The sequence below is a fragment of the Mustela lutreola genome, chromosome 15 (assembly GCF_030435805.1).
Source record: "Mustela lutreola isolate mMusLut2 chromosome 15, mMusLut2.pri, whole genome shotgun sequence".
NCBI classification, from domain to species: Eukaryota; Metazoa; Chordata; class Mammalia; order Carnivora; family Mustelidae; genus Mustela; species Mustela lutreola.
Genome location: NC_081304.1, coordinates 31,403,478 through 31,474,979, shown reverse-complemented (window position 1 = coordinate 31,474,979; position 71,502 = coordinate 31,403,478). Strand labels below are relative to the sequence as shown.

Sequence of the window (71,502 nt, the reverse complement as noted above, 5' to 3'; positions counted from 1 at the left end):
TGAAAATTATTATAAAAGAAAAATATGAGAGATCCTGGCACATAGTATGACACTACATTGTTGTTTTCATGCTTAGTGATAAAAATAGTCTCCAAGGGGCACCTGTGTGGTCCACTTGGTTAAGCCTCTGTCTTCGGCTCAGGTCATGATCTCAGGGTCATGGGATTAAGCGCTGCATCAGGCTCCTGGCTCAGTGGGCAGCCTACTTCCTCCTCTCCCTTTGTCCCTCCCCCAGCTTGTATTCTTTCACTAGTTCTCACTCTCTCTCAAATAAATAGATAAAATCTTAAAAAAAAAAAAAAAACTCTCCAAGACAATGCATTGCATTGTTCCAGCACTTTAGCTGATAAAAAGTTTCTTCCCTAAGTATAGCTCAAACTGCCTTCCTGTCTAACTACCCCTTGATCTCACACATGGGCTTTCAAGTCACAAGGAACAAATTTAATCTTTCTGCCATGGCAGGTCTTAGTTCCTTTTTAATCTTCCATTCTCTAGACAAAGTACCCTCTTTCTGTCAATCATTCCTCAGAGATGTCCTCACCAGCCTGCTTGTATCAGTCAGCTACTGTCAGAATAATGCCCTGTAACAAACCTCTCCAAAAACTCAGTGGGAAAAACCAAACTCTCAACAGCACACAAGCTAGGCCTAGTAGGGCTTCACTCCATGCTTCACATCAGCTCGAGGTGTTTGTTTATCTCTCATCTTCTGTGGACTCCCTGAGTCTTGTTCTTTCAACGACCAAAGGCAGAAGTGTGTAATATACTCAAGTGTGTAAGCATATTTCTAGCATTTGCTGCCTTCACATACCATTATCCAAAGCAAGTCCCCAAGGTCAAACCCAAAATCAAGAAGTCATGGTGAAGGTATGGATTTAGAATACAGAAAGGTGAAGAATTGAGACAATAATTCCATCTTCCTTCTGCTCACTTTTCCTGTGTGCTCTTGGCCTTAACCTATGTACATTGAACATACTCCTCTAAGGTCTTACTGGGATGAGGCAGTAAGAGGTTTGGGAGGAGACACAAAGCCTCGCATGATCAGGCCCCTGCCTACCTCTCTTACCTTTTCTCCTACCATTCTCCTCCTTGCTGTCCATACATTAGCCACATTGGGTTTCTTTCATTTTCTTGAAGGCTTTAACCTCTTTGCCACCTCAGGGCCTTTGCATGTGCTGCTTCTTAACACTCCGTACAGAAAACTCTTCCCCCCAACCCCTTCCCCTGCTCCTAGTTTTATATGTCATGCTTCAAAGAGATGTTTTCCTGACCACCAAATCCAATTAAGTCTCCCTCTTTTGCTCTCCATCAGATGAATCTTATTTATTTTCCTCTTCATACTCTACTTGGATTTGCAATTATTTATTTGTTTATTTAATTTGGGTTTTTTTCCCCCTGCTAGACTCCAAGTTCATGAAGTCAAAGACCATGTCTGGCTTGCTCATGGTTGTGTCCCCAGTGCCCAGCACAGGCACAACACACAGTAGATGTTTAATGCATATTTACTGAGTGAAGGAACACAGGATTAATGCAAAGGAATAAATGAACAAAGGATTTCATCAGGTCTCATTCCCCTTCTCTCTGTTCAATGACAAAAGGTAAAGAAGGATAGGAAGCATAAAGCTGATCTTGGAACACAGCCTGGAGAAGGCTCCTAATCTTTTCTTAGGTGCATAGCCTTTGCCATCACTGCTTAACTTTTTTTTTTTTTTTTTTTTGGAGAGAGACAGAGAACATGTGCAAGGTGGGAGAGGGGTAAAAGGAGGGGAAGAGAGAAAATCTTAAGCGGGCTCTACTTCCAGCACAGAGTCCAACACAGGGCTCAATCTGATGACCCTGAGATCACAACCCAGGCCAAAATTGAGAATCAGATGCTTAACTGACTGAGCCATCCAGGCGCCCCTCCTGGACTATTTTTTAATGAGGAATTGCTTCCACAACTCACTGTGCTTAGACATCTACTCAGAGGAATTCAGGCTCTCTGACCACATGCTCATTGTCCAGGTAGGTGATCAGATGTGCACCAGGGGGCTTGGGATCAAAACATGCCACCAGTAATTCACAGGAGAGATACCTGACAAGGGTCAGCATGGGGAAACTACAGAAAAATGGAGCTCCATGACACAAGCCACTGCTTGCGGGGTGGAGATGTTTGATGATGACAATATTGTTCTACCTGCCAAAGTGCCCATTCCAGCTTCCTCTTTGAGATCCTTCTGTCTCCTCTCACGCAGCCTTTCAATCAGACTTTGTCCTACATCACCCCCACAAACTGCTGAACCAAGGAAAAGTTTTGGTCTTTTCTGTCTGTGGCCCCTTTAAAAACGTCAGCACCTATTTAATAAAACCCTCTGCAGCCTAGAAAAACAAGAACAGTAAGTCAAATTCCTGAGTCAGTTTCCTCACCTGATAAATGGGCATGGCCACACTCAGCAAGAGGTGATGAGGGCTGGTTGAAACAACGTAACAATCAAGTGTTTCCTAAACTGTGATTGACAATTCAGAGGTTAGTGGTTTTTTTGTTTTTGTTTTTTTTTTAATCTCTTTCAGTCAAGTAAGGTTGTGTTGTGGCACACAAAGGGTTAAGGATTTGGGAACCAAAAATTCTTCCTAGAACAGAAGAAAAGAGAAAAAAAAATGCCCACTTCTCCATGCACTTGAAGGACAGATTGCTTAGGATGGGATTGCAATCGGGTCTCCAAGTGGGAGAAATGATTGCCATCCTCATCAATATTCCTGCCGACTGAGTCTACATGGGACTCGATCAGGTAATTGAGGTCCCAAATTTAGTTTTTATCCAGACACCAAGATTAATAGGAATGGCTTCTGGGAATTAACTCTTTGTAGCTTTCCAAGGCACAATGCACTTAGGACTTGATGTTAACATTTTAGACCTAAACATTTGAAAGGCAAAGATCTATCGTCTGGTTTCACTAGCGCAAATGTTAAAAACGTCATGGTCATTGGATCCCTGTATAGTTGTCAGTTCTGGTTTGACCTGGAGAACTTCAGCTACCTGAACTTCTAGACAGCTGCTTCTAAGTCGTTGTAGGTCCCCTGGAAGAAAGAACAGTCATAACTGGGGACAAACCTCCCTAGATGCTAGAGAAACAACAACAAATTGACAGTACATAAACACACAACTAAAATATGCAACAATATTGCTCTGGTGTTGTTAGGGCAGCAGCATTTTTATCATTAACTCAATAAGTATTTACTAAACCTTTATCATGTGGTCAGTACCAAATTAATAGTGAAAGAAAAGCTACATGACTATCTTAATAGATACAGAAAAATCATCTGAAAAAACAATCCAATATCCTTTCATGGTAGAAACTCTCAATAAACTAAAAGAAAACTTTCCTCAACCTTTATAAGGGATCAATGAAAAACCCTTTGCTAACATCACACTTAGACTGATTCTTTCCCCCTAAGAATCTGGAAGCAGACAAAGAAGGCCACTCTTGCCACTTCTATTCAATATTGTAGCCAGGAAATTCTTGCCAGTTCTTACAATTAGGCAAGGGGAAAAGAGGCACTCAGATTGGAAAGGAAGAAGTAAAACCATCTCTATTTACAGATGATGTGATCTTACATATAGAAAATTCCTAAAAAATTCACCCACACCAAAAACAAAACAAAACAAAACAAAAAACTATTACATCAGGAGGGAGACAAACCATAAGAGACTCTTAATCTCATAGGACAAACTGAGGGTTGCTGGGGGGTGTGGGGAGTAGGGAGAGGGTGATTGGGTTATGGACATTGGGACATATGGACATATGTGTTATGGTGAGTGCTGTGAAATATATAAGCCTGACGATTCACAGACTTGTACCTCTGGGGCAAATAATACATTATATGTTAATAAAAATAATTAATTGGGACGCCTGGGTGGCTCAGTTGGTTGGCAGCTGCCTTCAACTCAGGTATCGAGTCCCACATCGGGCTCCTTGCTCGACAAGGAGCCTGCTTCTCCCTTTGCCTCTGCCTGCCATTCTGTCTGCCTGTGTTCGCTCTCTCTCCCTCTCTCTCTCTCTGACAAATAAATAAAATCTTAAAATAATAATAATAATAATAAATGGCAAAAAAACTATTACAACTAATAAGTTCAGCAAAGTTGCAGGATTAATATACACAATGAGCTGTGTTTCTATACACTAGCAATGAACAATCTAAAAAGGAAGACAACAATTTCATTCACAATAGTATAAAAAAGAATAAAATACTAAGGAATAAATTTAACCAAAAAAGTTTAAGACATGTACACTCAAAACTACAAAATGTTGTTGAAAAAAATTGAAGAAAACTCAAATAAATGGACAGACATTTTGTGTTCATGAATTGGAACACTGAATATTGCTAAGATGGCAATACTCTCCAGATTGACCTTCAGAGCAATCTCCATCAAAATTCCAACTGCTTTTTTAGCAGAAATGGACAAGCTTATCCTAAAATTTACATGGAATTGTAAGAGATCCCCACATAGCATAAACAGTTTTGAAAAAGAATGGAGTTGGAATTCTCATACTTCCTGATTTTAAAACTTACCATAAAGCTATAATAACCCAAACACTATGGTACCAGCATAGGGACATGTGTAGTTAAATCAATGGAATGGAATTGAGTATCCAGAAATAAATCCATACATCTATTTATGATCAACTGATTTTTGACTAGGGTTGCCAAGACCACTCAATGGTGAAAGAATACTCTTTTGACAAATGGTGCTGGGACAACTGGATATCCATATGCAGAATGAAGTTGGATCCCTACCTCACACCATATACAAAAATTAATTCTAAATGGACCAAAGACCTAAATGAAAGAACTAAAAACTACTTAACTCTTTAGAAGAAGACATAGGTGTAAGTTTTTATGCCCTTGGATTAGACAACAGTTTCTTTCTTTCTTTTTTTTTTTTTTTTAAGATTTTATTTATTCATTTGTCAGAAACAGAGAGAGCACAAGCAGGGAGAGTGACAGGCAGAAGGAGAAGTAGGTTCCCTGCTGAGCACGGAGCCCAATGTGGGACTTAATCCCAGAACCCTGGGATCATGATCTGAGCTGAAGGCAGATGCCTAACTGACTGAGCCACCTAGGCATCCCTAAGCAACAGTTTCTTAAATATAACACCTAAAGATAAGCAACAAAAGAAAACAGAGATAAATTAAGCTTCATCAAAATTTAAAAACTTTTGTGCATCAAAGGACATTATCAAAAAAATGAAAGATAACCCACAGAGTAGGAGGAAGTATTTAGAAATCATGTATCTGTAAAAGTCTAGTATCCAGAATATATGAAGAACCCTTACAACTCAACAATAAAAAGACAACCCAATTTTAAAAATGAACAAATGACTTGAACAGACATTTCTCCAAAGAATATATACGAATGGCCAACAGGCAAATGAAAAGATGTTTGACATCATTAGTCATTAGGGAAATGGAAACCAAAACCATAAGATACCCCTTCACACACACTGCAGTGGCTATAATCAAAAAGACAACAACAAGTGTTGGTGAAGATACGGAGACATTGGAACCTCAGACATCACTGGTGCAAATGTAAAATGGTGTGGCCACTGTATAATTTGGTCATTCCTCAAAAAGTCAAATAAAGAATCACCACATCTGCCAGCCATTCCATTCCTTGGTATACACCCCCAAAGAACTGACAACAGGTGCTCAAAAAACTGGCAGGCAAATGTTTATAGCAGCACTAGTCACAATAGCCAAAAGGTGGAAATGACCCATATGTTCATCAGCTCATGAATGGATAATCATGGTGGGGTATATCTATACAATGGAATATTACTCAGCCATGAAAGGCAAGGGAGTACCGATATATACTGCACCATGGATGAACCTTGAAAGCTGAAAGTGAAAGAAACCAGACATAAAGGTGGTATGGTAGGAGTCCATTTATATGAAACACCCAGAACAGGTGAATCCCAGAACAGACAGAGAAAGTAGATTAGTGTTTGCCAGGGGTTGGGGAAAGGGGAAATGAGGGATGACTCTTTAATGAGTATGGGGTTTCTTTTGGGGGTAGTGATTATATTCTGAAATCAGGTAGAGGGGATGGCTGCACAACATTGAACTAAAATCACTGAAATGTACACTTAAACGTGGATTAAATGGTGAATTTTATATAGCGCAAATTTTATCTCAATTCCTTCTCTTTTTATTTGTTGACTCTTTTTTTCAGTGAAGTGTACTTGACCCACATTGTTATATTAGTTTCAGGTGCACAACATAATGATTCAACAATTCAATGTGTTATACTGTGACCATAGTATAACTACTGTCTGTCACCATCAGGGACAGATTCCAAATCCCATCAGTCTATCACAGGGCCAAGAAAACCCTGAAAACAGTGGGACCTCAAAACACAAAGCCAGCCCATCAACAACTGACCCAGGCAGAAAAATAGGACCACCTTGACTCTTCCCCAAATCCAGTGGTGCCTCTTAGAGTAACAATGTTTACAGAAAAGAGGAACTTCCCCCAAACACAGGATAGCACAGAAAAACAATCTAAATTTCTTCTTATTCCTCCCCTCCTCCAAAGTCTAAGGCATCAGGACTGAAAAAGAAAGCATCCCCAGGCAGGTGCGATGAATGCCAAGGTTACCGAAGGGAAATCACGTTGATTATTGAAATATAAAGATCCATCCACTCAAAGCACTAGGAGCTGTAAAAGGCAGAATGAGCCAATTCCACGGAGGAATCAGGCAGCCTTTCAGGGGTTATGATGACAGAGTTTGGAATGCTCATTTCAGAGCAAGTAGGAAAAAAAATAAAAGCCAAAACTATACTTCATCACCTGACATTGTCACCCTTTTCTCCAGGCTTGGCTAAGCCCCACTCTCAGATTCTCAGACACTTAGCTCATCTTTTCCCTGCGCCACAGTGAAGATAGATTCTGGGGTGTGGATGAGAGTTCCTGCCATATCAAAACCCCCCAGTTGCTCGTCAGCCTGAGACCCTGCCCGTTCTGCACTTGGTGTCAGTCTTGCCACTTCCTGCCGTTCTTCAAACGTACACGTCCCTGGGTCTTCGCCGAAGCTTCCACATCCCAGGCTGGATGCCACCACTCCTCCTCAGTCCTCACAGGCTCCAACTCCATCAAAACCTGCCCCTGCTCCCTGCCTTTACCTCACCGGACTGTGGGCACTTTGGAGGTAGGAGCTTGTGGTTAACTGCTTTTATTTAAACTGATAACTGAGACCGTCCTATCGAACATGTCTCCTCCTCTATAAAATCATGGGGTTGGACAATCCCCTCATCATCGATGTTGTCTGAAGATGCCCTTCACGCCTATTTGGCCCACGCTGTACGATTGTATTTAAGCAAGCATTTTAAAATTGGAAAACCTGGGTACCCGGGGGGCTCAGTTGGTTAAGTGTCTGCCCTTGGCTCTGGTTATGATTCCAGGATCCTGGGACCAAGTCCCAGATCAGGCTCCTTGCTCGGCAGGGAGCCTGCTTCCCCCTCTGCCCCTCCCCACAACTCATTCTCAAAATCTCTCTCTCTCTCTCTCTCAAGTAACTAAAATCTTTAAAAATAAATAAAACTGGAAAGCTTTATGTTAAAACCTTGATTTCTGTCTTGTCTAGAAAACTCAGGCGATCTGGCAGCAAGGGGCCCATCTTTGTGGCTGGAACAGTCAGCTGCTCTATTGAGCACTGGGGTCCCTCACTCATCTAAGTTTCCGGAGGCACTGGACTTGAGTCCCTTGGTCTAGGTGCTTTCTTCTCTTCTAAGTCTGAGGCTCTACCATTCCATCATTCCAATTTCTCTTCCTCCTCCAGCCCATCATCATTGGGTTGTTTTGTTGGGTTTTTTTGTTTGTTTGCTTTTTGTTTTCTGTTTTTTGCTTTTTAAATCTTCAACTGTCCTTGTTTAGTTTTCTTACTTTCCAAGCACTACTACACTATAGCAGGAGCCACAAGCCTCCCCGGTTAATTCCTCAACAATTAATCACTAGAGACCATCCTTACAAACAATGCCAGCCTTCTAAAAAAAAAACCCACTATCACTTTTATGTTATGCAGACCACTCTCCTCTTTCTCAGCACAGAACTGGGAACAGAAAAACTCCCAATTTCAAAAGCACATTTCAAAGGTAATCCAACTGAATGCAGACTTCTTAAAAGGACATCAAATGCTTGAGCAAATACTACCTCTATATAACCATTTAAGCAATTTCAAATACAGTTCCATTGTATAATTATGCGAGGACTTTGGTCATAAAACATCTCTGGCAAACTTAAGAGAAATTGCCACAGATTTCCATTTGTGAGGAAAATGCCTGGTTGCAAGGTAGACACCTGTCATCAGCTTCTCAGTGGCTTTCCATCTGGTCATTCCCCACCAACCTGCTGGCCCCAGTAGGTCCTCACTCAGGTGAACAAGCACCCGGCCCAAAGAGGAAACTCAATTAGCATCTAGCTGGGCCTGAGCAGATTGGCTTGTAATGCTGCAGATTTTGAGCCTGAAAGCAGAAGTCATTATGTTTCGGTATATTAGTGAAAAGGGACCATTATTTCCTCCAGAAACCTGCTATTCCTCCCGTATTCCCTATTGACAGACTTTGGAGCAGTGGTTCTCATCCCTGGCTGCACATTAGAGACACCCTGGGGATTTTTTTTTTTTTTTTTAAATGCCAAAGTCCAGACACTGCTGCAGACCAATTCAGTCAGACTCTCAGAGAGGGGAGCAGGCTACCATCAGAATTTTGAAGTGCTCAGGTGATTCCAATGCACAGCCAGGGCTGAAAACTAGGGATGTATGGGGCTGCATTGGTTCCCAAAGTGTGGTGCCCAGGTCAACAGCCTCAGTCATTCAGGAACCTATTAGAAATGTAGATTCTTGGGTCCTACCCCAGACCTACTGAGTCAGGATCTCTGGAGGCAGGGCCCCGTAATCTGTATTGTAGTCTGTCCTAATATATGCTAAGGTTTAAGGACCACTGGTGTCATGGACTCCATCGGGCTTGGGTTTCCATCTCAAACCCACCACTTATCAACTCCATGACCTGAGCCAAGTGCTTTCCTAGATGAGGCTCAGTTTTCATATCTGTAAAATGTGTGGAATGAGGAATTAAATTGGACAGTGCACAGAGTGCACTTAAGATATGCTCCAACACAGAGTCAGCACTCAATTAAATGTGGGCTTCTGTTATCCAGGTGCCCCATCTGTAACATATCTCCCATCTCCCTTCACAATGCACTGCCTTATACAAGCTTTGGCCAAGTCTATCCATCCCTCACCCTTAATATTTCTTCCTCTCTCCTCCCTTGGTCCCACCACCGACCCAGGGGTCCAACAGAGCGAAGTACAGAATCTGCACAAGGGCTGAGAATAGGAATGAGAAGACAAAGGGAATAAGACAAAGGGAGCTCGGGGGGCGTCCCTAGGACATGAGTCTTCTTCTGAGAAAGGTGAGTCCCTACTGGTCAACCATGCCAATCTTTTCTCTCCTAAGATTTCATGCTGAGTGACAAGTGTGGCCCTCAAATTTTGAATAAAACCCCTTGAGATGACAGACCTGCTGTCCGTGCAGCAGGAGGCGTCCGTGTGATTTGCCGATGCTCCAGGCACCCATGAGACCTAATGAAAATATCTCCTGATCGGTCCCTGGAGGCTGCCCTCCAGGAAGGAAGAATACCGTGGCTGGGGGGTGTCAGCTTCTTAATGAGACCTGATCAATTTGTCCTGAAGCAGCGCCTTCAGCTGGGTCCTCAGATCTCCTCTGTGAAGGGTATGATTGCTCCAAGAAACAGCCCCTCGTGTGTCCCGCTTGGGTGACTTTTCCCAAATCGTCTCCCCAGGCAACAGTCACATGGATGGAATAAGAAGGAACAGGGGATGGGGACCCAGAGGCTTGGTGAATGTGGCCGGTCCCAACCTCAATGGACTCACTACCACAGGCTCAGCAGGCCCCCTCCTGCCGGTGGCCATCCCTGCTGCCCCGTCTCTACCTGACTGATGCTTCCCCCAAGGAGCCCTCCTCATCCTCACATCTTTACTTAAATGTCACCTTTCCACTGAGCCCCACCTCGACCACCCTCTCCGTACTTGCGGACCAACCCCCGCCACACGCCCTCTCTGTCTCCCTCCCTCTGCTCTTCCACTCTCTTTCAGGTGGGGAACTCGCAAACCTGAGTTGCATCAGAATCATCGGGAGGGCTTGTTCAAACACAGACTGCTGGACCCCAGCCTAGCAAGTTCTCAAGTGGTACTAACTCTGCCTGTCCGGGACACTGGGTCTGACGACCTCTGGGCTCACATACCACACACCCTGCCAGCACATCCCCCGTGAGGGCAGGCTCCTCGGTTGGCAAGTACGGGCTCGGAAGTGAGACAGCCCTGAGTCTAAGTCCTAAGTCCACTGTTTCCAGGTTGTGATCTTGGGCAGGTGATGTTACCTCGGTTTTAAAGATTTTACTTATTTATTTTATTTGAGAGAGAGAGAGAGTGAGGGGAGGGATAAAGAGGGAGAAGCTGACTCCCCGCTAAGAGAGGAGCTCAGAGTAGATCTCCATCTCATGCACCTGAGATCGTGACCTGAACCAAAACCAAGAACCAGACACTCTACCAATGGAGCTACCCAGGCGCCCCTACAATGTCAGTTTTAGAACCTCAGTTTCCTTGTTTGTAACATGGGTACAATTAGGACTGGCTGCCACATTCTCAGGGTCCAGTGTGGAATGGCAATATAGATCTGTTGTTAGAAAACTATTGGGAATCTCAAGGTGTTGACCAGCTGAGGATTAAAGGGCATGCAGGGCCCCTGCTGAGTACAAGGCTCCCCATACGGACGACACTGGTCGCAATGCCTGGGACGCTGGGCCTGGGTTTAATGATGAATAGTATTTATGTGTCTGGTTTGTTGTGAAGACCAAGTAGGATAAGGTATGTAGAAACACGTTCTATGGATCCTGGCACGTACTAGGTATTTAAAACAAAACAAAACAAATACAAATACCACCCCCTTACATCTTCCCTTCCTCTTTCACCCATCTGTTGTCTCTCAGGATAAGCCTTCTTGGCTCACATGGCTGTAGTCCTCACCCTTGAGCTTGGTCCTGCTGGGAACTAACAGCAGAGCCCTCCCCCATCCACTGCTTGGCCTTGGCCTGCTGGGGCTGCTGGCTGTTGGCTCAGCTCTTCCTGGGAAGTGGGGGCCATGGCCCCCTGCCTAGGACCCTTTGTGGTCTGGGTAGTTCAGGGGGGCAGTTCCGGGAGGAGCAGGCCAGGCAGCGGGAGGAGCAGAGCCCCAGGCGGGTGGCCGGGCAGCTGGCCCCAAAGCCTACGGCCTTGGGCGAATGAGCAATCATAAGCACGGGGTGCTCCACTGGGCTGCTGACCTCCCATGAGTGAGCCCCATGCAGGGCTGGTGGCTTGCTCCTCCCACCCACCCGAGGGGACAACCAGAGGCACAATTATTTTTGGAAGTGGAAAGCGTCACTTTCTTTCTTTCTTTTTTTTTTTTTTTAAAGATTTTATTTATTTATTTAAGAGAGAGACAGTGAGAGAGAGCATGAGCGAGGAGAAGGTCAGAGGGAGAAGCAGACTCTCCATGGAGCTGGGAGCCTGATGTGGGACTCGATCCCGGAACTCCAGGATCATGACCCGAGCAGAAGGCAGTCGTCCACCCAGGCGTCCCGGAAAGCATCACTTTCTATTGCTTTTTTCAATTAGCTTGTCTCACAGACTCTGAAATGATCAGACCCAGCAGAAATGACTGGCCCTTCGGTGGGTGTGAGTTGTGGCAGGGGAGGGGGGTGGAGGGGGTGGGGGTGGTAGAGAATAAGAGCCTGCCCCTTGTGCACCACCCTGAAGATACCTCCTACCCATCCTAGCTGCAAGCTGGAGTCAAGGGCCTGGCCCACATCAGGTCACAGCAAACCAAGGCAAGACTCTGAGCTCCTCATGGTGTGCACATGATGGCACTGGAGCAGGGGGGAGGGGTAGGAAGCAGGGGCTCGCAGGGGGGCCAGGTAGCTCCTTCCTGTTTTACAAGTTCCAACTCCAAAAACTCAACAGACGTACACAGAAGAAAACAGAGGGTCACATCTTCCTATGGCCTCTCCTAATATCTCATTTTAGGTCTTAAAAAAAAAAAGGTCTCCTGGTAAATACCGTAATTCAGTTTACAAGACATCCATTTGTGCTTAGCCTTTCAAAAAGAGGAGCGCCTGTCCCGGGAAGTAGGCGTCCCCAGGGCCACGCTCCTGCACATGCGTGTGCAAACGCCAGCCTGCATGTGCGTGTGTAAAACTGACAGTAACAGAGGCTTCACGTTTTGTTTTCCCACTGTGCTAGGCCTTCTGGTTCAAGTCCTGGGATGGTACATACTAAGTGACCCTGCCCGAGTTTCTTATCTCTCTGCTCTTTTTTCTCTTTTGTCCAGAGGAGTCGTGAAGATGAGCGATAATTAATATTCACAAGGTGCCTGACACAGGGTGATAGTTACTCACAGCAAATTTGCAAGGCTGTGAGAATGGCCAGAGTGGGGGTACCAGGCATGTGGAAGCTGCCCCAGAAATGTCCCCTGAAAGGAGCCGAGGACCCCAAGTCAGACACTGAGACCCCACGATGAGAAGTTGTAACCCGGGTTCTCTTCCCTGCCCCCTCCTTTCTCCCACTTGGCCCTCCGCTTCTCCATCTGGTTGTCCTTTTCATTACCTCATTGACAGAATGGGGGGCTTGGGGGGGCCCCCCCTTCTCCCCGGCACCAGACCGTTTGCTTGGTGGCAGGAAGATGATGACCGAAGGCCGATGGGTGGCAGTGCAAGGGTTAATTTTAGGAGCTGGAGGCCGAGAGAGCTGCTCACTGTCATTTCTGGGTGTGCCCCTGGGTGTGTTTCTGGAAGAGATGAAGCATTTATTTATTTATTTATTTTTTTAAAGATTTTATTTATTTATTTGACAGAGAGAGATTACAAGTAGGCAGAGAGGCAGGCAGAGAGAGAAAGGAGGAAGCAGGCTCCCCGCTGAGCAGAGAGCCCGATGCGGGACTCGATCCCAGGACCTTGAGATCATGACCTGAGCCGAAGGCAGCGGCTTAACCCACTGAGCCACCCAGGCGCCCGAGATGAAGCATTTAAATCAGTAGACCGAGTAGGATCATCCCCTGATGGCCCAAATACAATATGGAGTCGAGGGAAGAGGGAATTTGGTCTCTTGGCTTGAGTGAGGGCACCCACCTTCTGCTCTCAGAAGTTGGTGCTCCTGGTTCTCGGGCTGTCAGCTTCTCTGTAGAATGCATGCACAGAGGAGCACCAGAAGGGGCCGAGGAAGATAATGGTCACCCTATGTTTCTGAGTGTGTATTCCACACGCCCACGTGCTGCAGTAAGAGTGAGGCCCAGTCAAAGCACTTTAGGAAACCGCTGGGAAGTGCCATCTGAAGCTGAACATACACACACCCAGGCCAAGGGAAGGGAGTGCATATAGTCACCCAAAATCCAGGCCCAAGTGTATCATCTTGGGGGGTGCCTGGGTGGCTCAGTTGGTTATGCATCTGCCTTTGGCTCAGGTCATGATCTCAGGGTCCTGGGATCGAGCCCCACATGGGGGCTCCCTGCTCGCTGGGGAATCTGCTTCTCCCTCTCCCTCTGCCTGTTGCTCCTCGCGTGTGTTGTCAAATAAATAAACAAAATCTTAAAAAAAAAAAAAAAAAGAATATTATCTTGGTCTGTTCAGGCTGATAGAACAGAAACATCAGAGACTGGGTGGCTTTTAAACAACAGAAATTTATTTTGAACAGTTCTGGAGGCTGGAAAGCCAAAGGTCCAGGCGCTGGCCAATTTGGTGTCTGGGGAGAAGACGATGGCAGATGGCTGTCTTCTCATTGTGACCCCACATGATGGGAGGGACAAGGGAGCTGTCTGGGGTCTCTCTGATGAAGGCTCTAATCCCATTCCTGAGGGCTCCACCCTCATGACCTAATCACCTCCCCAAAGCCCTCCCCTGCTAATACCACCACACTGAGAGACGCAAACATTCAGTCTATTATCAATGTTTGTTAACAGTCTTGTTCATCACAGCCCCAAATTGGAAACAACCCAAATGCTCATCAGAAAGGGAATGGGTAAACAAATTGTATGTCGTTGTACAATGGAATACCACACAACAGTGAAAAGAGTGCACCACGGCCACATGCAAAAACACCGATGATTTGGGACATAATGTCCAGTGAAAGAAGATAGACTCAAAAAATATTCCTTTTATATGAAATCCAAGAACAACCAAAATCAACCCCCGGTGATACAAGTCATAATGGTGGTTGCCTGCTGGGGGTATTGACTTCAAAGGGGCACGTGAGACCTTTCTGGGAGCTATAATTATCCTGATCTGGGTGGTGGTTACAGAGGTGTAGACATATGTAAAAACCAGCAAGCTGTATACTTGGGATCAGTGCACTTTACACATGCTTTACTATATATGTGTTATATCTCAATAAAAATGGGGGAAAATGATTATATTCTTTCACCAGATTCTACCATATGTGTAGAAGATACAATAAAGGAATCCAGTAACTGTCTTGGGAAAAGCACACTTATATTGCATTATATGATCTTTTTTGTGCAAATGGCTTTAATTTTAAACAGGCACACATTTGAAATAAGCTACAATTCTTGCAGCCAGCTTTGATGTTGGTTCATTGTTTAACAAACCGAAGCTTAAAGAAAGGCAGCAATGGTCTGGCCCGCTCTGAGCTTCTGGGAGGCCCCATCATGGACACAGCCACAGGACAAATAAGAACAGTCAGGATCCCCGACACACAGCCTGGAGAAGCAGTGGAGTCTGGCCAAGTGTCCACTTGGGGATCCTGATGAGGCAGGAGGATGGCCTCATGGTGTCCAGTCCACACCCTGAGCCCTTTCTGCCTCCTGCCTGGAAGGCACACGCCACCGTCCCAGACTTTCTAAAGCCCAGGCTGTGCTGGTCCTTGCCACAGCTTTCCCTGCATCCTAAGGCACACCTTTGTGAGAACCCCACCCTGGAAGAGAGGGCCAGAAGCCAGAAGATGCCAGGAAACTGCTGAAGCGGGTAGTCCGGACTGACTTCCTGGGCGTGTGTTGTGTGCAGACACACAGGAACCCATGAATGGTGTCACTGTCTTGAAATTCTTAATAGTTGTTGGATAAAGGGCCCCACACTTTCATTTTTCCCCAGATTCGATGGCCAGTCCTAGAAGTTGCAGAGCCTGGTGTTAACGACCCCATGTCCAGCATTAGGGTCTAGTCCCCCTCTGCCCCTCACCAGCAGGAGCATCTGGGCCAGGCTGCTTCACGTCTGTGCCTCTGGTCCTGGTATGTAATGTGGAGGTGACAGCAAGACTCACCCAGGAGGTGTTAGGAGAATTAAACCAGCCTGCAGCAGCGGGCCTGCCACATTACAAGCGTTCAGTAAAGTGTTGTGATTGGCGTTAAGATGATTGAGGGCCGATTACTGAGGCTGCAGTCTTGCCTGGACCTGTCTCAGAAATGCCTTTTCTAAAGGCAGGAGCCAGAGAAAGAAGCTTTGGGATTAACTCTTCCAAAATAGCAAATGTTCTCTCTTCAGTATTAGGTCTAACACCAGCTGCATTATTACACCCCAGGAGAAATGTGTCCTCATCAAGTCACAAAAGCCTAGTTTCAACCCAAGGAGAGAATAAAAAAGAGTCTGAAATCCTGAAAAAGCCAATAGCATCAGGTACACGATATCCAGTCCATCTTTGATTTGGGGGTTCACTGAAGCATGGCTGATACGTGGTTATCTTGGGTCCTAGGTGTCGCTTCTGTAAATAGACTTTTGTTAAAAAAAAAAAAATTGACTGACTTGGAAAAAAAATGAAAGAAACACAAGGAGCAGCTATAGCCTTTCCCATGGAATCGACAGATCTGCGAACTCCAAGGATCCTGTCTGTTCACACATTAATTAACCTCTTCTAGCCTCCTTTCTGCCCTTGTATGCATAAGTACACAGCAGAGATTAGGAATGCAGATGCTCGAGTCAGACTCCATAAGGTGTCTTAACACCCTTGCTCCCCAGCTGTGTGGCCTGGGACCAGGCACTGGGCCTCTCTGTGCTTCTGCCTCCTCATCCATAAATAGGACTACTACTGGTAATTCCCTCCAGGGGTTCTTGTGAGGAAGAAGCAAGCTCATACATGTGAAGTGTAGAGAACAGCAGCTGGCACATAGTGAGTGTTCCAAAAGTGTTAGCCACAGGTCCTGAGTACCAAGCACCCAGCCACAGTCACACAGAATCATGGGAGAAGTAGCGGTAATGCCAGTCGTTGTTGTTGTTTAGACTGCCGCCAGGGTCTTTGGTCATATGACTGCAAACCCCTTCTGAGGAAGCCTCCGGAAGGTGGAAAACCCCTGAGGAACATGAGGAATTGTTCAAGGTCTCAGGAAAACCTTAACCCAACTGAGATCTTCTCAACCTCCCAAGGCCATGGCCACAGAGCTCAGAGTCATTTTGGATGCCAGAGGGGAGGGAAAAAAAGAGACCCTAGAGGTCAGCAAGTCCACATCCCTCATCTATACATGAGGCTCAGAGAAGGCAAGTGACCTGCCCAAGGTCACACAGCAGAATATGGGCTCTGCTGGGCAGACAGCACAGGGTTTATGATTTGCCACAGCTTGTTGCCTCCTACAGCTCATTCAGCCAGAGCTTCCAGCTCCTTGCACGGTCCTCCCCACCCCTCCACCTCTCTGGTGGGCTTTCTATCAGGCTACGGCCTCATCTCATTCTCGGCCACATCCTGCTGAAGACCCATTTTTCTTACTGAATCAGGCCGCCATTAGGCCCTGAAAGCCCCATACGTCTTCTATGGATGAGCAGATCCCTTAATCTATTATTCCACAGTCCTATTTATATATATTTATCCATATGGCTATATAAATAGGGCTTTGAGACATATACGTGGCAGGTTATTGCTGTGGCATAGTTGTTCTCCCCAAGAGGAAAACAAAAATGATGTATGGCCAAGGCTCTTTTCCATGCAGAAATCTCCTGCCTGATTTATTAAGAGTGAGGTTGCAGCCCCATGCTCTGGAGGTAGAGAAGCTATTGCAAAGTTATCTAAGAACAGGACACTCTGCTCCACATGCCAAAAGGCAATTGAGGGTGTGTTGGAGCTCAAAGTATCTTAGAGCAGTTGCTCACAGGCACTCGCTATGTCCCAGGCTGTTAACTAGGACTCCTTTGGTTGCAAGTTAAAGCAAAAAAAGGGGGGGGGTGTTCGTTATGAGGGTATTGGGTGTCTCCGCGAAGTCAGAGAGGAATGTGGCTGGGTGTCAGGAACGGCTGAGCCTGGAGAGATGAACGCCAGCGTGCCTCTCTCTCTCTCCCATCTCTGCCCCTACCCAGGTCCATTCTCTCTCCCTCCAGAGTGACGTCTTGCATATAGAAGAAAATGTGACCGCCAATGGTCAATGGCCTCCATAGACTGACTCTGTGTTTTCTCTGGTCCCAAGTACAAATCCCCATGGAATGGGACTCATGCTTCCTGCCTGGGCTGGGGGTTGGTGAGCAGGGTCTTGAGAGCCCAGTGCAGCTGCCACAGGACAGACTAGATATAGCAAGGAGCAGGGCCAGTAGACAAAGCAAGCAGATGGGTTCCATTCACTGTGTGGGCTCAGAAAGGCACTGAACGTCTCCGCTCCAGCATTCTCACATAGAAAGTCAGGATATTGGTGGCTCTGTAAAGGCAGAGAATTTTGACTGTTTGGTTCCCTGATGGATCGCCAGTGCCTAATCAATGCCTGGAACGTGGTCCTGTTTGATAAATACTTACTGAATAAATGAGTGAATGAGAACTGCCTTGCAGGACTGTTGGAAGGATTAATTGAGATAAAACATTGAGAGGGCACTTCCGTGCCAGGAACAGGTCTAAGCACAGAATCAAATATAGGAAGCACAATTATAACAGTGCCTGGTGCTTGCTGGGACACAGAAGAAAAAACTACTTGCCCAGGTCACAGCGGGAGGTGGCCTTCTGAAGCCACTATGCTCCCTTCCCTTGCACTGATACCTTCTAGTCCCGTAGTCTCCAGCCACGGGGCAAGAGACAAGAGGGAGTCAGAATAAATCTGGGGTTTGGAGCATGCGTTCACATGCGTATAAAACATGGTGGGCAAACCGAATAAATCACGGATACGTTGACGGCTATTTCAAAATCTATTACATGTTACACGATTTAATGAAATACAAATTCATTATAAATCATGAATGAACTCACAGTTGCCTAGGATCATGCTGTATTTTCTCAGTCACTGACTACAGAGAGGACATCTGTTTTTATGGGGAAGGTTTGGAAAATTGCATTTCGAGTAAAAACATTCTGGTTAGGAACCTCTGGCTCCTCCTCACGCCGCAGGCGCGGAGAGTAAGCTTGGGATCAGGGGACATGGCAGGAAGTGACTGGCCCAAAGTCACACAGTGAGTTAGGATGGGCTCAGCGCTAGAACACAGGACCATCAAGATCTCCAGAGGGCAAGGGTATCACACACCAGAGGGTTGGAGGGGGGCACTGCCTCTTTCCATTTGGATGATACAACGTAGTGGTGAGGAGGAGAGCCCAGGGAGTCATGCTCATTAGCAAGAAGTGGGGCATTCTCTATAAGCACTTGCGAGAACAATCTGGAATTTTCCCAGTGAGGTCGAGGCCACATACACCCTATGACCCAGCAACAGCACCTTCAGGGAAGCTCTCGACACATGAACAAGGAGGTATGTTCAGGATAGTTCACTGGAGCTTTAAAAAACGGAAACAGCATAAACAAGCAACTGAAGAACAGACAGGCTGAAACAGCCAATGACTTCCTATCCAGCAGTTCCCAGAAAAATGATCCAGTTACATCCCCTCATAGAAATAAACCTTATGGCCGGGAGCAGGACAGCCTGAGCTGGTCCTGGACTTGGGAGACCTTAGTTCATTCTCCTGGCCAGGCCTCAGTTTTTTCATCTGCAAAATGGGAACTCGTGATTAGACCGGTGATTTTCAAACTGTTTGGCAAAGCCCTAAAGGTGCTTCATGGGTTCTGCAAATGATTGACTCAGATGTCATCATCCATAAAAAGGTTTAACTTTTAAAAAACAGTGGGAACAACATCCACGCACTCCAGTGTGCTTTGTACAAAACATTAACCCGTTGCAGACTGGCACTGTACTGCCGTTACACTCTACAGAGCTCACAATGAGCTCCCTGTCTTCTCAGTCTCAGAGCAACAGATCCCCAAGGCCATAGGGCTGGCAGCTGACAGGACCCACTGCCATTTTCAACCATTTCGCTGAGTCCAGATTTCTTTCAATATTGTGTAACCAGAGCAGCACAAGCAATAACCTGCAGGTTGTACGAGATGATCATTGATGCACACAATGTCACATATGTAGTTTTTATTTGTTAGATTTTATTTACTAATGCAATAAAATTTTTTAAAGTTTGGGTTTTTTTGTGTGTGTGTGGGGGGGGGGGTGTCTCCGGGAAATTAGAGAAGAATGTGGCTGGGTCAAAGGAAACAGTTAACAAAATCAAAAGACAACTGACAGAATGGGAGAAGATATTTGCAAACGACATATCAGATAAAGGACTAGTGTCCAGAATCTATAAAGAACTTAGCAAACTCAACACCCAAAGAACAAATAATCCAATCAAGAAATGGGCAGAGGACATGGACAGACATTTCTGCAAAGAAGACATCTAGATGGCCAACAGACACATGAAAAAGTGCTCCATATCACTCGGCATCAGGGAAATACAAATCAAAACCACAATGCGATATCACCTCACACCAGTCAGAATGGCTAAAATCAACAAGTCAGGAAATGACAGATGCTGGCGAGGATGCGGAGAAAGGGGAACCCTCCTACACTGTTGGTGGGAATGCAAGCTGGTGCAACCTCTCTGGAAAACAGCATGGAGATTCCTCAAAATGTTGAAAATAGAACTGCCCTATGACCCAGCAATTGCACTATTGGGTATTTACCCTAAAGATACAAACGTAGTGATCCAAAGGGGCACGTGTACTCGAATGTTTATAGCAGCAATGTCCACAATAGCCAAACTATGGAAAGAACCTAGATGTCCATCAACAGATGAATGGATCAAGAAGATGTGGTATATATACACAATGGAATACTATGCAGCCATCAAAAGAAATGAAATCTTGCCATTTGCGACAACATGGATGGAACTAGAGCGTATCATGCTTAGCGAAATAAGTCAAGCGGAGAAAGACAACTATCATATGATCTCCCTGATATGAGGAAATGGTGATGCAACATGGGGGCTTAAGTGGGTACGAGAAGAATAAATGAAAGAAGATGGGATTGGGAGGGAGACAAACCATAAGTGACTCTTAATCTCACAAAACAAACTGAGGGTTGCTGGGGGGAGGGGGTTTGGGAGAAAGGGGTGGTATTATGGACATTGGGGAGGGTATGTGTTTTGGTGAGTGCTGTGAAGTGTGTAAACCTGGTGATTCACAGACCTGTACCCCTGGGGATAAAAATATATGTTTATAAAAAATAAAAAATTATATTAAAAAAAAAAAAAAAGAATGTGGCTGGGTGTCAGGATCCCAGCCTGTTCATTTATTTATTTTTGGTTCCCCAGGTGGCTCAGTCAGTTAAGTATCTGCCTTCAGCTCAAGTCATGATAGCAGCGTCCTGGAACCCCACTTTGGGCTCCCTGCTCCTCGGGTAGTCTGCTTCTCCCTCTGAGAGACTACGTGGAGTGGGGAGAGGCAGAGATAAACTCTGAGATTACTACCTGAGCCAAAACCAAGAGTCCGATGCTTGAACAACCAAGCCACCCAGGAGCCCCAGCAAAAATTTTTAAATAAACATTTTCTTTTGGTGATTTTGTATTCACACTTACATTGCAAAGATAGTCTTGAGAGTTCCTGAATATTCTTTGCCCCATTTCGATCCCTCCACCTATCTACCTTCATACAGGATAGCATTGTCAGACAGGACATAACATTTGTCAAAACAAAAGACACCAACATATTGAGTAAAAAGATGTCACTGATTTTTCTTTTCTTTTTTTTATAAGTTTATGTGTTGTTTTTTTTTTAAAGATTTTATTTATTTATTTGACAGACAGAGATCACAAGTAGGCAGAGAGGCAGGCAGAGAGAGAGAGGAGGAACCAGGCTCCCTGCAGAGCAGAGAACCGGATGTAGGGCTCCATTCCAGGACCCTGGGATCATGACCTGAGTCGAAGGCAGAGGCTTTAACCCACTGAGCCACCTAGGCACCCCGTCACCGGTTTTTCTATTTACATCCTTTTTCTGTTCCAGGATCCAGCAATTGAGGCTACCACATCGCTGTTAGACTTACATTTTCATTGAGCCAATGTCCTCATTTCATAAGTAAACATTATAAACACAAACCTGGAGTTTTATGCTAATAAAATACCAGCTTTATCTTATTTTGCAGAATGAAATGCTAGGAAGATTTCTTAGAGGAGGAGACAAAAGATATCCACTGCCTTTTTTTTTTTTTTTTTTTTAAGTTTGCCAACAAGTGAAGGCATTGCCCCTAGAGGCCAGGTCTGACTGACACCCCCTCCCCGCCCCCCCCAAGGCCTCAGCACAGAACTAGGTCTGTTGGGACTTGCCAAGGACAGCCAAGTGCCCTCAGCTCACAAGGTAGAAGTTTCACACCCATTTCAGGTTGAAATTGCCCTGGACAGTTCATCCTGGTGGGCGGGGGGGGGGGCAGGGAGGAATTTTCTCCAATAAAATGAATGTAAGCTGGGTGTTCATTTACTCATTCTTTCTTTCAACCTGCTATGTACCAGCAACTCTAAGAGCTGGAAATACCAGTGAGCAAAGCAAACAAAGGATCGCCTTTGTGGAGTTAGAGGAGATGATGATGAACAAGAGGGAAGTAAACTATATTATGTGTCAGATGGTGATGCTTAGGAGAAAAAACCAGATGGGAGAGGGGGAAATAAAAGGCTGGTGAGGGAGAAATTTTAGCAGACATCTGGAAGAAGGGCATTCCAGGCAAAGGGGAAAGCAGGTGCAAAGGTCATGAGGTAGAAACACACCTGTGTGTTTAAGGAACAGTAAAGGGGGCCAGTATGGCCACCAAGGACTGAATGAGAGGAATAAACCAGTCAGCAGGCTGGATGAAACAGGAAGAAATCTGATGAGAAAGCCCAGAGCCTTCCAGAAAGAGCTGTACACCCTGGGGGGGTAGCAATGAGGCTCCAGCTCAGCACCAGGGGCTGGGTATTCATACTGTGAGCTTTCACAGGAGTGTAACCATTGTGCACTTCTGGGGGCAGCACCCAGAATATGCCTGAACACAGTTGAGAGGCACTACTATGTCTGACTTGGAGCAAACTGGGAGAGCAGGGCTAGCGTGGACATTGTGCTCAGCGGTCTCCAGGACTTCTTCTGGCCCAGATCCCCGAGGAGCCACAGACACAAGGAACAGGCAATAGCCTGCCCCCAACACTCAGGACCCAGCCGGCCAGTACAGATAAAGCAATGAGGGCATAGTGAGGCAGGGAGTGGCCCAGGGCCTGAGCCTGACACGCCTCCCCATGCTGGCAGCAGGCCCTGAACTGACCAACACATGGAGAAGTGAGCCCCGCAGCCCTTAGGGCTCTTAAGAATTGAGGAGAAACCTGGAAAGAGAGAGAAATGTCTTGCAATTCCTGGTACAGGGAGAGTTAGTGATATTTTCGTTTTAAGATCAAACCCAAACGTCCTCCCAGAGGTGGCTGGATAAATAGTGCGGTACCTCCATGCCACGGAACGCGGCACAAAAAGGAGAGTCGATGCACGCACCAACACAGACAGGACTCAAAGCGCGCTGAGCAAAGGAGGCAGGCGCAAGAGAGTGCACGTCACGTAATTCCACTTACTGAAACCCCAACTGATTGACAGAGACATGCAGCAGACTTTTGGCTGCCTGGGGATGGCGTCAGGAAGGAACAGGGGGATTACAGAGGGATTCAAGTAAACTACTGGGGGTGACTGGATCTGTTCATTATCCAGTGACTCTGGCAATGTACTCACTGGGGCATTCACGTGAAGATTTACCAAGTTGTACACTTTAAATACATGTGACTGACTCTAGGCCAATTATACAGCGATCAAGTTGAAAGATATAAATGGACTAAACTCTCCAAATAAAAGTTAGACGTGGTCAGAGTGAGGAAAGTAAACGACTTGAGTTTGTGCCCAGATTTCGTTTATATATTTTATGTATATACATAAATTATACATATTTAAATCATTCTTACACGTTCTATATTTTATGTATAATTATATACATGATATTATACTAAAATGTGTACTTTTGTATGTGTTATATTTGTATTTGGGAATATATTTAGCTTTATATCTTTTTTTTTTTTCAAAGTAGGCTCCATGCTCAGCGAGGAGCCCAATGTGGGGTTTGAACTCATGACCCTGTGTTCAAGACCTGGGCTGGTAACAAGAGTGAGACACAACCAACTGAGCCACCCAGGCACCTCTACATTCTATATCTTTTCTATTTTATCTCTTTTATGTGATTTTTTTTACATTTCTAAGTATATTTATACATACTATGTGTAATTTATTCATATTGTATGTGATGTATAACTTTGCATTTATATATTATATATATTATGAATATATTCGTGTGTGTGTGTGTTGACATGGAGAATCCCAGATGTCAGCCACAAGAGACCATGTCACATCTCTTGGCTCCAGAATGGGTAACACTGACCCATCTGCCCCATTCCACAGATTCCCCAAGATTTCTCCAAATCCCCAGCTGCTTGAAGTTCTAGACTTCCAGCCTCCCCTAGTTCTGGCTCTCAGCCCTGTATCCCGGATATGGCTTTATCGATGCCCTGACGTTGATTCACAAACGAGACACACACCTCTTCTCCCTCCCTGCACCCTAAGCAACTCAAATACAAGGCTGATGTCTAAAAACTGAATTTTCCATGAAGACTCCGGAGTGACACAGGCATTTCATGGCAAATAGCTTAAATAACAGGGTATTCTTCCAGCCTCCCTTGTTAAGAAGGTGGTGGTGGGGTTTCTCCTTGACCACATCAACCTAGCCTTCCTCCGTCCTGTCTCCTCCTCTCCTGACCCTTTTCTCCCCTTTGCACCCCCGCCACCCCGGACCATCTTCTTCTGCTCCCCAAACTCTCTTCAGAGGAGGCCAGTCCTGCCTCCTACAACAGACAGATTTATAACTACCTGTGCAAATGTATCCACATGCTAACCCAAAAAGCAGCACCTGAGACTGGCAAGCTCCCCCTCAGGGCTCCTTTCTCCCCTGCCCATGCCCACGTTCCTGGGACATGGGGGCTCAGAACCCCTGCCTTGCCCCTTCACGCTCTCACATGTCTTTCCTTCCTGTCCTAAACTGGGGCTCAGCGTCCCCAGTCTTCCCCTCTGGGGGCTGCGTTTCCTGAGTAAGGAGCAAGCCAGCCAGTACAAAGGCTGAATAAATAGTCGGTAGAAATTAACTAGAATGTTCAGGGAGAAGAACAAAGACTTTTGACGTGAGCTGGGGAGGGAATCCTAATTGCCAGAGAGAGAGAGGAGCGCCAGACTCCTGGCTGCACGGGACAGGGGATGCAGTATGCTGATGGTGACTGAGACAGGCAGGGACGCTGCTGATTTGGGAAGAAGAAGGGCAAGAATTCTAACGGAATGAAGGCACTGTTGGGAAGGGGAATCGGGACTGAGACAGGAAATGCGAGGGGGTTCCAGAGGCAGCCAGCTGAGGACATGTGCTGGGGTGAGGCGTCCCAGCCTCTCCCCAGGAGAGGGCATTTGGGAACAGAGGCCTGGATGGTAGGGGTTTCGATGGTGGCATCCCCCTACAGATGTAATCAAAGCTAAGGAGACATCCTGTGGTGGTTCCAGAGGATGAGCAGGGAGTAGAGATCGACAGTGGGGTCTTCAATGTGGAGGAAATGATGGGCCTCCTGGACCCAGAAAGAAGGGGGAGAGCCCATACTGAGAGAACCCACAGAAACAAAGATGACCGACCAACCAGTCTGAGAGTCTACAGATCTTATCCCCATGCCTACCCCCTGTGGCAAGCTGAAGGCCACAAATAATAAAATATTTATCAAGTGCATCCTAGGTGCCAGGAAATTCGCATTTAATTCCTACTATTGGAGGTGACTCTAGATTACAGACGTGCAAGCTGAGGCCCAGAGAGGTTAAGCAACTTCCCTGAGATCACAGAGCTCTTAGCTAGTAGGCCAACCCAGAGGCATCCATACGCGCAGACTGCCGTTGAAGCTGGGAGGTTCCGGTCTCAGTGGCACATACCTGTGGTCAGATACATCGTGTTTCAAGGGCCCCAAACGCAGCAGGATATGTCCTTTTTACCATACGACCTCACACCTGAAATGCCATATACCTAGCCTGGACCCACCGGCAGCAAGACGGACACCCCATGTCCCAGACCTCCCCACCACTGGCATGCGCCACTTCCAGCGGTTCTGCACACATTTCCTCACGTAACCTCCTCCAGCTCCACCTGAACGCGACTCTTAACAGGCACAGGTGGGATCGAAGGAAGGTTCCTGACCCAGAGGCGTCAGAAGCTAGAACCCAACACCAAGACAGCATCAGGAAACCCCTTTGGGGCATTTCATCCTGTTAACCGAGTTTCTGCGGTACCTGCTTGAAGGCAAATGCCCTCAATCATTTGTTCACTCAATCAAGTATTCTTGAGGACCTCTGACGTGTCGGGTCTCGTTTCCCATGCTAGAGTTACAGGTATAAAGGATACATACCGCGCTCTCGAGGAACTCACAGCGCCAGGAAGTGACGTCACAGCAGCGGGCCGCGTGGTGGATTCTGGGAGAGGAGCTGCCGCGGGTTATATCCCACAGGTGGGCGGGGGGAGGAGCGAGATCAGGACGTACTTCCTGGAGAAGGGAGCTTCGGTGTGTTAGGGGAAGAAGGGGAGAACCAGCAGGGCGCACGGACCATGCAGAGGCTCAGAGGGTAGAGGTCTGCAGTGACGGGAGTTGAAGGTGGCAGTGAGGCGGGGCCTCTGGAGGCCCACAGGTTCTGGGAGACTGTCTAGGGGGCCATCAGGGATCTCCCCTGAGGATGGGGAGAATGGCCGGTGCCATCCAGCTTGGAAAAGGGGCTACAGGAAACTTCTACTCTCCAGACTTCCCAGGCCCTCTGACCGGGTCTACCCAGGCTGGTCCACCAGGATGTGAACTTGGGCACCCGCACCCTCGGGAGGTTAACTTCTCCGGGCCGCCTCTGGATGCCCCTGAAAACCGCAGGAGGGACGCGCCATGTCCCTGTTGCCTAGTCGCACCGTGTTCCATGTGTCCGTGTGCAGGCCATAAATATTCATGGATGGAAAAACAAGGTGACGGTCCTTTCGTGCTCCGGAAGAAACCACAGAGGGCACCTGGCTTTCCCATCCTCCTGCCTTTAAAGGCTGTGTCAGAGCCCAGGAAGAACTACACCTAAAACCCGCTTCCTTAATTTGTTTAACAAAAGACATCTCCATGCTCTGTGGCCTCTTAATTTCCGTAGATGTTAAAGTGCAGAGAATTAAAGAATCAATGGCCAATTAAGGAGGCACTGGCAGCTTCTAGCCAAGAGCATATTATTTATTTATTCAGCCAGCCACACTCATTTTTAAAGCACCAACTTTCCATTTTGTTTCTGACATCAAAAATAAATCAAACTGAATTGTATACGTCATAGCTGAAAAAAATTATTTGCATGATGCATTGCCCCCTCTGAAGCCTCAGTAGCCACCTGCAAAAGAAATTTCCGTGTCAAAAAAAAAAAAGAAAGATATAAATTCATTCTGGCACTGGACTCCCCTTAGGATACAGATAGGATCTAAACGATAGAAATAAGATTTTAATTCACTAGTGATTTTTCCACCTACTCTCAAGCTTCTTTTTGATTTCTAAGCATCCATTTTCCTGGATTGTCCTGGGAGGGTTGCAAAGGTTTTAGTCCATTAACAGTGGTGCTTTGGTGAAATGTCAGAATGGGCAGAGTGGGGACACAGGCTGACCTTTTTCTGCTCCTGGTCCTGGCCTTCCATCCAGAGCGGGGGTTACCCAATGAGGATTTCCTCCGTCCAAATGACACCCTTTGACATGCCTTACCTTAAAAGAAATAGGAATTTGCCACCCAGTCTCTAGTCCCTTAACTGCTTTCCCATTTGCACAAACCCTGCCAAAATTTGGACAATTTGGAGTTGTTCCTGTGATGGCTACCTTCACTCTCCCCCTCCCCCTGTCTCCTCCGTGCCCCCCTCCCCCCCCCCCCCCCCCCCCCGTCTTCTGCCCCCCACCCATCCTACCTCACTCCCACCCACTCTCCAGTAAGCCCTCAATCCCACTTTCCACTTAAATCTACCCAAACTACCCAAAGGTCAACTCTAGGACAGTGATTTCAAACATCCATGTGCACCCAAACCACCTGAACAGCATGTTGAAAAACAGTTTCTGATTCAGTGGGTCTGAGGTAGGGCTTGAGAACTTGCATTTCTGGTAAGTTCTGAGAACGAGACCTTACTTGGAGAACCACCTTGGAGGCAGTTGTAGGAGAGCCTCCCTCCCGAAACTTGTGCTGTGGCGCCATCTAGTGGTGCAAGGCCACAATGACAGCCATCTGTTGCAAGACCCTGAAATTCACTCCCCCCACCTACCCCCCGGCTTCTCCCCCACCCCCTACCAAGAACTTCATGGTTTGGGAGCAATGTATTCACTTTTGTTAGCTCTACGTTCTTGGTAAGCTTTTTATTGAAATTAAATGGTCTCTTTTCATCCTTGTAACAACCACAGGGCAGTACTGAGACTGAAACCTTTTGAGGCCAGAAACTACACAGTACAATAGACCTTGGTGTTTGTCCTCCAAATGCTGCTAACAAAAGGCATGACAATCCTCACACAGGGGCAGACAGCAAAACAGCCACCTTGGTCACACAAAACCCAAACCCCAATTTAACCCAAACCTTGGTCCGAAATACTCCTGGTAGCCAAGTCAAGGTAGGAAAAAGTTTCATCTTTTCCCAATCTGAAGAAAAGGAGCATATCTTTTAAGAGAGAAATCAAGTTGCCCCAAGTTCTAGGAGCAGGGGAGCTCAAATTTAAGTGGGCATGAGTAACTACGAAGTTAATTAAAAATGCAGATTCCCAGACCCATTAAGAGTTTCTGGGTAGGGCCCAGCAATTTGTATTTTTAACAAGCCCTGCATGTAAGCTCTGAAGCAAAGGGCCTGAGCTCCAACTTGAAAACATTGTTTGAAAGACTGTGACCCCCTCTAATGGCGTTCCTCCACCCACGCTGTCCCACAATTGACAGGAGCCATGAAAGATGTGCACGCATCCACCAGCCACCATTTAAAAAGCAAAAAGAAAACACGTGTGACTGATCGTATCTTATTTAACCCACTGTAACCAAAATGTTTCATTCTTCTCTAATCACACCTTTTCTCACAAAGTGTATAGTTTATGCTTACAATATAAGCATCATCTCCATCTGGACAAGTGGCCAGAGGCTCCACATGTGGACAGTGGCTACCATGTTGGACAGCACGGTTCTCGATGCACTGAAATTTGGAGAGGGTGGAAATGTTCTGTGATCTGCATTTAGGCATTTATTGAACACGTTCCACTTTCCACCGTGCCCTGTGCTAAGTGCTTTCTATGCTTTATGCCAGTGGTTTCATGCCAACCCTCTTAGTGCTCTCAAGATCGAGGAGATGTTGGGAATCATCCACTGCCACCACCACGACCACATGTCCAGAGGGCCCAGAGGATGCAGAAGGAAGAGGTGATGGACACTGAGCTCAGCCACTGCAGGTACTGAGGACCAGGAGGGGAGAGATACTGGGGCAAGTCTGGAATCCATTCAACAGGGATCAAGTGGATTCAGGGTGGGATTGGCCGTGGAACCACACATCTGGTTAGAGAGGAGTCATAGTGGCAAGCAACAGAAATGGATTAGGGATTACCCGGAAGGCCACTGGGCAAAGCAACAGGACGGCAGCTGGAGGGCAGCTGGGTGGGAAGAGCTTGGAGCCCTCTGTCTCTCAAGGAGGATTCTCAGTCCCAGACGCACATCAGAGTCACCTGCTCAACTTTTATTATGATTACTTTTTTTAAGATTTTATATTATTCTTTTAAAAAAGTTTTTTTTTTTTTTAAGATTTTATTTATTTATTTGTCAGAGACAGAGGGAGAGAGAGAGAGCGAGCACAGACAAAGAGGCAGGCAGAGGCAGAGGGAGAAGCAGGCTCCCTGCCGAGCAAGGAGCCCGATGTGGGACTCGATCCCAGGACCCTGGGATCATGACCTGAGCCGAAGGCAGCTGCTTAACCCACTGAGCCACCCAGGCGTCCCTAAAAAAAGGTTTTAAAGTAATCTCTACACACAATGTGGGCTTGAACTCATGATCCTGGTATCAAGAGTCACATGTGCTACTGACTGAGCCAGCCGGGGGTCCCCCGGGTGAGCTTTTATCAATCCTGATGTGCCAATAACCAGAAGCTAAACATAGTCTGACCCCACGGCCCAGGAGTCCTCTTCCCAGACGCAGGCCCCAGAGGAATGAATATATACATCCCCCAAAAACCCAGGAATGAGTCATGGCAGATCTATTCACTCCAGCCCCAAAGGGACACCTAAATGAACACTCATCAAAGAATGCGTAGAGAAGCTGTGGTATGTTCATGAGGCAGACCTTCTCAGATCTCATGGCCAGCGGAGAGAGCAGGACGCAAGTACTTGTTGGATGATTCCAGTCATTCAAAGTTCCAGAACAGCCAAAACTAATCTTACAGAGGTCAAAGAAGTGGTCACTAGGGAGAGGGCACTGGCCAGACAAGGGCTGAAGAGGAACGAACCCCTGGGGTCCTGGAAAGCTCTATCTTCACTGGACTAGAGTGACCCAGGTGTATCTGTGTAAGAGTGCATCACACTCTGCCTTCCAGAACTGTGCACTTTGTGTACTTTAATACTAGTGTCATAGTACTAATTTTTAAAACATGTATCTCAATGCTCACGCGGTGACCCGGCGCAATGTAATCTGCATCTCTGGGGCATCTTGGTGGCTTAGTCAGTTAGGTGTCTGCCTTTGGCTCCAGTCATGATCCCAAGGTCCTGGGATCGAATCCCCCCATCAGGCTCCCTGCTCACTGGGGAGCCTGCTTCTCCCTCTGCCTTTGCTGCTCCTGCTGCTTGTACTCTGACAAATAAATAAATGAAGTCTTTAAAAATACCTGTATCAGTGGGTTTCATTATTTAAAAAGAAAAAGAAAAAGGAATCTGCATCTCTGAGAACGGGTCTGGGTTTCGAAGCAGTCCTAGCATGCAGCCAGAGTTAGACACTACTGCCACAGAGCGCGTCTCGAACTTGCCTGAGCACATAAATCCCCTGGGGGTCTTAATAAAAGGAAGATGTGGGTTCAGTAGGATGGGGCTTGGGGTTCTGCCCCCAGGTGCTGCCAGCAGTCTGGAATTGTGGACCACACTCTGCAACCCAGAAAGGGCCTTCCTGGTCTACCCCGGGTTAATGCCCACCCTATGCAAGCGGAGGGTTCTGGGCTGGATTGCCCTGACCAGGATAAGACTTCTACCAGGAGGGGGTCTACAAGACACAGAGCTGCCCACCACGGAGAACCTTAGGGACACTGAAGATTCTGTAATTCTAGAAGTCTAAAGAATTCATGGTTGGAAAGGAGGCAGGAAATACTAAGGCCGCATTTAAGTTTGGTTAAATAGGGGCAAGTATGCAGGAGTGTTTACAGTAAACTTTTTCTGTCAAGGACTTTGTGTTTTTTTCTTTGTTTGTTTGGTTTTTTTTTTAAATCATTTGACAGAGCACAAGCAGAGGGAGCTGCGAGGAGGAGGAGGGGGAGAAGCAGGCTCCCCGCTCAGCAGGCTCCCCTGCATCGGGCTCCCTCCCAGGACCCTGGGATCATGACCTGAGCTGAAGGCAGATGCTTAACCAACCAAGCCCCTCAGGCACCCCAAGGACTAGGTATTTTTGACCTTGCAGGGCATACGGTCTCTATGGCAGGTCCTCAAGTTGATAGTTTTAACACAATGGACACTACGCAACCCAGTGACCATGGCTGTGGGCCAATAAAACTACACGTACAAACACCAGTCAGGTTTGTGACCTGAGGCTGACACAATGCTGTCCCGTGTGTGTGAGGGATGGGCCCTCTCGTAGAAAACATGAGAAACTCAATCATCTCCCCTGGAGAAGAAACGGGGTGGGGGCTGGGGAACACAGAAAGGAGACACCTTTCCCTGGTTATCTTTAGCTGTCCTTGGAATCATGAATTGTGTGTATCACCTATTCAAAAAAAAAATGAAAAAAAAAAAAAAAAGGACTTGTACACATGATGTATTTGTAGACTGCCTCCTGTGACATGACTCATCCTTTACCATCTCTCTCCACGTGTCCCCGAGCCAGAGCTACAGCACAGGCCCATCTTGGCAGGACGGTGGCCCTACCACCTTCACCTCCTTCCTCAGCCTCCTCTATCTTCAAGGTGGTGGAGGCCACCTCCTCCAAGGAGCCCTCCCAGGAACACAGAATGCTAGCCTCACTCATCCCCCCCGTCAACATGGCCCCTTTGGCTCCTCTGGCCAGGAGAAGCAGAGACATTGCATGAAGGGGAAGAGCAGAGTCTGCGGTCTGGAAGGCCCAAGTCCCAGTCCTGCTGCTGCTGATCGGGAGCCCACCTCCCGCTTTCCCAGCAGCTGCCAGGATCCCCTAAGGAAGTGAGGGAAGGCACCTCCACAGGAGAGCACCATCTGCGTAGAGACCACCAAGCCCCCCTCCCCAGGGAGACATGCTTCCCCACAGGCCTGTGTCTCTCCTCGCAGCCCCCTCACAGGATGCTTGGCATACAGCAGGCACTCAGTGGAGAGAAAGACATCAGTGGGAGTGGGCAGAGCTCCTGCCTGTCACCAAGCCAAGGAAGCTGGAGAAAGGCAAGAAATCCATCCCAGGTCGAGGTAGGAGGTGTCTGCCTTCCGGGGCCTTCCGGGGCTTCTCAAATGGCGTCTGTCCGACCAGATGTCAGCCGGGCTTATTTCTAGCAACAAACAGCCAAAATCTCGCCTAGATAATTTGCTTTGTAAAAATACAAAGTCAGTCAGCCTCATTTACAGGAATCTACAGGAAGGCTCTTATTTATAGAACAAATTAGTCTAAAGGCAAAGCTGGCAAGTACCTCTGTATTCATCTAAGTCACCCCCCGGGTTTTATGGATGGGGGGATGGGGGAGAGAGGGTGAGAAACTTGCCCCAAGCCCCATGGCCAGAGCTTTGAGTCCTCAGAGCAAAGGTCAGGGGCCCAGGATGAGAGACCATTGATCAGGACAGGCTAGGAACAGGCTAGGAACAGGCTGCAGATGAGACACTACCTCAACCCCAGTGACTTACAACAGACTTGCTTCCCAACATCCAGGGATTGGCTGCAACCCTGTTCTATGTCGTCTTCACGCTGGGATGCAGGTACGTGGCTTAGGCTCCACCTGCAACACAGCCACCACTGGGAGGGAGAAAACAAGTGAGTCTGCCTCTTGGGACACACACTGCCTCTACCCACCTTTCAGGGACCATGCCTGAGGGCAAGAATACAAGGATTGCAGGGCGGGAGGAGAGAATTTTTGGCAAGGTGACCTTCACTCCAGCAGAGATGCTCAGCCTAATAACTGCTGGTATTGTCAGGACACAAAGAAATGTTCAGACATACAAGGTATTCTGAAAACCAGAAAAAGTCAAAGTCATACTCCAGATGAAGTCAATCAAAATAAAGACCTCAGGAGCAGGTGTATAAGAAACAGCAGGAGGAAAGCTGGAGAAACAAAGTTGGGCAAAAATGTTTCCTGGAAACAAACAGGGTTGCTGGCAGGGGGAGGTGGGGAGGCATAGGGTAGCTGGGTGACAGACACTGGGGAGGGAATGTGCTATGGGGAGTGCTGTGAATTGTGTAAGACTGATGATTCACAGACCTGTACCCCTGAAACAAATAATACATTATATGTTAATAAAAAAATGTTTTCTGGAAACATGACTGAAGTTTATAATGTCACCATTCTAAACCTCCTGAGATAGAGGCATATGTGAAAAAAGTTTGGAATCTGAACTGGATTCTAGATGATTCTATCAAAACCCAGGAGAGAAAGAAAGTGTGTGGATGCACATTTGTAGGAAGAAAGGCAGAAATGTTTCTGCTGAGTTTCCCTTTTGGGGGGAAAGGAGGCCTCAACTATGTGATATTAAGAGAGACATAAATTCAAAGTTATTGGCCAATAACTGATACCCACTTAAAACACAGAAACAAGGTCTTAAATGCTAAATTTAGGGGTGCCTGGGTGGCTCAGTCAGTTAAGCATCTGCCTTTGGCTCAGGTCATCAGGCTTCTTGCTCAGCCAGGGGTCTGCTTCTCCCTCTCCCTCTGCCCCTCTCTGTCCACCCCTCCCCCACCCCCAGTTGTGCTCTCTACTCTCTCTCAAATAAAATCTTTAAAAAAATAAAAATGAATGCTAAATTTACTACAGGGAAAAATCCTGATCAAGCAAATGAGAAAAGGAAAAAAAAAAAATCACAAACCAAAAAACCAAAACCACCCAGAAACAAAACATAACAGAAAAATGAACTAAATGGCAAATAATAATATTGCAACCGTGATCACAATGAACAAGTCAGATTCACCTACTGACCTCTTAAGAGTTCACTAAAAGAAAAAAATTCTAGCAGTGTGCTGTTTACAAGCCATCCACCTACCTCATTAAATGACAGAAAAAAATATAAAAAATTTAAAACAAAAAGCACCAAACAGAGTAGCAAAGATACCTCACATTGAGGAGAAAATATCACCCATGAGCTTTTTCAAACTAAACAATGTAACAGCATCTTTCAGAAGTTTCCACTTAAGAACAGGAAAACCAGAATCTTTTAATGCATTTTTCCTGGGAACAGACAGAAAGTATAGACAAGAAAGAAAAAAAAAAAAAAAAGTGGAGGGAGAGGTAAGAAAGAAAAACTAGATATGAATAATTTACAAACTCAATTTAATATATTACATCAAACTTTATAACAAGTCAACAACATGCATTATTTTTTCCAAATGTTGGTAAAACATTCACCATGATTCTCTCTCAAAAAAATCATGCTAAAGGTCATCTGGAAAAGTAAATGTGCAAAAGAACCTAGAGCTTTCTGAGTAAGGACAAACATCAACATAAGGCTGTCAATATTGGTGTGATGCTGATCAGTGGGACAGTCTGGCACCCAACAAGGCAGCCACCTGTGGCTGAGCACCTGAGCCGTGATTAAGCAGAAAAGACAGGCTGAAAATATAAAATATACACACAGGATTCCCCCAGACTCAGTATGAAAATACTATAAAATCTCATTGATATTTTCAGTATGCATTACATATTGAAATGTTGGATTAAACAAACTATTTAAACTAGTCTCACCCAGTTTTCTCTTATTGAGGCTCCTAGAGAAAAATTTAAAAATTACACGTGTGGCTCCCATGTTTCTACTGGACTGTGCTGGTCTAGAAACAATCCAGATGTTCTCTTTTCTGTCTACATCCCTGATGACCCTTCCCAGCGGAGGTTTTGTTTCCTTTTTAGATCAGCAAGGACCAAAAATGTTCACTCTGGCTGAGATGCTACATGTTCTTCCTGGCTTCGTTTACATTTCTCGAATTTTAATCTCCTATAAGCAAAATGATCACATTCTGCCATGGTGTTTTTCCCATTCTCAGTTACGAGACTGTTTTGTGGGGTGATGACTTCAGGACTATAGCCTTTACTTGGGGATGCAGAATGAAGCGTGATCAGTTCTCACAATCCTTCAGAGGAGCTGTGGTGGAGACCTGCCTTGGGACAGTGGGCTGGCTTTCAAGTGCAGTGCTCAACTGCAGTGTTCACCTGTAAACCACTTTGTAAGTCACCATCTATTTCCAAGGTCAGTCCCTGCCTCCCTGGGGTGTCTTGAGGACCAAATTTATCTCTTCCAAATGAGCACCTTTGTCCATCACTCCAGCTACTCATCTTGATTTATCTTAAGCTGGAGGTGGTTAAGAGGTATGTGCAAGGCTGTGTTGGGCTTAGCAGGAACACGGGCCCCAGCATCCATGTTGACACCCCACCGGGAGCAGCCACACCTGGCAGGGCCCTGAGCACTGGGGGGGGGGGGGGGGGGGGGGGGGAGAATGGTTGAAATAAATACCTGTAGTGAGAACAGGCTGGAAGCTCTAGGCTCCCGCACCCAGCACTCCACCTGGCTCCACCATACCCTCAGGCAGGTGACCAGCACCCCTCCAGCACCATGAGTTTTCAAAGCCATGCTTAAGCCATCCCTGGATGGCCCAGCTAACTCAGAGCAGGTGTCTAAAATATACTGGTCCAGAGGACTGATGTCCACAGTCGGGGAGTGAGGGCCTCCATAAATCTACCCCTCTGTAAGAGCAACAAGATTACCAGCAAAATGGTCAAAACCAACTTTTTCTGAACCCTGTATAATGTGAGAAGGGTTAATTCAGAGTATGTGACCTTCACCAACCTCTAAAGTCACTTTACTCCCGTATACCAAAGCCTCCATAAATGGACTCACCCCTGAAAGCTAGGACTATTAAGTTCCACAATAGCCCACCTCCTCATCTCCACTGCCCATCTCCCCCAGTCCTGGAGGCCTTGTCCAAGGGATCCTGACCCATCAACTTGTCACCCCAAGAGCTGTTCCACGGAACAGCATCTTATCTGGACTACCCTGACTTGGGTCTTGGCTTGTCCTCTATCCTGTCCCCCACCAGTCACCAGATTCTGTAGGTCCCTCTCAATAGCTCCCAAAGGCCAACTCTGAACACCAGGCTCTGCTACTCTCCCCACACAAGCTTGAGGGCTCCCATATACCCTTGTCTGCTCCAGGGATACAGAGCTGAACAGAAAAAGCTTGGGTGTAACCCAAGCTGGCCAATGTCACAGCCAATTACTGCTGGGACTTAGGATGACCTCCAGCTACAACTGCATGAGAGCTTGCCCAGGGCCAAGCTCTGTACAAGCACGGGACACTCCCATGATTTTGCTTCATTGCTTTGAGGTTGGTCCCATGAACTGATCCTAGAGATGAGAGAAACAGGCCGTTAACCACTTGTTACCCATGGCCGGGGAGGGTAGTTGCAGCTCTGTGGGGCAGCCTCCACCTTTAAGAAACCCCTTTTGGGGGGGTGGGGGTGGGGAGCGCCAAGACACAGGCCAACAGGCCCAAGCCTGCCTTTGCCCTAAAGAGGAGAGGCTGTTAAATCAAAACTTCATTCTGGAGCGCCTGGGTGGCTCAGTCAGTCAAGCATCAGACCCTTGATTTCCACTCAGGTCATGATCTCAGGGTCGTGAGATCAAGCCCCATGCTGGGCTCCGTGCTCAGGAGGGTGTCTACTTGATTCTCTCTCTCCCTCTTCCTCTGCCCCTCCCTCCTGTACGCATACTCTCTGTAAAATAAATCCTTAAAAACTCAAAACTTCATTCTGTTCTCCCCATGCAGGTGTAAATTGTTCCTACACCAAAAGAGAGGACAGAACTTCAAAGATCTCTTGAGACAGCCCAAAGAATTATGGAAGCCAGTGCTTTAAACTCAGGCCTGGCTTTCTGAGACTCTCACTAGGGGAAGCCAGAGAGTCCTGTGGCTGCCACCTTGTGGGGCAAGGAGAGGGAGGAAAAAAAAAAAAAAAAAAAAAAAAGGAAATTTCTGGCTAATTGGTCTTCCCAGAGCCCTAGGGCTTCTTTAGAAGGGCCCCTCCAGCCCACCACACTCACCACCACCACCTCACTCCCCACCCCAACCCTCTCACCCTGGAAGAAAGGGACTCAAAGGTACAGTGCATACAATTCAAGATTTATATAAGTTACTTTCTTATGTCGGCACAATGCTGAAGCCAGTCTATAAAAAGAATCAAACACACCACAGGAAGGTAATTCAAATGAGTTGGTTTTTTTTTTTTTAACAAATTTTTACAGGAAAAAAAAAAATCCCCGCTCACAATCTATCCCCTACAGTCACCTTGTCCAGTATGCAGGAAGCCACAGGAGGAACCTGCAGGGACAGCTGCTCTGCTCACAGATGATGTGGGGTGTGGAAAAAATCTTGAGTTCCCTTTGTTCTCCAGTGTATCTTATACAAAATATTACATTTTTTTAAACATGTATTTACAGAGTTTGCACAAATAGAAAATGGTTACAAATTACAACCAGGCTTGGCAAGATAACATTCCCCTCCACCACCGACCAAGGCAGGAGGTCTGACTGCTTCATATTTACATATGCATTAAAAAGTCTGCCTTCCTAGAGACCTAGATGAAGTTTATAAAAACTGGTTAAATATCATAAATTCATTGACATAAGCTGTACAAGTAATCAATACCAATTAGTGATTTCATGTCTTGCTCCCTGAAGAAAGATTTTGAAAGAAAAGAAACCCTCCCAGGCAACACATCCCTTGGCCCGTCTGCTGCGGTTGGTCTGGTTCTGAGTGAGGGGAGGAGGTGGGAAGGAAGAAGGGAACGGAGGTGGCAGAGGACAACCTGGTTGAGACCGTTTTACTCTCATTTTTTCTTTTTTTTTAAAGGCTTGGAACCAGGCTAAACTGACTGGCTTGTTCAACACCATCTTATGGCTTTTGAAAGAACCCATGGTTCCTTCCTTGTCTCAGAGACAAAACTTCTCAACATGACTACAGTGTGGGGAAAAAAAGACAACTTTCTGGGGAAGACAACGTTTGTTATTCTGATGTAATGTCTTTGCCTCAGCGCCAAGCCCAATTTCAACAGTGCAAAAAGACTCCAGAAGCGTCTGTCAGGGACGGGGGTCAGAGGCTCGCGTAGTAGCTGTCTACCCATTGAGCAAGTCCTCGCTCCACCAGCGACCGGTTTATCAACACCGCCTGGAAAACAAAGTTCCCTTGAAAGCTCGGCCCACTGCACCTCAGGGCCAGCAGTCAAGGCCATCGAGGGTCCTCCCGCTCCAGGTCCCAGAAGACCACAGCAAGCTACGAGTACCAGAAGATTGTGGTGGGGATGGGGGACAGGACTCTTCTAGGCGAACAGGGGTATTTATGGAACATTCTGTTGGCATGAGGGCAGGCTTTTCAGTACACTAGAGAAATCTAAGCATGAGCACCATGAAATGGGGTGGGAAAACCCACTGGACACAGGGTCCAGAAAGGTTCTAGGTCCCGGAAGGACCACTGACACTTTGTTGTGGGGTCTATTCTGTATACTGGGGCATGTTTAGCAGCACCACCCTGCCTCTAACTACCAGACACTGTTAGCATCACCACCCCCAAATGAGGCAACCTAAAACATCTCCGGACATTGCTAAATGTCCCCGGGTGGGGGGCAGTGGGGTCCACTGGTTAGTTATAAGCCCTGATTAGCTCAAGAGGAGATAGTGGCAGAATCAGCTCTAAATCCATCCATGACTGCTGGCCAATAAATTACAAGAAAAGCATAGAACTTACTTCATTTCCAACCACACTCCATAGCTGAATTAGAGGAAGGCCAGTCGGGCTGTAACTTGTCACCTAGAAACAGAACAGAAGAAAGCAAGCATGTTACAAAGCTACCCCATGCACCCTTCATTAAAGACTGCTGACCAAACCAGGGCCCAAGCCACAAAGGAGAAAGGAATTCAAAGGTCAAAGAATCCAAAATCCTTGATAACAGAGGCCGTGGGAGGCATAGCACAAAAGCCAGCAGGAGGCTCGTCAGACAGACCCTGTCCAGCCTGTCTGCCCCCCCCACACACCTGAGCCAGCAGCGCAGTATTTCCGGTCATCTCGCTCATGGCTGCATCTGCTTCAGGGGAAAAGTGGTCATCATCTTTAAAAGGAAAAAGAAAAGCAGCATTTAGGCTTTCACGGAGGCAAAGCACCCTTGTCACTCACACAGTTTCCAGGTGTTTCCAGAAGCCTTGGATGCTGCCAGGGCCCGGGGAACTTCGTCTGGAAGAACCACCTATGGCAGGAACAGAAGCCAAGCCTCCATAGGGCTCCAAGCGGACACACTCATGGGGGCCCTGCTACAGGCTACCTGCTGGGGGACACGAGCAAAGGAATGGAAACTCTGCCTTCAAGGGGAACACAGTCACTGCCACCATCTAATTTGGGTGCTGACCAGGACGAACCTTCCTCGCGTGAGGCAGTGACACCTGGCAAAGGTGGGGCCACAGAGCACAGAATAGGCAGCCCCCCACTGGTGGGCAGGGCACGGGGGCAGCACTCTCCGTCTGCTTACGCAGCTACGCACAAGCGCACAGCTGAGGCAAGAGGCAGCAAGGATGGAGAGGCCGGGTCAGGGAGGTCTGCGTAAGGCCTGATGGAGGAGGGACCCCTTGGCTGGGCTTGGACAGACTGCAGAGATGAGCAATAAAGGAAAACAGGAGGAGGCTGCCAGGACCTCAGTGAGCCTGCAGGGCCCCCAGTGTACTTTCTGTACATGGACCAGAACAATAAGAGCAGAGTGGGGCACAGCTGGACTATCACCTACAAATACAAAACTCCCTGTTGTCGGCAGCTGCAACTTGACCACCGTCCACATCCCAGTTCCTGGGTTTATGGGATTTCCTCGGCCTCCCTGAAGGACAGATACTATCCCGTTTTCAAGAGGGTTTAAAACACTAGCAAGGCTAACTTAACATGCCCCGGATCACTCTGTCAGTACCCTTCTGTCTGGGGACAGGGTCAGTCTAGGATACCACACAGGTGTGTCAGCACAGTCCCCATGGTGCCCGGGAGCTGAGGCCCAGCTGAGCAGTGCAGCATGCCTCCACACCTACCCCTCGACCACAGATGCTGGACCCTAGGTCCCAACCATGTTCCACAAAGTGCCCGAGTTAGAAACCTCTCAAAGTTGATGGCCTGGGTAAAGTCTGGAACAGTGGTCCTGAAAGGGTGGTTCATGGGCCAGCGGCACTGGCATCAACTGAGTACTGGCCAGAAAGGCACGTCCTCGGGCCTCGGCGCTGAACGGTCAAATCAGAAATTCTGACAGAGGCAGCAAGCTGTATTAGCCTAAGTCCTCCGGGCACAAAAGAAGGTTCTCAAAGAGAAAGACCTACTCTCAACCACGGTTCCCACCATGTCAGAGGCCCCATCTGTTACCTGACAAGGGCATCACGCTGTCCAGAAGGACCTCTGCTCCCTGGAACGGCAGAGTCACAAAGTCAGATCTAGAAAGGCAAGGAAGGAACAGTTTATGAACTTGAAGGCTGATTCCATTTTAGGCCAATATTTACCTGGTGCTTTAACACTGAGTCCTCACCAAACCCAAGATGAAGCCAAGCAGAGGCATACAGGACGGGCAGCAGGCCGCAGCTTCCAGCATGCCCGATTGCAGGCTGACTTCAGAGGGGTTCCTGGCATCAAGTTCCCAGAGAGAAGCCTACCCCACTTCTGCCCAAGGATACTCGAGGGACCTCTGCCACAAGACCAGCCCTTCTAGCAGAGGCAAGCAATGCAGCCTGTCTCTATCAGGCTCTGCCAAACCAGAATAGGCAGCCGAAAGAGTCAACCCATGTCCCAGGCTTGGTAGAACTAAGCCAGCTCTGCAGAAATCCCACACCCCCTGACACACACAGAGAGTGCATGTCTGAGGAGTGTTGACCCACCGGATCTGCCGGAGCACGTCCACTTTCACTCTCTTATATCCACCGTAGTCCACATAGCGGATCTCCACTTCATTGCTTTCCTCATAAGAGGCCACCACTTGGGCTCGCCACCAGGCACCGTCCACGCCGGGGGCAGCGCAGATGACCGTTACTGCAGGTCAGGAAGAGAGCATATGGGCATAGGTCAGGGCACCAAGGGTCACCCCAGTCGATGCTACCCACATCCCCATGCTACTTCTCAGAGGCCTGTGCTTCCACAGGGCCAGGAGTCTCCAGAGCTTCCATGGAGCCTGAGACTGGCCAAGGGAAGGACCTGGACACGGGAAATCTGGCCTCCCATGTATGCCACCCAAAAAGCTCTCCAGACCAAAAAGCAGTCTTCCAAATCTATTTACTCTGAAACTTACTAAAACCTGAGAGGGACAAGGATTGACCAGAAGGAGCCCATCTAAAACTCAGGGAATGGGATGTTTATTCTTAAAGTTCCAGAAAAAAAATCAAGAACCTCCGAGTACGGCAGATCTTGTCGACCTGGTACCTAGAGCCTGTTCTGGCCTATGCCAACTCAGAAGTTGATCAGAAGAAGATCCCCAGGCTTAAGCCCCCCTCTTCTAGCCTTTGCTTCAGGAAGGCACCAAGAGCACAGCTGTCCCAGGCAGCCAAGGCCAGGGAGCAAGTGCGCCAGCAGTCACCAACACCCCCATGGCAGCCGGGACAGGACAGATGGAACTCTGGGGTGAGGGCCTGCTCACACAGCTAACCATACTATGTCCTCACTTTGACCCTTACAGGGAGCCCCTGGCATAGTCACCTTTTAAACCCCAGTTCAGTCTTCACTGGTGAATTGAAGTAACATTAAGAGACTCTGATGATAATTAAATCCTTATTTCTAATACAGGTATCTTCAAAGATTTCCCTAAAGCCTTAAAACCATCAGGGTGCTCCAGGTTAGAAGCCCCTGCTGGGGTGGATGAAGAGATGTTGGGACATTAGATTCCTGCCAACAAGGCAATAAGTTAAGAGTGACAAAGCACAGACCTAGGAGCACAACTGAGTTTAGATCCCCGTTCCTGCTCAGGGATCACCTGGGCCAGCCACCAGACTTGAGGGCCCATTTTCTCATCTGTCACATGGAGGTGAGACACACCACAGCAGGAGTCTATGGCTCGTCAAGGAGCTTCTTTGAGAACCATCATCTGGATCAGGCACTTTACATATAACACACATACAATCCAACCCTGACTCCTGAAACAAGAGGGCACCGCCCCACTCAACAGATAGATGGCAGAGCTGAGATCTGAGCTCATGTGTCAAAAATCTACTTTAACCCCATGGGACTCTGTCAGCCAGTGGGAAGACCATTTCCATTGGGACAGCCGGGAAACTCAGCCCAGAGTAACTCCACGCTGACAGCAAGAACTCAGGGATGCTGCTCCAATGAAGGATCTTGGGACAGCCTCCTCCTAGGTCAAAACCAAGGGCAGCACAGGCCACCCCCAAAAGCCTGACTGAGCCCAGGGCTCCCCACTGACCTGTGGGCAGCACTTACCTTCCACGGGGGTGGGCAAGGTGGGGATCCCGGGCTGAGAGTAACACAGGCACATCTGCTGGTCCAGACTGCGCAGCGCGTGGAAGGTAGGGTGCGTGTGCTGCTGCACGAACAAGTGCCCAGCGTTGACCTGGTTGACCACGATCACTTCCACAGTGACACCGTCAGGCAACATGAGCTGTCAGGAAGGGAAGGGGCAAAAGGCACTGCAGTAATCCTTCTCTTCTCATGTCTGACATAAGCCCTGAGGCCTCCAGGCAAGCCTCTAAGTTGGCATATCTTTGGAAAGGGCATGGCAGCCCAAAGCAATATGGCACCCAAATGGAGGAAGCCCAAGTACAACGACCTCAGCCATGCAAGTGTGGAACCTGCGGCCCTTCTCCTGCAATGCTAAGAATCACCTCTAGAGGAGGCCTCTTTGCAGGGCAGGGAGGAGCCAGCTGTGGATGCCCTGGAGGGGCCTGGGCAAAGGCCTCTCCTGAGGCCAAGGAATGAGGGGCCATGGAGAACAAGGCACCAGAGAGTAAGAGGTAGGCAGGCCCCAGGTCCATAGCCAGCAACCTGGGCCCTGCAGCTGACCCCAGGAGCTCCAAGTCCCACAGGGTTCCTCTACTCTGCTTTCCTGCCAGCAAGAAACCAACAGTCTGAGTCATCCTGTCTCCTCCTTTCTGCCCTCCACAGACAACCTCCCAGCTCACCCCCACTCTGGGATGTGGAATGTGGGTTGCTCAGTGGTCAGGTCCCATATTAATACCCTAGCAGAGGCCAAGACTGCTCTCAAAAGTGACGTGACCCTAGACACTCGTTTTCCTGATGCCAAGTTACAGGCAACAACTAGGTGCCCTCGACAGGAGGATATAGAGGCCACGTTCCAGTCATGTGGCCAGGTCTCTGACTAAGAGTCCTGACCTCCCTCCGTTCCCCATGCAGCTAGTTGAAAGGCAGCTGCGACCTCCTCTCCAGTTCCACCAAGCCACACAGAGAACCAGGGAAGGAAGCCATCCACCTGCTCAATTATTTACAATTAAAGAGCGTGGCTGGTCCAAGCCTTCTGGGGAGAAAATGCTAGAATTCATTAGTAAAGCATGGAATGGGCTTCAGGCCACTCCCCAATATCCAGAGGAAAGTAACAGGACACCCACCCCTCCCCCAATAGCACAAACTCTTTGAAGGGGGCAAGATACAGAACCAAGAAGTCAACCCTCCCAAACCAACCCCAGGGAGACAGTTCTCCGGAAGCAGTACGTCCGACCCATGTGTGAAGTGCCGTCATCTTATCTGGCCTACAGAGCCCTACAATTCTTCTCCCGGGAAGAGGCGGCTCAAGCAGAGCTGTGGGCATGCTGCGGGATCCTGAGGGACAGGCCCCAGAAAGCCCACAGACCCCAGCACACAGGGGCGTCAACATGTTAGCTTTCCCTCCAAAGAGCCACCTGGCTGCCTGGGGCCGGGTGGGGAGAATTTCTTCTCCTTTATAGTCCAGGTACCTCCTGTGAGAAGGAAGGGGTAGGGATTCCTTCACCAGGGCCACCACTAGACTAGAACTAGGAGCAATGAACACAAGGACCCACTCCAAGCCCATCCAAACACACAAGGGTGGGTCCCACCCAGGCCTCCGAGGTGTTAGTCTGGGACTCTGAACACATCACCAAGCCAGTCTGGGTGCACCCAGTCTCCTGTATAGACTATACTCCTTTCTAGGCAAATGCCTTGAAGACACAAAAGGTGCCAGGGCAGGAGAGTCCAAGAATGGCTCTTCCAATTGGGGACAGAGACACATCTGGCTTTGAACCAGCACTTCAGCCCCAAAGCCCAGCCACAGAGAGCACAGGCTAGAAGCAGAACCAAACTGACCAGAGGCCAGCGGTGAAAGGTCACAGGCATCAATGAACTCTGGCCTTCTCGGCCCAGTGTTGGGAGTTTCTTATCTGAGGCAGGTTGGAGTGAAAGGGAGACAAGAAGGTCTTGTCTGGTCCCCTAGGCGCACGCTCACCCAGGAAGTCATTGGAAGAGAAGGCAGTGCCAGTGACGGCAGTGGAGGAGCGTAGATATTGGTGAGATTCAGTTCTTTGAACTTCTTCCCAATTAAGTTCAGCGCCTTGTCTACATGATGCTGAGAACCTGAACGGGGGCAGAGGCAGGAGAGTCACAGTGGGTGTGATGAACAGCAAACCAAACTCACATACATATCCCCACCCCACAGTTTTCCTAGAGTTAAGGTATATCTTTAAGGTGCCAAAAAGCCAAGTTTCGCCTTAAGAAGAAAGGCATCTAATGAGGTCTGAAACCCACTGACCTTTCAAATGGTACCTCTCTGCTGCCGTGTCCATCCTCTGAACGCAACAGAAGGCTAGCTGATGGGAAAGACCTGCCCTCACCAACCAAAGGGGATCACCTTCTTCTCTGACGGGATGCAGCAGCAGGCACCATAAACCCCGACCACCCCACCTGCCCGTCTGAGTGCTCACACCTCTCCCGGCCAGAAGATCTGGGGGAGGGAGCCGAGGCTCCTTCAGGTAGCTGAACTGGAGAGGAGGGCTGAAGAAGACCCCCCTATCCCAGGCTCCCTTCACCTGGGAATAAGCACAGTTGTCTATTCAGAGATGTGGATTTCAAAAAGGGGACTTTTAGTTCCAATAATTAGGACTCAAATGCTTTACATTTCAGGCAAGACCATGAAACCCAGGCCAGCAGCTGTCACTGACCTTCTATGTGACAAATCTGGATGTTCTGGGTGTAAGGCAGGGTTGAGATGTAGATCTTGGCACCAGACGTTTGCTTCAGAAAACTCACATACCGCCCCTGCTTGCCAATTAGCCGACCAACTAAGTGCTGAGAGAGAAAGAGACACAATTGGGGGTGTTAATGGGAAACCAATTCCCTACGTTCCCAAAGACTACCTTTGTTTTACACAAGGCCAAGCTCAAACATATCATTAACTATGAACATGCCAGCACTCATCTGCCACTGTTCTGAGCGCTTAGCTCTGAAACAGATACCTTTATCACCACTTCACAGATGAGGTTAACGAGCTCAAGGAGACGAAGGAACGCACCCAACATGACACAGCTACCAAGTGCTGAACTACACAGTCTAGCTCCCAGACTCAGCAGTTCCCTTTTCTTCCCCACCAACTTGGCCTACACCCAGAGAACTGCAAAGCCAGCATCTTCTCCTCCCAAATCTACACTAGGAGAGGTTTTACCAGCACAAGGGTGGGTTTACGACTTCTCTGACCTCTTCAAGTCTATCCACACTCGAAGATAGAGAGGCTCCATTTGAAAATAAAAGTTGAAGAAAGAACCTCTGGGCTTCTGCTGCCGACTGATAGTAGCCCGGGGCCTTCAGAGCACGAGGCTTCCAGAAGTGCCCGGCGTGCCAAGAGCTCAAGGCAGACAGAAGCAGCCCAACTTAGCCATGATGTAAGTAAGACAAGCTCTGAGACAATCCCAAATGACCCCACCCCAGCAGAGCTACCAGGGACATAGCTGCTTGGTACACAGAGCTGTCTGCCCATGCCCTTTGCAATGACTAAAGGGGAAGAGGGCATGATGGCTCTCGGGGTCACAGGGGGAGAAAACACCAAGGGAGCCAGCACCCCGGGGTCAAAGCAGCCTACCTAACCCAGGGTTCACAGCAAGCCAAGTCTCCACGGCAGCAGGGAGCTAGTGCCCAGGAGAATTCAGTTTGCCAATTATTTCTGAGCCCCGGTGATAAACATCAAGATCAAGCCAATAAAATTGTTAAGTTACAACAGTAAGAAGCTCGAAACTACCTCAGTACCCTGGATTTGAGGACTGGTGAGGTAAACTGACATTCATACAATGAATAATGCAGTTAAAATCATATTTTCAAAGAATAACACAGGAAAATTAAATTGTTAAATATTTAAAAGCATTAATTAGAGCACCATCATCTCAGTTTTGTTTAAAAACCACAGGGTGCAAGACGAGAAGGAAACACACATCTTCACAGTCACTCCTGGGGGTGAGATTAGAGCAGCTTGTTATTTTCTTCCTACATGCCTATACTTTTCAAGCTCTCTGAAATATGGATTTATGCTGTGCTCAATTATCAAATATACTTTGCGTTGGGGAGCTCTGAGCAGGCACAGCAAAGGGACTCTGGGCTGGCCCACGTCCTCAGCCTGGTTTTTGGTAGCATCTCCAAACAGATCGGAGCTCCAGCAAACCCAAGGAAGCCCAGGGGAAGAGTGAGTAGCCTGCGAGTTTTAAAGGAGATGAGAACAGGAACAGGTCCCTCCCTTCACATCACAGGAAGCTCTCAGGCCCTAGCTGAATGTGGGCCTCCTCTTCCCTCCAGCCCCTGGCTCACTCGGGGGCTGCTTTGGGTTTACTATCCCTCCCCACTCAGCCCGATGACCCTGGGCCTGAGGCACCGTGGACCTTGCAGCCCTTACCTTGGGCACCTCGATCTCCCAGATGATGAGGTCCACCTTCTTAGGACTGGAGCCCACTTGGGCATTCTGGAAACTATCAGTCTTCCTGGGCCCACAGCAGCCATCCACTGAGTCCATGCTGTTCCCGTCCGAGCCTGCAGAGGAGGAAGCAGCATGCACAGACATACAGACGCCAGCTAAGAGCCGTCAGTAACACAGAACTTCCAAATCCACATTCCCAGGAGGCCCCCACCCCACACCCCCTCCTCTAGCTTGGCAGGTGACTGTCAACCCGAAGTCTAGAAGGCTTATTAGAACAACCCCAATGAAAGGAGGACTGGGGGTGTAGATACACCTAATTTTAGCCTGTCACTCACAGCCCCACTTGCTGAACTGGCAGCCACACCCAGTCACAGCTGCCGGAGCAGAGACAAGTGGTGAGCTGGGAAGGGGGGGTCCATAGGGTGGGGGAGCAGGCCAACAGGTCCACATGGTCCCCCGAGCCAGCTATCAGGGCTGGCCTCCACAGAGACCAGCCAGTCACAACGAGCCCACACCCTTCAACTGCGCCAGCCTCTCGGACCAGGGGACTCTAGTCCCCCACGGCGCCCAGCGTGGGCTCATGGGCTGTGAACTTCAGTCAAGCAGAGCTAGAAGAGTTCTTCCTTGATGGCTCGTCTAAGGGCCCCATTCTTATCCTGCCCGGAGCCCTACTGGGAGTAAATGAAGGAGGCCCCCCTCTTCCTCTGTGGAGGCCTGACTTGTATACCTCTGCATACTCTTCGGGGCTCATGGTGGGTCTTTACCCCCCTGGTCAAAAGACTCAAGTTCATGCCCCAGACGACAGGGCAGGAAGCAGGACCCTGGCATTGATGTGGTCTGCTCCACTCCCAAGGGGCTATCCCGGAAAAACACAGGTTACAGACCAGCTCAAGAGGAAGGATTCTGGCTTAAACATGGGACAACTTAACTGCCAGAAATAGATTGCTCCTGAGATTCTACTAATTAGGTTATTATCCACATGGTTTCTCCAAACTCTGGACATAATCCTTTGCCAAGCCACACATGTTGTCTGGATGCAGAGTAAGACTAAAAAGAGATTCTGTCCCCAGCTAAGGATAAGTCACCTTCGAAATGGCCTTGTCCCTCAACATCAGGGGCCCCTGCCTCCCCTGGATAGGACTGTCCGATATGGGTCACCCCAGGGATACCCAGAAGTGGCTTAGACTCCAGCAGGCTGTGCGCTCAGGCCAGCCTCCTCAGTCGGCAGTCCCCAAGCTCCTAGGTTCCAACTTCCTCACCCACAGGTAGGGCTATGCACGCTCGGGTGCAGATGCGGGGGAGGCGGGAGCCTGTGCTTTGCACGAGTGCCGAGTGATTGGCACTGGCAGCCCCTGGTCTGTGGTCCCTATACCTCCCGGCCACCAGCCTGCTCTCCCTCGAGGCCTCAACTCCAGGCCCTCGCCACACCTGAGCAGCTGCCATGCTGCATCTGCCGGTGGCAGGACATGGCTAATGGGCTTAACTCAGCAGAGGGCCAGCGGATAAAGGGAAACTCCATTCTTAGAAAAATTTTTGTTTACTCATGTTAAGATCTTTAAACAACAACATTCTAACATCCCTGAAATCTGGATGCATCTTTGAGTCTCTGGCCTTCTATGATCATGATCACAATGATGAGTTTTCTTTCCTTTAGAGGTACAGGAATCAACAGCCATCTCAGAGATGACAAAATACAGTGTGGGGTACACACCAGATGTGGCTGGAAGGAGTCAAATTCCCACAAAAGACTCCCAACCCTTAGACGAGCCTCCTTGAGTGGAGGCAGTAGGGAGTGGCTCCTGGACAAGCAAGGCAGAGACCCCCACGGGGAATTCACAGCCCCTTTGTAGGAGATAACTGAAAATACCCCAGGGTAGCTGCAAAACCAGGGTCAGGAGCTGCTGACCTGTAAGTGAGCGGTCTGAACTGCCTATGTTGGGGTCAGCACTCGAAACCCCAGTGGACACTTCGTGACCAAAGCGCCCCTCTTTCCCGGGGACGGAACTGCAGCTGCACAGAAAGTAAATGGCGGAGGCTCTCTGCGGAGGAATAGTGGCGACAACAAGGCAGGAGAGCGAGAGCCTCCCTCAAGTGTCAAGGCTGTGGCCGCTCTCTGGGCACTTACCCGGTAAGAGCTTCTGGAGAAGGAAGGCAGGTGAAGACATGGGAACAAGCACATGATTAAAAGGAAATAAACCATTGAAAAAAAGTTCACACCCATTCTTGGTACTTGGGAATTAAAGCTAAGGAGGCCTCTCCGTTATAAAAACCTTTAAGAGGTTAGGGTTAAGAGAGGAAAAGAGGCAGGTGGAGGTTAACCACCAAACCCAACACGGAGCTGGCTCCTTTGGGAGGACTGAGGATGGTCCCCGGCTGCCGAACCAAGTTACAGCTCCTGTGGCTTTGGGGGGTTCAGGAGAGCCTAACTTCTCAGTTACCCACCAGTGCTACGCTGGGCCCCGATTTTCTGCAGGCCCACAGGGACACGGAGTTGAAGAGCATTACTACTGCACAAGTAGCAGAGGGACAGGCAGACTGGCAGCCTTTGCCTATGAACAAAGGAGAACCGCCCCCCACTCCTTCCTCTAAGAGAGGACCATCCAACACCCTCCTACCTCCCGAATGATCTGCTTCTGCATCCACGGTCCATCCATCCTCATTCCCCAAGTCTGAGAGCTCCCCTTTCAGCACCCCATTGCTGAAGGGCACAGTACTTTCTGGCAGCGGCGGGGAGATGGCCTTGCTCCTGGGGCTTGAGTTGGTGTCTGTACACAAGTCTTCAAGCCCTGAAGTGCTGGTGGAATCCGAGCACTGCTCCGAGGCCACTGAAGGGACATCCTGGCCACTGTCAGAAGTGCAGGGGACACAGGGGACACACCCGGCATTTTGCACCAGGACACTGGCTTCATCAGGTGACTCTCCCTGGGGGACGGCTGGCAGAGGGCAGGGGGCCAGGGATATGTGGTGTGCGGAGTTCTTTGGCTTCCTGTCCTTGGTGGGACTGGACAAAGGGCTGCTCAGGCAGCTCTTATAGGTCTTTGGTGGTGGCAGGTCCTCTGTGGGCAGGCCTGGCAAGGGGAGGGTGGCGTCTGCACCAGAGGCCGCCTCCGGCTCCACGGTGGCAGGAGCGGGCTCCCGGGCATCTTGCCCCGGAGAAGATTTCTGGCAGACTGGCCCAGAGCTCTCTTCCTTCTGCCCTTGGAGCTGACCAGCTGAAGCCTGATACACCCGATCTGTGATCCTCCCCACGGTGGTGGCCAGCACCTCTTCAGTTGCCTCCAAGATCACTCTGGAGATGATCTGGTAGGCAGCCTGCTCGATCTTCTCGTTTTGCTCCACGGCCTCCTCCTTGCCCGGCCCCCCGGCACCATCTGCGTCACCGGCTCGGTCGCCAACCTGGGGTGCCCGCAGCTCGTCATCCTCCATCAGCTCTGCATGAGCCGACTCGATGAGGCTGCTCAACAGCTTCCCCACAGCATCGTCCTCCGTCTGCGGCGGTCTGTCCTGCCTCTTCTCCCCAGGACTGGGCGCCTTGCAGATCTCTGAGTCGGAGTTGTGCTCCTGGTACAACACACTCTCCTCAGGCAGGCTTTCTCCAGACACTGCATCCCCAGTGCCTTCAGCCCCACCCGTCTCTCTTGGCTTTTCTTGGGGGGCTGCAGCCTGGCCCTGCCAGCCCCGCCCTCCCGTCGCACTGAACAGCGCCTCTTGCTTGCACACCTCTGTCGCCACGTGGGGGAAAGGAACATTCTTTGGGGTTGGAAGGGGACACTCTGGAGGAACGGACCCGGCTTCGTCACCCGTCAGGGCTAGTTCCACCTTTGCACTGTCATCTCTGCGTGTTCCTGGCCGCAATCTTGTATCTGTGATGTTTGGAAGGCTGCCGGAGGACTCAGACCGGCGACAGGATGCATGTGGCCGCAGCAAGGCTGGGGGCTCCGAGGGAGGCTTGCTCACAGCTGATGGCTCCTTTTCTGCAGGGGCTCCGATGCTGGGGGGCGGGGACACTACTCCAGGACAGGGGTCCTCCCGGGCACGTGGCTCTTTGATGGCACAGCCAGCCCTCCGTTCCACAGCGCCGGCCTCCACCTGTCTGTCCTGGCTGCTGACATGCTTTTTACGAGAGAAAAACCACCACCAGCCGAGGACTGCCAGCATTCCAGGCAATGCCAAGGGGAAAAGTGAACGGAACTGGATGGCCATCCTGGAGGCCTGAAGAAATTATACCTGGAGAGGAGGAAAAGAAAGGGATATTATAAGAGCCAAGTAGGGGGATCTTGATGCCACGACACAAGCAAGACAACCAGCTGCTCTCTCTCTTTCCTGCCCCTGTAAGGGGTTTCCCTGCCCCTGCTCATACCCACAGCACGGTCCACCTGAAGCAGGTGGGCAGGGAGACAAGCCCCCTTCTGCTCCCTCATCCACACACACTCCCTTCAAACAAGATGAGCCTTCTCTTGGACCCAAATCCCTTCCTTCATCACTTCTCAATGCCAAATTCCATGTTCCCCCAAGGGGATAGCGTGTTTAGTGTTTTAGATCTCTGAACTCCCAGAACACTTATCTACTCAGGTGACACTGGAGGGTTTTTTGTTTTGTTTTCTGGTTTTGTTCTGGATTTTTTTGAAAGGGAAAGAGAGGACACGGGAGAGAGAATCTCAGACTCCCTGCTGAATGCAGGGCATGACGGGATCCACTGATCTCACAACCCTGAGAGTTCATGACCTGAGCCAAAATCAAGTCAGATGCTTAACTGACTGAACCACCCAGGCACCCGGATACTGGAGTATTTTTAAGGACCCATGAAACCACACATATCTATGTCCCTCACATCGCCCACAAAATCATCAGTCAATGAAACAGTTATGCAGCAAGAAAGCCCTGGGACCAAGGATGAGTAAGATTTCCAAGGGATGAGGGGGAGGCTCCAGGGGGACAGACCAGCAAAACAGACAGTGGCATGAAGGTACAGTCATGCTTGAAGAATCAAGCTGTTTGGTGGACTCAGTGAGGGTTCTGAGGCCTCACTGTGGAGTCTGAACTTTAGCCTGTAGGCAACAGAGAAACCCTGGAGGTCTGCAAGGCACACACACCAATCTGTGTTCCCAGGTGATCCTGGGAGTAGGAGAAACAAGATACCAAGCGACAGGAACCTGGACACCTAGGTCAACTGGATCCAGGAGAGGAGAAGGCAGTAGACACATAAAGGAGATAGGAACCTCAGTTTTCTTCCTCATAAGATGGGGTCACAGCTCATAAAACATGGCTGGTACAAGGATTAATTGAGATATGTATTAAGTGCTGTGCAAAGCTGGGTTAGCTCTCTTTAGAGGTTTGTGACAGACTTATTTTAGAATGCTTATAATTCACTACCTCCCATGCCAGTAAATTTTATTCTGTCTGCAAAAATCACAAGCCTTCTTAAAACCAAAAATCCTCCACTGATATTGCAAATTATACCTTAATTTGGATTTGTGCTTTATTGTGCTTAGTTTGGATTTATGCCTCCACTGGGAACCACTGCTCTAGGACTCTGCTTCTTAAAGGGTGGTCTATGAACCAGAAGCACTGAGCATCACCTGGGAACCTGCTAGAAACAGAGCCCCAGCCCAGACCTACTAAATCACAAGATGCATTTTAATAAGACCCCCAGGGGATTCACAAACACATTACAGTTAGTGAAGAACACAGGAACCATGTTCTGCCCCAAAGTGAGGGGGCGGGGAAAGCCATAAACCTTCTTGTTAATATCTGAAAGTGAATCTTTGGGACTGAAAAATATCAAGCAGAGCTAAGCAGTGGCCAGGCTTGGAAGATCCTATCAATCCATCCAGGCAGAAAGTTCAATGACGCTCCTCACAACTTTAGATTCCAAAGAACCCCATTAGGTGTTCTCCCTTGTATCATTTAATCCTCAACCACCTGGTCTGGAATGTACTGCCATCATCAAGGTCAAAATAGCTCAGGGTCAGCAGGGCACCTGGGTGGCTTGATCGGTTAAGTGTTCCACTCAATCTCAGCTCAGGTCTCAATCTCAGGGTCCTGAGCTCAAGCTCTGAGTTGGGCTCCATGCTGGGCGTGAAGCCTGCTTAATTAAAACAAAGAAAGAAAAAGCTCAAGCAGGGCACCTGGCCAGCTCAGTCAGTGGTGCATGCGACTCTTGACCTTGAGGTCATGAGTTAGAGCCCCATGTTGGGTATAGTTATTACTCAAATAAATAAATACTTCGGGAAAAAAAAAAGCTCAAGGTCATATAGTCAAGGATTGGCAGTCGGGTTCTATTCCACGTCAAGTCTGGAACACACTAACGTGTCTGAGGAAATGAGGCAGCACATGGATTAAGGAAAGGGGGAGTTCATATTGCTCTTAAAACATTATAACTATGACCTAAAAACCGCACACCTGCCATCTTTTCTTAAAAAAAAATTCTAGGGGCGCCTGGATGGCTCAGTGGGTTAAAGCCTCTGCCTTCGGCCCAGGTCATGATCCCAGGGTCCTGGGATGGAGCCCCGCATCGGGCTCTCGGCTCAGCAGGGAGCCTGCTTCCCTTCCTCTTTCTCTGCCTGCCTCTCTGCCTACTTGTAATCTCTCCATCAAATAAATAAATAAAAATCTTTGGGGGAAAAAAAAAAGGAGAAAAAAATTCTGCATAGGCAAAGGCCTATATAAAAGTTCACTGGGGCATCATTCAAAACAAAATTCTAGAGACTCACTGCTAAATATACTGCAGAATCCATGGACATACCAGTGATAGAGAAGTAGGCTGATCTCCCATACGGATGTAGAAAAACTGCCGTGACACCAAAAACAAAAGCTGCAGACCACCATCCATGGAATGTCTACATCCACATAATCCTACTGAAAAACCGGGAAGGATACATGCCAAGCCTTCCAGTTGTAGGAGAGGAGATGGTTTTGCACACGGATCCTGTATCCTACAAACTTACTGGCCTCATTTATTAATTCCAGTAGTTTTTTTCTTATCTGCTAACCTAAGATAAAAATCTCTTCCTTTTGGGGAGAGAGATTTAAACTTCTCTCTCTCAGCAGTTCTCCAACTTAGTGGCACCTTATCATCACTTGGGAAGCTTTTAAAACCTCAAGGCCAAGGTGGCACCGAAATCAATTAAATTCATAATCTCTGAGAATGAGACCAAGGTACCGGGTTTTTTGGTTTGTTTGGCCGGGGGTGGTGGTTGTTTAATATTTTTCTATTTTTAAGTAATCTCTATACCCAACATTGGGCTTGAACTCACAACCCCAAGACCAACAGTTGCACGTGCCACTGAGCGAGCCAGCCAGGTGCCCCCAACCCAGGTGATTCCAATGTACACTCAAGTTAGAGACTCACTTTCCTGAACAAAGTGCACAGCCTCGAAGAAGTGGTAGATGACATTAGAGTATTTTCTCTGCAGTCAAGGTCTTCCACATAAAAATAAAATAAAATTCCACATAAAAACAAAATCCCCAGGAACAGAGGCTTTGGGGGAAGGGTGCGCTCAGGATAAAGCAGTATGACTGTGATGTGGCCTACTGTCAGATCAGCCCCACCCAATAGGTGAAAGGCAACAGGAAAAGTGTGGCTGGGATCTCAACTTGTGTTCTCCTCTTGCCAATTTAGATTCTGATTCCTTACTAACTAGTCAATCTCATTTCAGCAGGATTTATAGTTCTGATTCCCATGGTCTTCTACCAATTCTCTGATCTGGAGAACAAAATTCCATGGAATGGGGTAGAGAGGAAGATAAAGAATCCTAAGGTAGAACAACCTATAGAGGGCAGTCTCCGGTTTTAACAAAGGTACGAGGCCAAACTCAAATTGAGGTGTGCAAGGAGGGAGTTGCTACCCAAGATACAAATTGCCTCTCAAAACAGCTGGGAGAAGCCCCCACCCCTTTGGTACTAGAAGTTAATCCTAAGGACCCAGCAGTTGACCCTGGTTCACCTCTGGAGATCCCAGGAATGGGCTATAAATCAGAGGCCCACACTCGAGCATACCCTCCCAGCCTGGCTTTGGTCCTACACCCTAGTTGATCCACACTACAACGTACCCCCTTGCCTGCCCCCGACCCGGGTCACTGTTCCCCAGCCCCACTTCATCCCTTTTTCTCCCAGACCAGGTTCACATTGAGCACAGGACCAGTCACCTGGGGACACAACACTGCCCTGTGTCTTGGCAGGAGACCCCCACCACACACCCACCTAACCCTCCCCACCCCGGCCCACTAGTATCCCAGAGATGGAGGCTCTGAGCCCCCAAACCCACCCTCCACAGCCTTCTGCAGACAGTTAACTGCAGCTACGTGGCTAATTACAGCTCAGGAAACCATTTCAGCACCATTGCCAAGCCAGATGCCTCCTGCTGTTGTGGCATGAGGGTCCCTGAGGTTCAACACTGGTACCCTGAGGCATCACCCAACCCCAACCCAAAGAATAATGAATGCCTCACCCGGATCCCCAGTGTCCACCACTCTGCCCTCAGACTAGAGCTGGAGAGCCAGGAGACAGGACTCCTGCTCCTCCATGCAGACCTCTGGGGACAGGAACTGCCCAACTGAAGTGCTCCTGCAACTTGAGGAAAGAGGTAGGAGATCCCCAGGCAGGAGAAGGGAGGTTTTGTCTTTTTCCTTGCTACCTGGGGACTGTGGTTAGACCCACCAGTCATCTCCACCAGGAACAGGGCCAAGAGCCTATAGGATGAGCAGCTGGCCCACCTAAAGGAGCCTTGCTGGGACTCACTGAAGGCACTGCTGCCCAAAGGCGCCACTTGGGAGCACCTGATGACTGAAGCCTCCACTTCCCCCAGTCCTGAAAAGTCCCTCCCTTCTTCAGCCCTTCACTTCCAAGGCTCCTACCTTAGCCAATCTCACTTCAGTCAAAGGGATTTCTTGTGAATCCATACAGTGCCATTTTCCCTGCTTTACATGGTCTGATAGGCCTGGGCAGGTGCTGCAAGAGGCCCCAGCCCGTCCTGAATTCTCAGACACAGCCGCCTTCACCCGCGCATACACATGCAGGCCCACATGCACAGGTGTGTGCGCTTCAGCCTATCTGCCTTCTCTGGGAACAGACTCTCGAGTTGCTCTCTTTGCCCCGGTTTTTGGGTTTTTGTTTTTTGTAAAAAAACCAAACTTCAAGATATAAGTGGCATTTAACACTATTGGTCTACAAGCCTTCACACTCACAGCTAACTGAAGGCATCACCTCCCCCAGGGACTCCCCCTCCCGAGGCCTCAGACACTCTGGCAAACCAGAGAAAAGCCTTGCAGAAGGATGCAGAGCCCTGCCTGAGGGTTGGCGGGGAGGAGACGTGTCTATTTTGAATCTGTTGGGATTAAATAGCTGCCTGCTTATTTTTAGCGGGTCCATTTGCCCGGATATAGATGCATGCTGGCTGGCTGCCCAGTGGTCACACAGAGCCGAAGGCAGGCACGTGCTGTGGCCCCACAAAGCCTTAGGTTCACCTGCTCTGTCTGGGTTCTAAAAGGATTCCTTTCCTTCCTCCCAGAGGAACCTGCGGCTTCTCAGAAGAACTTACCTCTGGAGAAGTAATGGCCTCACTCCCAGCACCGATGACCAACCCAGTTACTGCAGTCTAGAGCCTTCTGCTAAACAAGAAAATAAATTTCTGGGAACAGTACAAACTGTGGGTCCCAGTGACTAAGCCTGTTTGGCTGCAGTTATTGTGGGGGAAAAAAAGAGCTTCATGTAGTTAACTGACGGGAAAGCTGATCATCAATACAAGCACTTGGGAGCCAAGCGGCTATCAAGTCCAGTGCGGACCTGGGCCTGGTCAGTGAAGTCACATGCACTCAGCAATCTAAATAGTCTTTTAGGTAATGCCCGCTCCAAGTGGAAATATGAATATATCCATTATTCCAGGCCTATGTGTTCATATCACCAAAGACTCTCCCCAGGTGTTCAACCCAGTCCATCTCTAGAATGCTCAGCCCATCAAGTTGTTGCTGAAGGGTTTTTCCCCTTGAGGCGGTCTTCAAGGGACAGGAAACAGCTACATGATACAGAACCTGAAGTCCGGGACTTGCTGCCACTGCCTTCAAAGAGCAGATGGCTGTGGGCCAGGTCAAGTCCCCCTCGCCCTCCCCCTTTCCCACTCCACCCCCACCAGTCAGCTGGAGGAAGACCACACACACGGAGGTCTGTGCAAGACCACAAGAGGGCCTTTTGGTTTCTACAGGATGGGTTTACCTGATTCCTCATCAGGTTGAGCGTACACACATACATTCACTCATGTAATAATTCACACATAAATAGGTTTAAGTTGCTGTCAGGAAAAGACTCTGTCCACCAGAAGCTCACAATGCATACTGAAGAATCTGTGTGCGTCTCTCACACACCTCCACCAATGTCAGATTTCACACACCTGAGCCCAATTTCAGAAGCAGGCAAACAGAACCCAAACAAGATTGCATCAGAGGCAGCCAGAATTTGCTCAGGTTGCAATGGTGGGTTACAGACATAAATTAAAGTTCTAAACCCAAGATGCCTTTGGGGATGGAAGGGAGCAGCAAGATCCAGACAGAGCAGAACAAGTCCTGGGAGCCAAAGCTGAAGAGCTGGTAGGGGGCCAGACAAAAGGGAGTTTGACCTTTACTCAAGGCAATGGGAAGAAGAGGCAGCAGCTGAAACATGGCCAAAGCAGAGCAGGTCACAAGAGGCAAACGCCCGGGTGATCTCCAAGTGGAGACTATCTGGCAGCTACTTACTCGCTACTTACTCACTTGAAATGTGACCAGTGTAACTGAGAAACTGAATTTTAAAATTTTATTTAATATTTCAATTTAAATAGCCACATACAGCTGGTGGCTTGCTACAAGAAAGCACAGTCCTAGAGGTATTCCCAGCAGACCGGAAATAAACACAAGAGCTGGGTGAATGCTGTGAAAACCAAAGCCTACCTTGTTGGGCAGTCTGGTGCTGCCACTGAGGGTGAGGCCGATGGTAAGCTGGGCCACTCCCCCTCAGCAGCATGGCTGGGGCCCGGGAATCAGAGTACTGGAGCCATGCCTCAGGGAGGTAGCTCTCAGCCCAGCCCTGATGTTCAAACAGTTGTTACCTTCAACCGTAGGGGGCTGTGTGGGCTGTGACTCATGCTGGTACCCTAAAGATTCCAAATTAGCTCACAGTGGGGCTGTGAGGTCCTGCCCCATACTTCCCCCCACCCTTCATTGTGATGGCCCCACAGAGCGGCCAGGTGAGGCACCATGCCTTGCCCAGGCCTATTCCCTGTTCTCAGTAGATCAGCTGTCCAGAAGTCACAGAACACTTCCTGGGCTGCTCTCCAGGAAACTGGAGGCTTAACCCAGTAGTGTCTGGGTGGGAGCACCTGCTCAGTGAAGGTTTTTCCAGGCAAAATGGAGACCCAAAGCCCAATCCCAGGAACTCCAGGTTAAGAAGAGCCAGAAGCGAAAAATCCCTTCTTAGGACATGGTCTCAAATTAAGAGCTGTTTCTCCTCTAGATCAATTACAAATTAAACTAACTCCCAGTTTGGAAAACTTGGTAAAAAAGAGAACTCCATACAAAGGTGACATGCCCAGTCTCCCTTATTCTGCTGACGTAACACCTGACAGGTCCAGTCTCATTAGGTTTCAAATGATAAAGGGGAGATGGGGGGAAATCAGCATTTTCTACAAAGGTCTTCCCACTGCTTCATGGGGGAGGGGGGTAGGAATGCAGCTTTCACATGGTTTTCACATCCATCCTGTCCCTTATTCCTAGCTCTTGGCCACCAGATTGCGTTACCAGTAAATTCTGACAGATTTCTGAGGATAGTGATAAAGCAGGTGCCAGGGAAGTATTCCCAGGTACACAGAGTTCCCGATCATGACCACGGAACACTACCCAAGACTGCCTAAAAGATAGGAACTTGTGCTCTGACAACAATCTTACCCAAAAAAGCTAATGAAGACACACACCTTCAGAAAAGACCATGTAAGGCAAGCAGACCTTCACACCATCACCTCAGGTAGGCAGAGCAACAGGTGAAACAATGATTTCCCAAATGGCACATGGAAGAATATGACCAACTCAGAAATCACATAAAGGCCTAAGGTCATTTCCACCCAACAAATATTTATGGGCACCTACAGGGTACAAAGCACAGCAGAACACAGAAATGAAACAGACAGACTGTACTTTTGAGGCACTTTAAAGTCTGTTATTTTTTTTGCCCCCAAAGAAACAAACAAAACCAATGACCTTCTTCAGTGGGCCTCTTGGTGCCACCCTCTGCCACTGGCCAACTGACAACTTTGGTCCAAGAGTCAGGCAAGTATCCTAGCTGAGGCTGAGGACAAACAGAAATGAGGCTGCCAGTTTCCACAGATTAGAATGGTCCAATGTCCCGGGGTGGAGAGGTTGTCAGTTTGAACACTAGCACTGTGAAAGCCAAGAGGGCTAGCTTGGGTTGTCCCATTCAATACATAGACTTTCATTCCATACCCTTTCTCCTCACTACCTGATGTCCAATCCAGATCCCCTCTCATTGAAACTATTCCATAAAGAGAAGCCAGACACTCTGCTGGCATGGTGAAAGGACTGTGGGCGCCTCGTTGTCTTTGCTGACTTCCCACCAAGTCTTCAGCCACACCCCAAACCCATCCCTTCAAAAGAACTTGTCCTTGAGCATGAATCAACTTGCTTCTAGTTAGTTGCCCACCCTCCTCCATTTTTTCCTCAGCAAGCTCCACCAAGACAAGGGAGTAAACCAAGAAAGGAAGGGGGGCACCCATCCATAAAGTAACATAAAAAAAGGGAAGAATGGATTCCCAGAATGAAGGGGAAGCAGAGTTAGGGACAGGGGTGCCTCCCAGGAACAGCATGAACAGCTGAGAACCTGCTGTGGTTAAGCATAATGAGGTACTCAGCACCGGCAAAGGCTCAGTGAAGACCTGGCAATCAGGTGAGACCTAGACAAGGGAGGTAAAGAAACAGGAAATTACCTAGGAGAGGAAAGGTGGGGGGTGGATACAAGAAAGGAAATAGGGAATACCAAGAACTCTGAGGCCATAAGCAATATTTACATCATAATGTACACTCAACAACAGCTTGACTAGAAGTTGTGCTAGCTACCTCCATACCAAGAAGATGAGGGGAGAAAAAAAGTGTAGGAATGAGCCAAGTCCTTACCTTCCAAAGTAGAAAAACAATCATGTAATATTAAAAAAAAAAAAAAAAATTTTTTTAAAGGAAGAAAGGAAAGCAAAGAAAAGCATTCCACCTAGAAATACAGATGTAAATGGCAAGGAGGACAGCCTAGAAGAATTGAGGGCAGCTGCCTTCAGCTCCTTGCTGGTCAAGGAACACTCAGAAGAGCTATTCTTTAAAAGAGTAACTGTGTATAACTTGTGTATCAAATCTTTCTACCAGCAGTGCTTTGATAAAACAAAAAATACATTCTTGGTCACCCGGGTGGCTTAATCAGTTAAGTAACTGCCTTTGGCTCAGGTCATGATCCCAGCATCCTGGGACTGAGTCCTGCATCAGGCTCCCTGCTCAGCAGGGAGTCTCCTCCCTCTCCCTCTGCAGCTCCCCCTGCTTCTGCTCCCTCTCTCTAATAAATAAAATGTTTTTTTAAAATTCTTAACTATTAAATACCAAGAGATGCACTCTTACCATAGATTTTTTTTTTTTGAAGATTTTATTTATTTGACAGACAGAGACAGCAAGAGACAGACTACAAGCAGGGGGAGTGGAAGAGGAAGAAGCAAGCTTCCCCTTGAGCAGGGAGTGGGATGCGAGGCCTGATCCCAGTACCCTCCTGGAACATGACTGGAACTGAAGGCAGACGCCTAACGACTGAGCCACCCAGGCGCCCCTCTATTACCACAACCTTTAGGATTCTTGTTAACCATTATAGCCTGTAGTGTCAACTCTATGTACAAACTTGGATTGCTTTAATTTTCCCGTAGCTGACGTCAATTCTGCTTCAGAGCCCCCGAACTGCCCTGCCAGTATGACAGTAGTAACCACAACAGCAGGGGCTTTAGTGACAGCAAGACCCTCCAGTGCTAAGGTACTGGGGTTCCCCACCCTCCTGAGGTCTAACCAGCATTAGGCAGCAGGACCCCTCAAGACTAGTTGTTGAATAAAGCTTTTAATTCCCACAGTGAGCCAGATCCAGCGGAGGGGGCTGAGGAGGTGAAAAGAGCCCTCAAGAAGCAAAGGCAGAGGGAGGGGTTGGCAGTCACATTTCAGAGAAGACGCTGTGAAGATACAGTGACCCAATAGCATAAACCTGGAGCCTCGCAAGGGTGTTCAGAGAACAGAGCCTAAGCACCCCTTGTAGGTAACAAATTAACTATATTCCTGTGCATCTGGAAGGGTACTAGTGGAGTTAGTCACTTAGTCATGTGCTCTGTAGTTTAGACGAGGAACCCAGGTGGAGAAGAGCTGGGTTAAGTACGCCTGGCAGAGGGAGCTTCAGACAGAATGGTTAGGGAATGCCTCTGCAAAGGTGGCAGCAGAGCTGGAACAGTGAGGGGTAGCTGTGCCAAGATCTGGGAGGACAGGGAAAGGAGAGGCGAGAAAGTTCCAGGCAGGGAGAGCATGTGCCAAAGTACTAGGGCAGGAACACACTTGGCTGACTCAAAAGACAGCAAGAAGCAGAGAGGGGAAGAAGAGGTCGAAGGGCTGCTGCCAGAGAAATCGCTCTCCACCATCAACCAGCTGAAGCTGTGCTGAAGGTCAAGAACCCGGAGGGACAGGTTCACCTAACTTTCTCCAAAGAGAACAGACTTGCTAAGCTCAAAGAGCCAAGAGGCTGTAGTTCCTTTTCGTTTCTTTTTAAAATTTTTTGAGTGATGCAGTTTTGAATTTTTTTTAAGAGTATTTATTTATTTGAGAGAGAGAGAGAGAGAGCATGAAGGAGGTGAGGGCAGAGGGAGAAGCAGACTCTCCACCAAGCAAGGAGCCCAATGCAGGGCTCAATCCCTCGTCCCCAGGATCATGACCTGAGCCGAAGGCAGACACTTAACTGACTGAGCCACCAGGCATCCCTTGACTTTTATTTTTGAAGTTTTATTTAAATAATCTCTACAGGGGTGCCTGGGTGGCTCAGTGGGTTAAAGCCTCTGCTTTCAGCTTGGGTTGTGATCTCGGGGTCCTGGAATCGAGCCCCGCATCAGGCTCTCTACTCAGCGGGGAGCCCATGCCCCCCCTCTCTCTCTCTGCCTGCCTCTGCCTACTTGTGATCTCTGTCTGTCCAATAAATAAATAAAATATTTATAAGTAAATAAATAAATAATCTCTACACCCAACACGGGGTCTGAACTCACAACCCTGAGATCAAGTTGCATGCTCTTCCAGCTGAGCCAGCTGGGTGCCCCTATAGTTTCTTAATTAATAAACAGAAGCAAATTCTGGAATCTATTTCAGAAATACAGTGCTTCTCTGGCTGGTAGATTAGGTACACACTACATGATCCAATAGGGGCTCACTTTCTACTTGGGAGTTCTCAGCAAATGCATTTGCCAGGAAGCCCTGAGGCCACACCACTCATTGGCCTTGGAGCCAATGCTAGGCCCTCACCCTAGCACCCCCCCAGCCCCACCAGATGAATCTGTTCCAAGAGGGCAGTCCAGCCCTAGGGAGCAGATGGGAATGGAGGCACGCATGCGCATGAGCGCGCGCGCGCACACACACACCCCTTGCTACTTCTTTGAATCAGACTTTGCAAAAACAACCTCGGTCTCCAGCCAACATAAACCACAGGCAACAGAGGGCCTTATACGGCTCGAAGGTTTCTTAATCAGAAAAGATAGATGGGCTGGAGTTGGCAGCTCCAAGTTAGAGGATGGGAAGAACAGAAAAAGGGGGGAGAAGGCAGGATGGTGGTGAGGAGCAGAATTCATCGAACTCCTTCATATCTCTTCAGCTTCTGTAGCCCCCCCCCCCCCCCCCCCAGTGAGAATTCCTAGTAAGGGGCATGGCTCTTACTGCCTCTCGTTTTGTTTTGGTTCTTAAGCCAGAAGATGCCAGTAATCAGGCTGCCAACAGAACCACAGTTTGACAGAGTTTTTAGTGTCTGTGTGGAGGACCGCTCTTGAGTCAGGTGACTTCCCATTTAAGTGGGATAATGTCATTTTCAGACAAACTGGCCACAAGGGCAATAAGAGGCCCTAAAACCAGGGAGTTCCCTGACTCCTGGGCTGCCTCTGCCACAGATCCAGAACAAAAAAGGCAGCCCCAGGGAACTCTAAGGCAGCTACCACCCCACACACTCATCCCACGAGAGTTTTTAGGGTGACTTTATTCTCCTCACCACCCCCCTGCCCCCCCACACTGACTGGGAGACAGCAGCAGCGTCCACAGCAGGACCTGCTTGTATGCTGAAACCACATGTACTTGGCCTTCCTAAAGGATGCCACATGCTAAAAATAGCACACAGCACAAGCTTGGCTGGGTGGGCCTCACCAAAGTCAAAGGACAAAGCAAGAAGGTTATTCTCAGCACAGCCTTTTCTCATCAGAGCTCAAGGCACAAGGGTGCAGGCCTCCTTCCAAGGCAGCTGGGGAAGTCACTCCTGCTCCTTTCTCTGTGGAGGGACAGGAAGGTCTACAGAAGACTGAACTGGCCTTCAGATCCATCGTCCCAGGCCAAGGCTACAGGAGATGGCATAGGGGTGGCATGCTGAGGATTGGGCTTGAACAGATCTGTGCCTCCTCTGGCAGAGACAGACCAGGCTACTCCTAGGTGACAGCCTATTGAGGGCTCAGGGGTCTGGGTCCATGACCTCCATGTGAGGTCCCACAGGCCGCATTATTATGAGCCAAGGAATGACCACTTGAGGTTGTCTTTTCAGCCAGGTGACTGAACTACATCAGAGTCTGCAGAGCCGTTTCCAGGCCCTAAGGCACAGCTACCTAGCCTACAAGTCTGTCTCAGTCACACTCATTATTTGTGCCACTCAAAGGCACTGGACAGTTGCATAATTTGGAGCTAAAACCTGACTTTGGAAAGACAAGAGCATTAGAGTAGAATCCTGAACTTCAGTTTCCCATAAAATGAAAATATCCTGCAAAATGGGTTACAAATACCTCTACAAGGCTGTTAATGAGGCTGATGACTCAAAACACTGAAGAGCCTTGGGGTTATGGACACTGGGGAGGGTATGTGCTTGGGTGAGTGCTGTGAAGTGTGTAAACCTGGCGATTCACAGACCTGTACCCCTGGGGATAAAAATATGTTTATAAAAAATAAAAATTTAAAAATTAAAAAAACAAAAACAAAAACAAAAAAACACTAAGAGCCTGACTGTTTGTGGGATACATCATTTCAATCTTAGGGACCCAGTTTCATTTGCCAGATGAGGATGGAACGATAACAGGGCAGTAAGAGACCTTCTCTAAGCATGCAGCTAGAGAGAGAACCTCACTTAAGTCAAAGCAGCCCTGTGTCCCCGGGGTCGGCTTGGTTTCCTGAGGGCCTCAGCTCCCTCACACGCAAAGGAGAAATACTTTACCTTGTAGAATTGAGATAAAATAGAAAGGGAACATAGCTGACTCTTGAACACGGGTTTGAGTTGCAGGGGTCTGCGTGCATGCAGATTTTGGGATGTAGTACATTACCATAAATGTTTTCTCTTCCTTATGATTTCCTTAATAACATTTTCTTTTCTTTAGCTTACTTTTTTGGTAAGAATACAGTAGAGAACACACATAACATACAAAATATGTGTTCATTGACTGCTATGTTCCCGTAAAGCTTCCATTGGCTTGTTAGGCTATTAGTTCAGCTTCCGGGGAGTCAAAGTGATATTTTTTTACAGCAGGGATGGGATGGGGGCAGTGTGGCTGGTGCCCTTATCCCCACATCATTCAAGGATCACTGTAGTTTGAAAACAAACAAACAAACAAACAAACCCTAAGATGCCAGGTGTACAGTAGATTCTGTATCTTATGCTGGCTGGGTCTGGGACAAGAGAGCTCTCACATTATATGCCAGTCTAGCAGGGTTCAAACTAGGCATGCCCAGGACTGGATGAGAGGGTATCTGGAAATAAAGCTCACTCCCCAGAGCTAGCCCACACCAACACTTCAGGACCCCCACTGTGGCCCAACTTCCCCCAACGCCTTCATAAAAACAGGCCTCCTAATACCCAGATGGACTGGAGAGGCAGAATGAAAAGGTCATTTGTTTGTAAGGTGCCTGCAAATCTGGTCCAGCCTTGGTCCCACAGTGGGATCCTACAGGAAGTCACCAGGTGGGTGAGTGAAGGGCCAAGTAGCAAATCCACAGTGAGCACAGGCTCCAGACAACCAGCAAGGGGCTTTAGGATAATAATTTTCAAACCAAAACAGCTTTCTGAGGGCTTAGCATCTGCCTCTCCTGTTTTGCACTCCCATCCCCAGCCTCCTTACTATGTTCTTCTCTAGAACCATTTCTTAATTTATCACTGCCCTCCAAACTGGCAAACCAAAATCTGTTGAACACACCAAACATAGAGCTGATAAATAATTTGTCACCAAAACTGTGGATTCGTGGACTCTATAGAGGACTAAGCCCAAACATGTGATGCTTTACAAGGTGAGACAATTAAGCTTTTACAGTTGGCCCAAAGCTAAGACTGGCACTGTCCAACTAGAACCTTCCGTGAAGGTGAAAATGTTCTAAGGCCTGCCCTGTCCAATACTGGCCACATGAAGATACTGAACACTTGAAATGAGACTCATGTCACCAAGAAATGGGTTTTTAAATTGTATTTAATGCTTAAAAGTTGTTTTTTTTTTTTTAAAGATTTTATTTATTTGACAGAGAGTGAACAAAACCAGGGGGATGCACCAGAGGGAAGAGAGGGAGAAGCAGACTCCCTCCTGAGCAAGGAGCCCAACTTGGGGTTGGATCCCAGGACATTGGGACCACAAACCAAGCCAAAGGCAGATGCTTAACAACTAAGCCACGCAGGTGCCGCTAATGCTTAAAAGTTTAAATTGAACCAGACACACATCACTGGTTGCCACCCTAAAGGACAAGGCAGCTCTAGACCCCCTCCCCTAAGGATAAGTTTAGGAGATAAGAATAGAGATAGAATAAAAAATAATAATAAATAAGAGGTGCCGCCTGGCTGGCTCAGTCAGAGGAGTACGCAACTCTTGATCTTGGGGTTGGGAGTTCAAGCCCCATGTTGGGTATAGTGCTTACTTACATAGATTAAAAACTTTTAAAAATATAGCACTGTAGCATCTAAAAGCTAAGAGAACTTGAGATGCCCTTAAAACAGTGGACTATGGCTCCCCCCGCCCCCCCCCCCCCCGCCGTGGTCTTTGACTTACACTATCCACAAAGCCATGTTTCCTAGCCCAAACACATCCCTGCAGGTAAATCCACCCTGCAGTATCCCAGAGGCACTCTAAGGAGCAGAATCTGAACACTCTTGACTGATGTTGATCAACCCTCCTTTTACCAGCTGAAGAAACTGAGATCCCACAAGGGTCTATAACCACTGCCAGGTTTCAGTCCTGAAAGCTGCCCCCCCCCCCCACCCCTGTCCTCATCCTCCAAATCAGGGCTCTTGCCAGCTAAACCCAGGGTTAAAACAAGCCTCATTCCTAAGTCCTCAGCCTTTGCATTTTGACTTCCACAACTCACCTGGGGCTCTGCTTTGTTCCTGAATGCTATGGGCCTCAGTAACACGGGGCTGAGTGAAGGCAGGCAGCCAGTCTTACCAGATGGGGACAGAGTGTTTACTACCAACTGCTGTAAACTACCAAACTGAGTTGTAGAAATATCCAAATGGCCAGGATTGGAACAGAAAGAAGACCACTTAGCAAGAGGAAAAGAAAGTTAAGGAAAAGGACACCTTGAAAGCTACTTATTACTGAAAGCCAGTCTTCAAAATGCTGCATGAAAACATACACTCCTTTACTCCAACAATCTGCTTAGAAAGCAACAGAAAGATTAGGAGAAAAGCCCACGGATTTGACTATTCCTTGGTTCTTCTCACAAAAGCCCTCCAGAGGACCTAGTTTAAGCACAAAGCCATACTTGTCAGTATCTCTGCCCCTCAATCTGTATTTATACTAGCCATTGAAACAATCCCAATTGACCTCCAGCATCACCCTCCTCAATTGTACTCAGAGGAGTGAAGATTAAAGGATCAAGGAGGTGTTTGCCTGTAACTCTCCCAGCACAAGACAGTAACAGTCAAGGAAAAGGCATCCTCTAATTTATAGTTTCCACATCCCCACCAGCTACCTCTTCAGCCAGATTCTGTCCCACTCAAGACACTACCATTGATCCTGTTTTCCACAGCCCAAGTATAAAATCAGGTATTGGAGCCAGCAGAGCTGCCCTGTGGAGTGCCACAAACAATGGATATTTCATGTTAAATGATCATAAAGGTGAAACCTGCATGAGGCATTACACCAGAAAGGGCTGTGGAAAAAAAAAAGAACTTGCCTTAGAAAGCCAAGGTTAGGATTTAAATACATCCCACTCAGATTAGCAGCTCAAACCACAGGAGAGGATTTCAGTGGGACAAGAGGCCCAGAGGACCCCTGCCTCCCCAGAGCAGAAGAAAACAGAATGGCAAACAGAAGGTGGCTAACTCATACACAAAACTGACTTCCTTACAACAGCACAGCAGACCAAGCTACAGAGAGTTCCTCTCCTTCGACACTCACAGAGAAGATTAGGAAGGAGTGGCCTGGGGAGAATGGGCAGGAAGGCACCAGCTGGCCAGGCACATGGGGTGCCCACTCCTCAAACCCTGAAACGTGTACTCAACCAAATCATGTTGCTTCAGGCTAGAGCCAGGAGGCTGGGAGCACAGTGTGGGGAAACCAATTTGCTTTCCTTCCAACCAAGTATCCAGGTCAGAGGCTAGCAAGGAGGGGTATCTTTAAGAAAATCCAAATCACTCAAGTGATTTAAGAGAAATTAACGTTAATCTCAGAGATTCTTTAGGAGGAGAAAAAAAGCAATGCTTGAACAGCCATCATGAACCAGGCACAATGCCCAGTCTAAAATACAATCTCAATCTGTCTTTAGGATGAGAGGGAACACTGTAAAGGCTAAAACTAGTCTTCACCCACAAACGAGGGCTATGGCCAGGCCTGGGTCCAACACCCACAAATAATTTAGATTACCAGCTATAGCAAAACAAACTGCTTTAAAATATTGATGTTCAGCAACTTTACACCATAGCCACATCCACCTGGCATCTGAGCAGAACCTTTGTGCTCACCCTACAGGGGCCAGGAGTTGCTGTACTTCCTAGAAAACGGCTGGGCAGAGGAAAAGATATTCCTACAAAAGGCTCTAGGGACCAAGATACGTGTCACTCAAGGGCTTAGATGGGATCTATTATCTGCAAATTTTGGGTCCTGGCCTAGCAATGTGCATGACAAAGGAGCCAGTTTAATCCAGGTAGGCACCGAAGCTTCAGTGATTTGCATATCTGTAGGATCAAAAGGCCCTCTCTGATCCTAGAGCCATATTTCCTGAGAATATACCCCGGAATTACTTCCCAGAACCCACAAAACTAGTTAAGAGGTGAAAGAGGTTAAAGTTCAACACAAAAGCCCCCCCAAAACATAATTTCACTTGTTCCCAGTGCTCAGAACATTTTTTAAGTTTTATTTACTTTTTAGTAATCTCTACACAATGTGGAACTCGAACTCACAATCCCCAAATCAAGACTCGCATGCTCTACCCACTGAGCCAGCGAGGCGCCCCTCAGAAAATCTTTTTTTTTTTTTTAAGATTTTATTCATTTGACAGAGAGATCATAAGTAGGCAGAGAGTCAGGCAGAGACCGAGGAGGAAGCAGGCTCCCCACTGAGCAGAAAGCCCAATGCGGGGCTCGATTCCAGGACCCTGAGACCACAACCCGAGCAGAAGGCAGAGGCTTTAACTGAGCTCCAGGCGCCCCCAGAAAATATTAAATAATCAGCAGGTGAACTACTTGAATGCTAGAAACAAAGAAATGTGATAAATGATCAAATCATGCTCTAGCTATCATCTATCCACTCATTTCAAAGGTGCTCTGTGCCTTTAAGAGCAAAAGGGATGGGTGGTGCTTACTAAGAGTCCAAGCTTTGCTTTCTGAATAGTTTAAAAAAAAACACACACACAACAAACTAATTTGAGAAGCACTTGGTTACAAGAACACAGTAAGGTTACCAGTTGCTAGAGTTAACAGCTTTTTGTGAATGGTGTTCCTTGATCAGTAATTGCGACAAAGGGGGGAGGGGGGAGGGGGATAGGAAACCAACAGATATGACCGTACCAGGTGTCAAGCAGCCCAGATTCCCCGGCAAGAGATAAATTTAAACACAAAGTAGCCTACACTTCAGTAGGGAAAAGATAGTTGGCTTAACCTAATTGCTCTGCCCATACCCACTACCCGGCTGGAGCGGCCTTCACTAACACCTGGGGTGACGAGCACCGGGTTTCTGTTAGCCGCGGCGGAGCGCGAGGCACCAGCCACCCTCGGCATCCCTGCAGGAGAGGTCTCGAAAGGCCCAGGGGTTCCAGCAGTCCCGGGTCTGTTCGACACCGCCCACCATCAACAGTGCCTTTCCTTCTCTAAGCCTCCCTCGGGGGTGGGGGGGGGGGGTTGGGAGGGACTGTACCCTAGGGCGCAGCGGAACTGGTGAGAGCCTGCCCCGAGGCGTTCAGACCACAGTCTTCCCAAGCCCATTTTGACCCATAACCCCGACACTAGAGTGGTCCCTCCACACCGCGGGCCGGGGCGGGGGTGGGGGGTGGTGGTTGTGCAGGCGGAGTGTGACACGTGACCCACGCGCCCCGGGACATGAAGTCAGCGGGCACTACGGCCAGGACAGTCTCCCGACACCCTTGAAGGGGCTGCATATGCTAATCCTCTCGAGAGACACCAAGCCCTTGACCTCAGGACCCTAACTCGGTTCCAAAGGTCCCTGCCCCCAAAACCGTTCCAATCACCACGGTGCCCTAGCCCATCCTCCGCGTTCCGCAAATCAACCCTCTTCCCAGGTTCGCCGCACTGAACTCCCAGGGGCTAGGCTACCTGCACGGGTTTGCCAGCACCGTGCCTAGGCGGGGAGCAACCCAGCGCGAGCTTAAGGGGCCCAGAAGTTGGATAATGTTCCTGAAGTGACCATTTCAACTCCAGCCCTTCAGGAGGAAGAAAGGGGTGCCCGCGGGCCTCGGGGCACCTCCTCGCCCTTATGAGCGCCTGGCCCTGCCCACAGCCCGCCCCGCCGCCGCCTCTCCCAGTTCCCACTTGGGTACACACGACCTTTGAAAAGTAAACGCGTGTGGGGTTGGGCGACCTTGGGTGGGACGCGCTCGGGTCTGTCTCACGGGAGGGAGTGCACGCTCGGGGAAAGTTAAGCCGCTGAGGGGTGCCCCGGGCGCCGCGTCCTCGCCTCCCTACCCCCAGAGGGCTGTGACGCGCGTGGGGGGCACCATGCGGCCGCAGACCATGGCTCCAGCCGCGCACACGCGACCTGTCAGCAGGAGCCCGCGGCAGACAACCCCGGCGGGGGAGGAAGAGGGGGCGCGCAGGCGACGACAGAGCAAGGGCCTGCTTGACAGCAAGCGATGGGCCGGATCCCCTCCTCACGCTCTCGGCTTCCGCAGCCTCCCGCCTCCCGGACACCTGGAGCGCGCGTCGCACACCGCACCTGCACCTTAGACTCCCCGCGCCCGACGGCGTCGCCCTCGGGGGCCTGGCAGGTGGTCATCGCGCCCGCCGCCCTGGCCGCCCCAACTCACCAGGTCCTCGGCGACAGTCGGGATGCAGAGTCCTCGCCCGCCGCCGCCCCCCCCCCACCCCCGGGCCCAGCAGCCCAGCCCCGCTGCGCTGCGGCCGCTCCCCCACGTGCTTGCCCAGGCCGGAGGAACACAGAGACATTAAATACTGAGGACGCGCAGCTACGTGCCCGCTGCGCGACGCAAGGCCCCGCCCCCCTCTCACCTGCGCGTGCGCACCGCCTGCCTCTCCCGCCCGCGCTTCTCCAAGCTGCGCCAGAGAGGGCGCGGTCTGGAGCGCCTCGCCAACATCCCGCAGCCGCCGCCCGCAGCCTGGCCTCGCTCGGGCTCTCGCGAGAGGAAGTGTAATCTCGGCGGGGTTGGAGAGAGCGGCCTGGCTGGAGCCTGGGGAGATGTCTCGGAACCCCAAAGGTCTACCGGGTGAGCGCAGCGTGGGGTCTCCTGCCTCAGCTCTGGGCGGGTTCCCGGCGTCAGTTAGACCATCTGCCTGCCGCGTCGCGGACAGCCCCCTGGAAAAGGCGGAGTGGCCTGGCCGGGGAGGGGCAGGACCTCGTTGCTTCCCCGGAACTGTCAGTACTTCGTAATGCATAATCAGGTGGCCATTAATAATTGTTCAATAATGACTGCAGAATAGGGAGTACCTCGCACTACTCAAATGCAACTTTTTTTGCCCAACATTCGGTGAGGTTGAACTGAAACAAACACTTTCCTCTAAATGGGTTTGGGTTTTGGAAAAATTCCTGTGAAGAGGTGGTCACCACGAGTCACTAACTCTGCCAGGAAACTTGGGAAAATAAGTTGCCCCCAGACAAGTGAACAGGATGGGTCTTGGCTGGGCCTGTTCTCAGTCTTAAAATATAGGGACGTGAAGTAAACATTTGGGCAAAATAAAAGAGATCATGCTAACCACTAACCATTACTTGGGAAAACGCTTCATTCATCCTCATTAGTGACCAAAATGCAAATTTAAATGACAATGAGATACCATTTACTAGTGAGTTTTAAGTATAAACTTATATATATATGAATCCCAGTTGCATGCTGCGATTAGTGTTATGAAGGAAACAAAGAGGAAGCTGAAATAGGAAAGAAAAAGAAAAAACCAGTTCTATGGTT

The 71,502-nt window shown here is 48.6% G+C and overlaps 1 protein-coding gene across 2 annotated transcripts; it reads right to left on the bottom strand.

The window, feature by feature from the left end:
- Nucleotides 1–34,056: 34,056 nt before the first annotated feature.
- AKAP1 (A-kinase anchoring protein 1) lies at nt 34,057–70,536 on the bottom strand. Of its 2 annotated transcripts, none has more exons than XM_059147794.1 (11): nt 70,390–70,536; nt 49,282–50,893; nt 46,646–46,779; nt 44,931–45,057; nt 44,219–44,346; nt 42,226–42,403; nt 40,677–40,827; nt 40,171–40,238; nt 38,817–38,890; nt 38,530–38,592; nt 34,057–37,953 (listed from the first exon to the last, which is right to left on the bottom strand). In XM_059147794.1, the coding sequence occupies exons 2-11, from the start codon at nt 50,867–50,869 to the stop codon at nt 37,879–37,881; spliced, it is 2,586 nt and encodes an 861-aa protein (XP_059003777.1). In that variant the 5' UTR covers nt 50,870–50,893; nt 70,390–70,536; the 3' UTR covers nt 34,057–37,878. The 2 variants fall into 2 exon arrangements, with proteins under 2 accessions (XP_059003777.1, XP_059003778.1); XM_059147795.1 differs by lacking the exon at nt 70,390–70,536 and adding an exon at nt 57,586–57,758.
- Between the last annotated feature and the right edge of the window lie 966 nt (nt 70,537–71,502).

Excerpts from the sequence above, each read along its gene's own strand:
- AKAP1 (XM_059147794.1), bottom strand. The coding sequence starts at position 50,869 with ATGGCCATCCAGTTCCGTTCACTTTTCCCCTTGGCATTGCCTGGAATG. Across the intron at positions 40,239-40,676 it reads GACGTGCTCCGGCAGATCCG|ATCTGACTTTGTGACTCTGC; the intron begins GTGGGTCAACAC and ends TTGCCTTTCTAG. Across the intron at positions 38,593-38,816 it reads ATACTGCGCTGCTGGCTCAG|GTGACAAGTTACAGCCCGAC; the intron begins GTGTGTGGGGGG and ends TTCTGTTTCTAG.